Source organism: Hyposmocoma kahamanoa, unplaced genomic scaffold, assembly GCF_003589595.1.
Source record: "Hyposmocoma kahamanoa isolate Upper Pololo Valley unplaced genomic scaffold, ASM358959v1 215, whole genome shotgun sequence".
NCBI lineage: Eukaryota > Metazoa > Arthropoda > Insecta > Lepidoptera > Cosmopterigidae > Hyposmocoma > Hyposmocoma kahamanoa.
Genome location: NW_020653736.1, coordinates 799,642 through 857,139, shown reverse-complemented (window position 1 = coordinate 857,139; position 57,498 = coordinate 799,642). Strand labels below are relative to the sequence as shown.

Sequence of the window (57,498 nt, the reverse complement as noted above, 5' to 3'; positions counted from 1 at the left end):
ATTGAGTAGAGTTCTAGAATACGACCCTTAGTATCTCGTAACATACACATAAAAAAGTACAGTCGTATTTATAACCTCTTCCTTTTTTTGAAGGACAAAGGAGAAGGAGGACTTTTTGTGTGTATGTTCCGCGTTTACAGCGACATTTGCGAATTGATTCCGATGATTCTTTTTTGTAAAAAGGGGACTATCTCAGTAGCAGTCCCGTTGAAATTTGAAGTTCACCCCACTTTCCATTAAAGCGAGGTATTTCAAACCGAGTTTACATTTTAAGAGGTGAGGTGCGAGGGACCGCCCCTCACATCCCGCAACCCGCGCCTTGAAAATTTACATGTATAAAATAAGAACAGGTGGAGAAAATTGTACACAGATCCGACGTCGAGAAACGCTCGATATCAACCATAGTTGATACACTATACTTATAGCAACTGACGGGGCAGCGGGCGGCGCGGCGCGTCGTTACACCGCTCGACAATTTTAAAATTTTGGGATACGTATAGCCTACAGTTGAAAGTCAAAATTTTGCAGGTTCTCTGTAGTATTAAAGAGAAATACCCCCATATAAAAATTGTGTGCAAAGAGTACATATATCGTTATTATTAAGCTATACATTTTAATCTTTCAACCTAATAGACTTAAGTAAATGAGTAGGTATATTTTAGGCTTCTTCTTTGTGCATTCTAGACGAGTTGTTAGCTTACAGATGGTATGTTTACTGAATTTTTGGGGCATAGAAAATGTATGTAGAATGATACTCGTACATTGTTTTAAATTACTGACGAGGGTCTATTAGAAGAAGGTATTGTATTTTTTTACCGTCCGTGAGACATACAATGTTTTTCATCACATTGGCGAGGAAATAAATACAGTGTTTATTTCTTGTATGAATAAATATGGTTCACAACGGTCAATGTTCACAACACAACAATTATGGATTTTGCGCATGGCGGGTTTTTTTTTTATCAGCAGATGGCCATCTAGCTATTCTTCCATAGATAATACAACTCGAACTAAAATGTTGTAAAAAGCAAAGACAGCCATGATGGATTGGAAAAAAAAAATTTTATGCACAAATAAATTAAAAAAATTATTAATAATAAGTATTTAAGTAATATGTGGTTAAATTTCTGTTTAGATAATATTTTAAGCGAATGTTTTAATTTTGAAGTTAAATAACTTCCTTGCTTGAACTTGAACATGACCTACTTATGGAAGTAAGTTGTACTGCAAATTTAAAAAAAAATCCTACGGAACATGGTTGTAATCCGAAGAAAAAAGGCCCATAGGGTTTTATTAGGTTATATTAATAGTCAAGTTATCCATGGCATGGAATATGGTATGGATCCTACTATTTACGAGAAAGTTTGATAAAATAGTGCATTATTGCAGAGGCCGGGAAGTAAGGGATTGCTGGACGTGTTACAAGGACGAGCGCCATCGAGGCCTTGTATTAATACGAGTCAAGCAATCCTCGTTCCCGCCGAAGCATTTATAGAATTTTTCTCAAACAATGTGAGGAAATAATAAAAGACTAAAGAAAGAAAGATGTATAATAGAAAAAGTAAAAACAGTAGATTGCACAACAAGTGCATTTTATCTTATATCCGCTCGAGCCTCAGGCGAGTGTGGATACTTAAGTCGAGGGTAAAATGGGTTTTATGAACGACTTATATACTCTGTTAAATTAACCAGCAATTATTTAATTAAAATTGAATGTAAAATTACAACAATTAGATACATTTAATGTGATACGAACTTTAAGAGCATGAGAAGTGAAAATAATAATAATTAACATTACAATTTATACAATACTAAAAGAAAAATGTTAAAAGAAAATGTTATTATTTTTCCAGGCATATTAATAGTAGTCTGTTGAAGTTCTGAGGATACGTTTGAATCTTATTACAGTATTTTCGTTGTCGCTCTTCTCACTAGCACTCATTTTCGCTGATAGAAAAAAAGACGAAGAAAATTTTTTTTTTATTATTTATTAAGGCTTTGGCAAAGCCTAAACATGAAGTTTCATTGTTTCTGTAAATATGGCCGCCACAAAGAAGATAGGCAATTTGAGGCGGCGTGTTTGGATTGACTCGGGATTCCTTAGAACGGGCCGATTGGGTATTTTAGTTCGAGATTCGTATAACTTCGCGTTTTAATCTTCGATTAAGGTACAATAGCACTATCCTATTCCACTTTAAACCAGATTTCACAAAATAATTGAAAGTCAAAATAAAAACGACACTTTTCCCTCCAAAATGCCTAGAGTGAATCCACGAAGAAAAATACAAGAATACCAAAATGTAACACATTTTCTTTTTTTTTAAGTAGGTAAGCGATACAGGTAGGTACTTTTAATTCTCGCAACTATGAACACTGGGCAGTTGACTGTATGAGTTTTTCTTTTGCCTGTTTACATAGTCCATTACTACTAGGTAGATTTAAAAGTTTTGACAAGAGGACATAATGGATTTCCTATTTTGCAGGCCTTGGCCGGGAAGAAGTCGCATGGTCCATAAATGACAAACTTTCCGTGTTCGTTTTTTGAAAGTAATGCAAATATTTCTGAGCACGTTTGAGAAAAAGCTTTTTTATTTTTAAAATGTAATTTTTAACTTGCTTTTTTATACAATAATTTCTCAAATCCTGATTTCCGAAGCAATACCAAAGCACCATAAAAGGTCGATGCAGACTCCGTTAAGGTGGCAGATATCGTGAGTGACCACCGGCACCGTGACAAACGTAAATCTACGTTCATAAAACGGAACGTAAAATAGTGCTATTACCTTTAGGAATCCCGTTGAATAGAGATGTTCTATCCAACACGGACTAATTAAGGTCTCTTTAGTCAATCTTGTGTATAAGGCGGTTTCCCAAGAAAAAACCAGACATACATTTCACACCAATGCCCCAATGGTATAATAAGGTCACATCTGCAAAATGACAATTTTTCAGGGGAGAGATTCAAAAATTCTATCTCTTTATGCTTAAATAATTAGGAGACTTACAAAATTTGACTTATACATGTTTGTTTCGTGTACGATTTCAAAACCCATTTATCAGTGACAACACAAATTGTATACAAGTTTTTTATAATATTAACTGATTGGACGAACAAGTAGTGCGTCTGATGGTAAGCGACACGCCTGTCCATAACAATAGAGCTTTGAATTGCAAAGATCTGAGGGGCCCACCACCACCAGCACCCGTGCCCTTCAAAGATGGAACGCAGCAATGCTCATATCACCGCGTGGCGGCAGAAATAGGTAAGACGGCACTTCCCTGGACGAACTCCTCGTGATTCAAGGATTTTTACTGCTATTTAATTGCAACATCCGATTCTGCCACGCCTCCCGACTCTGAGGATGCACTTCTAGTCATTAGCACTGAGGTTCTTCAGGTCTTTCTGGACTTTCGTCGCTCCGGTTCGATAGGCGTCCACTCAAGTACGATCACGGCACGATCCTGTCCGAGCCAGCGGAGTCTCTCAGCTTTAGTTTGTCCCGCAATATTGGGCCCGGACATGATTTTTTTTTATGAAATGTAAGTGCGCATTTAATCTCCATCTCACCTGATGGAAAGTGACGATAAGGTCGACGATGGAGCATACACACCTAAATAATACCTATTCACTCTCGGCTTAAAAAGGTTCAAGTTATAACGTTCAGGGAATAAGTCTGCAGGCAGGGAATTCCACTCCATAGCCGTTCGCCATATGAATGTGGAAGCGTAACGCGTCGTGTGAATCTTTGGAATATCCACACTATAGGTGTGATACGCAATCCTAAATCTGGTCCCCCGATGATGGAAAGGGGAAGGCGGAATTAAACCCTGTAATTCCATCGCACACTCTCCGTGATATATCCTGTAAAATACCGATAAGCTGGCAATTTTACGGCGGTGTTCAAGGCTCTGCAGCTTCGCCTTCACCTATAGTCACCTATAAGCCTCTTGGCACGGTTGTTGATTGAATCCAAGGTGGTCAGTTGGTATGTAGTAGAGCCATCCCAAAGGTGGCAGCAGCAGTCCATGCACGTTCGGAATTGTGCTTGGTACAGCTGGAGCAACTGTCCCGGTGTAAAGTAACGCCTCACCCTGGTAAGGAAGCCAAGCTTGCTTGCTGTATTTTTGGCCATGGATTCAATGTATCTGCCGAAGTTCAAATTGGACGACAGGTCCATTCCAAGTAGCTGGAATGATCTTCAATTTCAAGGTTAAAATGTTGACAAAAACACTATCGCTTTGTAACACTACATTAAAACTCTGCAGACTTGGCTTTGCAAGCATACGTTTTGTTCTAACATAGCATAACAAGCATGATAACTCAATAGAAACGTAGCAGCGTGGCTTTCATGTATACGTCCAAATACACAAACCCCGTTGCTACGTTTGTGTGGAATTATCATACGTGTTATTATACTATGGTACCAATCTTCCTGCAAATCCCGCGGAAAGTGAATATAAATACACCTTTTCCGGGTTTAAGTTCCCCCTACGTCCGTACATCTCTATCGAATATGTCCGTCTCAGGTTTACTGCCCACACCTGGCAAGTATTAATGGCTTGGCTTAAAATTGATATCTCACAGGGAATAAGATAAAATAGTACATCTATTAGATTTTTAAAGGAATTGGATTTTTTGTTGCCTATGAAGCATTATAAATGAGTGTAAAAAAATTATGTGGTACGTAAATGTATAAAAATGCATTTTTCTCAGAATTTATGTGCAAAATTTACTGGTGAAGGAAAACATCTGAAACCTGCACGTCGAAGAATGTTCACAACACTTTTTAACTGCCTCTGTGGCCGAACGGTTACCATGCCGGACTGCCATGCAGAGGTCCTGGGTTCGATACCCAGGCCGGGAGAAATATGTGTATAGCCTACATTTATTTCTCTCGTGAGTTTGGGTGTAATTTGTGGTTGTCTATGTGTGTGTTCATGGCACCCGCGACACAGGGTTTCCCTAGTGCGGGGCTATGTTGAGTGTGTGCGTTATTAACACTCCACACACACAGGACAGAGTGGCGGACTATAGTCCAAACTCTCGCCTGAAAGGAGAATCATGTCCAGCAGTGGGACGTATAAAGGACTATTTACAATAGACCGTGCCGGATTGGAAATGCTGCGTACATTTTATATGAAGTGATCCATTACAACGTGCTGCATCCGTGGCACGGACGAGTGACGCCCGAGTTGCTTCCGAGCTCGTCCGAGCCTCGTTGTAATGTGAACACTCTCCAGTAGGTTGTCCCGTCCAAGTATGAGAAAATTGTTTTTTCGAGCTACACAATCGCAAGATCCCACACAGATTACGAAAATGGAAAAAAATAGAATTGCGTGTCATCTTGAGGACTCTGTCGCGCTTTGAAGTTTTGTAGATTTTACGTTTTCACAGACCTAAACCGTATGCATAAATTAATTTAAAAAATCTAGTTTAAAAGCTATTTTATTATTGAAATAAATGAAATAAAGCACAAGAGAGCAAAATAGACCTTATGATCAAAGGCGAAAATTTAAAATTGAAACACATTTTTATGTCCGAAATTTGGCATTTCTGCTCGAGATTGCAACCAGGTTCTCTGAAGATTTCTTGAAGCGACATATACATTTTGTGAGGCCTCTGTTACCAGTTTAACATATCTTTCGGCAGATTGTGTGTGACAAGGAAAGTCCACAATTTCCAAACTTTTGTCTTTTGTCAGGATTCGAAGGTCTTTATTACAAATATGTCGAAGAACCGGTGGTGATGTAACCTGACACTCATGCCAGACAATAATTTCGATATAATCTTTAGCAAGAAGCGTTGTGTGTCCCAAATAAATAGATCCAGGTTGTCTTTGCGATGGTAACGATCCCCTATTTTCTCATTTATCAGAGTCTTGTCCTTTCGTCCATCAAAGTAAGTACTTTTTATAACAATACCTCTAATATCTTTTGAAGCTTCTGTTTGGGCTTTAGATACTGCTCTGTGGATCTTGTTTTTATCAATGACCAGAGTTAAATCTTCCGTAGAAACGAAGCCGACGTCACCCAAAACCGCAGAAGCAACAGCAGCAGCAGATCGTGTCGATAAACCGTATCTATTACAGACCTTAGCGACTGTTGGCAACGGCAATGTATTCCTATTCGCCGTTGAAGTCGATGGTGTCTCTGTCGAACGTGTCTCTGTCAACTTATACTATATACTCATACATATAAATATTTTATTTATATCCAACAAATAAAATAAATAAGAATAAAATCTAAGTAACTATAATTAAAATTAAAACTAAATTGTCTAAAAATATTAATGCAAATTTCAACTTACCTCTCGATTTATATTAACCCACGCTATTGTTTCGCGTAAGGGCGCGTTCCCACTATGTCGTGACGACAGATTGTCGTGCAGTTTACAGTGTCATGGCTTGTATATTTAAATGAAGTTGTTCACATATAGCACAACACGATTAACTGTCGTTCACGATTTTTTATCGTCACAACGACAAACTGTCGTCACAGTGGGAACAGCTAGAACGACAGTAGTCAGACGATAAAAAAACGTCACGATAAAAACGTGACGACAGATTGTCGCCACGTTTTATTTATCGCTGTCCGCACATATTCTGCTCCCTGCCCTCCCCTCTCGTACCCCGCGCCCTCTGCTCGATTTGCAGTAGCGTTGGGTCGTAGCCAGAGATGGGCAAGGAGGCTGTCGTGAAACGATAAATTGTCGTCACGATCTAGTGAGAACAGCTAGTCACGACAGTCGTTCCACGATAAAAACGACACACGACACGACAGATAGTCGTGATATGGGAACAGGCTAGACACGACAGTCGTCCAACGATAATAAAACGTGATGACATAGTGGGAACGCGCCCTAAGCCGGCCGGACACACCGCATTCCTGCACATCGGCAGCCAGTCGCTCATAAGATCTTCGAAGTGAATCCCGCATCGCCGCTTGCTTGCCGTTGTACCTACCGGCTTCCGCTAATTGCGCTGTATTTATCAAATAGTGCCATAGACGTATGACCCTGTAGTTTATTAGCATATTGTGTAAGTCGACTATTTATTGGTGCCTGTCGGCTGAAAACGCTACAAACATTTTTAGGAATCGTGTATCCACACCGTATACTAAATCAGTGTATATCTTAAATTTTACTATATATTTCTTCCAAAGTAATTGATTCAACAATTTCACTGCTACGCGGAACCAACCAAAGTTATAAGTTTTATTGAATGTTAGGGTGTTTCTCCATGAAGTTTCTCAGTGAAATTACTCCACTAGTTTGTTATAATGATTAAACAAAACTAACACTTAGAAAAAATCACTTCGATCCGGTTGGATTCTAATCAACGCGTTCCAGCAAACCGTTTCAGACGTTATGCCACGGAACGAACCAACGGACCGCACTATTTTTCCACGTGTTTGTTGCAGAGCTTCGTTATTAGTTTTTAACATTGACTTACAAATAAATGGACGACGGGTCTAATACAAAAACCACGAAAAAAATGTCCCAAGTCAACCTATTTGAACGTAGTGACATGTAAAGGAATATGAAAAAGCTAAAACGTTGAATTTAAATTGTAATGTCATCGCAGTACTGTCTAATTTTGCTTGCTTCGCTGTCAGTCGAACAAACGAAGACTAAAGCGTGAATGCAGCTCTGTATACGATTTTAACGCCCTATAAGTTTGGACACTTTTTAGCGCGGACCCGACGTCCATATAATTGTAAGTCAATGGTTTTTAACGACTTTTTTGTCGTAGCGCCATCTGTGAGATATCTTAAGTTTAGCTTAAGTTGTATCACCAGTAAAGAAAGTTACAAAACTACAATGCCCACCACAAAGCTTTAATTTTAATTACACGATAATATTATTATATGTACACTTGAATATGATGTTCCTACAACTCCTGACTCTCGGGAATGTCTAAAGAATTATGTTTGATAACGTCAGCGTAGAACTTGGCCGATTTGCGAGGCGTGCGCGTGCGCTCTGGGTCGTCGAAATCCACTTTGTATAGACCGAACTTTGTTCTGTAAAAAATGAAAAACGAATTGTTATATTGAGTATAATAAACAGAGCCGACATTGTTAAGCTATGCTTGCAAAAATTGTTCTTTTTTAATGGGTTTAATAAGCGTGTTTGGTCACTTCATTCGACCCGGACGCACTTCGGATGTCGCTTGTAGTTTGCAGCAAAAATTTCTCTTTTCAGACAATGAAATGCAATTTTCGACTCAAAGGCTCTGGCAACATTATTTATATCTTACGATACTTACTGGTATCCATCAATCCATTCAAAGTTGTCCATCATGGACCATGCAGTGTAGCCAATGACTTTGGCTTTGTCTTCTTTGATTGCCAGCAAGACCTAAAACATAACAGAAATAACACAAGTCATATCGTTCTCTTAATCACGATTAGACATGCAATTTTCACGGGTAAATAAGAATAAGGTCTTTAGTTCAACAATGTTGTTTTGTGTACCGATTTCCATGATTCTTTTATTGTTGGAAAGGCAGTAGTCCTGCTGGAATTTAAAGAAAATATTCCACCTTTAAAAATAGCAAATAACCGCATTGGTATTGTGGATTTCATCCATTTTCCGTGTCTGTTAAGTCACTTGATACTTCTTCTACACTAGACGTTCTCAATCTGTAGCTTGATTTTGATTGCCTCTCCCGATCGGAAATTTCGTCTTTTCCGAGTCGAGGCGCATAATTGCGATTCACAGCTGGCCGATCGGAAACCTTTGACATTTCTAATCCGAACAATAATAGATGATTTAACTCTCAAATTAGAAAGATATAGTAGGAATCAGGTTCATCTTTTCGCTCAGAAACCCACTTGATTTCGAGACTATCGATAGAAAATCAGCACTCTGGTTGATATATAGCGCTGTGAATATATAATAAGTGTATGCTTTTAGACTCGATGGAAAACTAATTACTCACTTCCCGTGAAAGATTATTAAAATTTATGTATAGGTTAAAGTTCTAAACAGTTGTGTACTTTATTATAATTATTAATACAAAGATCGAACACTTAGGAATAAATATTTTGATCCGGTCGGATTCCAACCGACGTCTCCTAACAAACCGTGCCAGACGCCAGCTAAGCCACGGAACGAACCAGCGGACCTCACGAATTTTTCTATGTGCTTGTTATTATGTCCTTGTTTTCAACGACTTTTTAGTCGAAGTGTCGATCTTTGTATTAATAATTATAATACACCAGTGGAGTAATCTTTGTTTTCTGCTTGCCAAGCATATTTAAAAATAAAATGGAAAAAATTTCATATTTTTCAGTAAAGACAGTTTTGACAAAAAGTTTGTCTCATTTTGAGTTAACTAGATATATATTTTATTTGTTATTTACAATATTCTAACGATGGTTTTATTGACATGTAGAGAATTAAATTTGACCTTCAGCAATGGTATAATCTTGAATATAAAAACTATTTAACCTATTTAAAAAACTAAACATCTTACCTCTCTTGTAGTATATCAGAGACATCTGTGTGTTTGTTAAGACTAATCCTAAACATTTTAAAATACGTAGCGAAATATTTCAAAGACAAACACGGCCTAAAATTATGAATCAATTATATCAACCTCGTTGCCATAAAATAATTTATACAAATAACTGCTTCAACATGTTTAAGATTTTTAATAATTTACCAAGTGACATTAAATTACTACACGGACATAATTTTAAACTACAATTGACAAGATTGCTTATGACACATTGCTTCTATAGTAATAAGGAAAACTTTGAATTTAGAAATATTTGACATTTTAATTAACTTCAATTACCTGTACCAATAAATTCCAATATATTTGCACACCTGCTTGCAGGTTGAATACATTGTACCAATTTAATTTAAGACCTGTATATTTACTGTATTCTGGCAAATAAACATTAATCTAATCTAATCTAATTTCATGTATTTTGAGTTATAACACTATTGTAATAGCATATATTTACCTAAGTCGATCTTTCACCGTGATTCCTATTACGCGTTTATTTAAAATATTACTATGTTTGGCAGTGGCGGATTTGCAGTCCTAGCATATAGTCAGTACCAGCCGCCCCTTTCTCAGCACTCACCATAACATACTCGTAGACTACATAATGAATATACTTTAATGAAATTTTTGATTTTGCATGCATGATAGCATGATTTTTTCCGTCATCTTCATTTATCGTCATGTTTCAGCGAAATTACACATTACATTACAAATAAATTATACACCTAAACCTTCCTTATGAATCACTCTGTCTATTGGTGGAAACCGTATGAAAATCCATTCAGTAGTTTTTGAGTTTATCACGATCAGACAGACAGACATACACGGTAGTGATAATATGTAGTGATTATACGTTACATTACAGATATGTAACATATCTATATTTTATACATAAAATGCACGAAAGTGATTTAGGAAGGTTATTGTTGTACGATGCGGTGTAGTGCGGCTCGCCATAACAAACTAGAAGAAGTGTGAAGTAACCATTATCTTATTAACCAATATCTTAGTGAATTTCACTTTCCGAATTTGAATGGCACTGTTTGAGTGATTTTTATAAAAACCCTGTTTTCTTTTGGTTTTAAGGTCTTAAACGTACAAATAAGTTCAAGTAATGCATTGACTTTTTATTTGTAAGTCAATTAAGTAAAAAAATATTTAAGTTAAATACAACAAGAAACGATATTTTGGATCACACGAATGAGATTGCAGTAACACGAATGATTTTCTCATAAACATAAATGAGAAATACGGCACAATAATGAGAAATTATTATTACAACATACATTTTATCGTTCACAGAAGTTCATTTAACAAAATTTAACATGTAATAAATATTTTAATATAACTTCTTGTATTAAAATCCTTCTCATCCGTGTAAGACCATCCATCTATCTATATGCAATTAATAAATAAATCTGAGTATTTTGTTAATGTCTAAAAACTTTGTTGTACATCAATATATCATCATCACCACCATCAACATTATCATCATCCTCATCACCATCATCACCACCACTATCACCGTCTAATTGTTATATTTCAAGTAAATGTTTGGCTTAAAGTAACTATTTGACTGAAAAGTAGACAAGAATGAGAGCGACAATAATTATATTTGGATACATTTTTAATTGTTAAGTGTGTAAAATATGCTGGACCGTTATAAAAGTGCATGGATTTTAAAGTTCCCTTTGTCTAATTAATGTACAATAAAGTTTTTAAAACTATAACCTAATACTCATTTAGGTAGATTGCTTCACATGAATGAGAACGATTTACTCACTAGCGCTGAAATTGGTATTTAAGTCGATTTTTTGCTAAAACGGAGATGCACTGGTTACTTCTCTGTGTACACTCCAATCCGACAGGAGCCCCTTCTCACGTATGCGAAAGGTGAAGGTGATGTGGTATGAACTTTTGTTATTAGGAAGCTTTTAGTTGAATTGGCACTAATGATAAGAAAAATTGAAACACATTTTGTATCCCCAAGAAAACAAGTTTGCTTATAATAAATTGGAAAGTTAAGGTATGTATTCGACGTGGCAGTTATTAGAGTTTATCCTCGATGGGAAATATTGCGATTTCCACGAGTGTTTAATTTTTTTTCTTCTTTTCTTAAATTTAGGGCGACGTGGAACCGGCTTCCATGAATGAGAAATTGCCCACCTTTTTAATTTTTATTTATTACTGTGACGTAGTAAAATACACTTTTTATATGTAACACGGACTAAGCAAGCAAGCAATCATATTAAATAAATAATGCTTAGCATTCATGTAATAACATAAAAGTTATTGAAAGGGACACATTTTTGGAGGTTATCTGAAAACGACCCATTTGTTGTACGTCAACGCTCTCTTACGGAAAACGTGTGTTTCACTACGTAAACAAAATTTGAGTGATTTGGTTTATTGTTCTGTTTTGTACTGTCCAAATAATAGCAATAATAAAAATGTATCTTGTAACTTTCGCAAAATTAAACATGTAACTGTTTTTTGTTCAATTTTTGATAATTTTGTGCCGTTATTACGAATGAAAAGCACCTATATCGTATTGATGTTAAAGTCGCATATTTTTTTACGACTAAGATCGACCGAGACCTAGAATGTTCGACATTTCATTTGTTTTTATTATTCCTACTATTAATTATTTAATTGAAATTTAGTTTCTTATTGAATACATACGAACTGTTCAGTTCAGTAACAGTCAGCCATCTAGTGTTGAGTATCGGAACTCTTAAGTCAAAAAGTTCATTACCTTTTATAGAATTAGACGTATCAGTTTCGACGTTATTGAAAATAAACCTTACTGGATTCAAATAAGTTTCAATTTTTTTCCAAAAAGGTATTATTAGACTACTGGCCTAATTTCGTTTGATATAATTATATCTAATCAAAATTATATTATCTTAGTGGTGTAATGTACGATAAGTTCACAAGTGTGCGCGTGGCGACACCGGTTATGATTGTAATTACCGGATACGTAAAAGCGCCCGGGTTTTAACCCGGCGCTTCGTTAATTTATATATCACTCGGGTTTAAATCGGATTAAGGCCCATAAATGCCCGACATTGAGGGCAAAAAGTATTTATAGCTAATTATGTCTTGTAAATCAAGGTTTGTTCAAATTTAATGGTATTATTACATAACGTTTATTGCTTTCTGATCTATACTTTTCGATTTGCCTTTCTATTGGATCGATTAGCTTGAAAATTGCATTGAAATAAATCGATACAAAAATCGTTAGATCAATCGATTCTCATAAAAATCTAACCGCAGTGTGAATATTTGAGAATCCACGGCATTGCAAGGTAGGAACTGCGTGCAGTTAATAAGTTTTTAGTATAATTAAAAAAAAATTGCGTCAGAATTTGTATAAGTATGAAATTATACCAAATTCAGTTTTCCCCGTTTCCGCCCACGGTTTTGGGCAGAAATGGGTTCACTGCCCATGTCTGGTGATGTCGGTTAATACCATTTCCACTAGCTTGTTATTCCGTGGTGCTTTATTTCGGCCGTCTCTTAACTAAATGTGGGTAAGTGACAAATGGTCAAATATCCGATTTAAATAGCAAAAAATAGAGCACAAGATTGTCTTTTAAAGACAGTTGAAATTAGTTAACGGGTTCGACTTATCGGAACTTACCCTAACGATGCATAACTTAAATATCATTAAACAATTCCAATATTTTTAGAAACTATTTTTCAGGATTTAAATCGCGTATATTTGTTTTTTTCAACCATGTTTTTTTTTTCAAACGTGACCATGGGCCTGAAATGTTGGTTTTTTTTAAACAAATATACGCTACGTTATAGTTAGCGGATGACAGATTTATCTACCGATTTCGTTGTGCTATTATCAGAATCGCTTTATTATCTCTGAAGACCACGAACAAGTCCTGCGCCTGGTGGTAAGCGACACGGCTGTCCATAACAGTTGCAGTGCTATTTAGAGCTTTTAATTGCAAAGATCTTAAGAGCACTGCCAATGTGTCTGCCACCCTGAGAAATAAGTTGACAAGTCCCATGTGTCTGTAATTTTACCAGCACCCTTACTTACCCTTCGAAACCGGAACGCAGTAATGATCAGATTACTGCTTGACAGTACTTCCCTGGAAGAACTCTTTTACAAGGAGTTCTGGTGCTAATAAACTAGACAAGACATACTTGAAGCAGGCCCTGTCATATCTCGTAGGTCTAAGTTGCAATTACCTGTTTTAAGTAATCCTTGTAATACTCCACGCGATTATCATCGACCATGTCTCCGTCGTCACAATATCCATTTTCTGTGATGAAGATCTCCACATCCCCATACTGTTGCTTCAGCCAGTTTATTTGTTTGCGAATACCTTCAGGATACACCTGTTCAAGTATAGAATACATTTCTTTACGTCAATCATCGAGTATATAACCAGAAATGGAGACGAAATGTAATTTAATTTGTTAGAAAATTATTCTGCCATATCATTATTGTGACAACTGCGCTCCGATTGGCCAGTCCGAATTCGAAACAATTGACGGGTGTCGTCAATTGTTTCACTTCAAATCGACCAGTTAACTTGAGCTTTGTTATAATGGACGAAAATTGCAAAATTACATATTTAATATTCAATTACCGATGAAATTTGATTCGTTTGTTTTGTAATGAGATGTTTTGCTGTTTTTCCCCACACCACCGAATGGGACAGCACGCCATTGTTAGAGATATTACCTTTATTATAATAAATACAGAATATTTTTGGAATATACGGAGACGTATACACAGGTCAGTTGTTGGCGCTGTACTATTTCAGCTTTCTAATTTGTAATTTCAGTACAAACGAGAGTTGATATTTATAAGTGATGTATAATTGATGAGTTACCTACTAGGAATGTATGGCCCTTATTTCGTTTCTTATTACTGGTTATATAACCAGTCGAGTATATACTCGATGTGTCTAATATAGGCCCCTCTCCAAAAGGAGGACGGTATACTAATTTCAAACGATGATAAATAACTTCAACTTCAGTAACAAAATCACTAGGGTTATGGAACTCGGAAACAACGACGGTACCACAAACACCCAGACCCGAGACAATGTAGAGAGCGCGACACCATGAAAACTGGTGTGCAAGCCATTAGACCACAGAGGTCGTTAAAATGAGGGACGGGAGCTTCGAGGATGGAAGGACGGGAGGGATGATCCTTGTGACATTTCAACTGACATTTATCATAGGGAAGATAATTTTTTTTTTTAAATTTATTAAGGCTTTGGCAAAGTCATCAGCCTAAACATGAAGTTTAATTATGTTTCTGTAAATATGGCCGCCACAAAGAGGATAGGCAATTTGAGGCGGCGTGCTTGGATTGACTCGGGATTCCTTAAAACGGGCCGATACGGGTATTTTAGTTCGAGATTCGTATAATTTCGCGTTTTAATCTTCGATTAAGGCACAATAGCACTATCCCATTCCACTTTAAACTAGATTTCACAAAATAATTGAAAGTCAAAATAAAAACGACACTTTTCCCTCCAAAAGGTCCAGGGCGAATCTCACAGGGAAGAGGTAAAGTTGATAGATTTTTAGTGTAATTAGATTTTTGAGGCAAATGTTCTTTATTATACAGCCATGTTGATGAATTATGGATATCATAGTTTTCAAAATAATGAACTCCCATGATTGTGTTTTCTCCAATGATATTTATTTTATCTGTAATATCCGATATTTATTATTTTGAAGGCGTAAAAACAACTATAATTAAAAAGCATTTTCAAATGATATTGTTGCAAATTTCAGATTTATAATGTAGATACATTTATTATATTACTCATGTAAACGTTACACAAAAATTCATTGCTGGTGATAAAATTCAGACTTTAAGAAGAATGAATATGTTAAATGCACTATATATTTCTTCATTAAATTATCGAAAATTTTTTACCGATGTATATCTCTAGCAAATGTAGTGTAATGAATATCGAAAAAATAATAATAAAAAAATGTTTCTCTGCTAATTTCTCATAAATAAACATTAAAACTTTAATTTAATATATTTTCTTAAACAAAAGCTATTCACTTAAATGCAAGGCTTATAAAAAATTGTTTATAAAATACGTAAATTAGTGCACGTTGTTGCAAGGTTCTAATGTGTAGATTTTTATGAACACAGGAATCATCCTACATTATTTTTTTACCTATTTTGCCTCTATTCACTTGCTGGTGCTGGTGGAGTTTTATAAGCTTCCCCCAAAGTAATATCATGATATTACTTTTTTGAATTGGTCGTTTAAGAACCAACACAACTAGTGTAAACTACATCAACGTCAACAGATGTACTCATATGAGCACAAATTTCACTGTTAACACATTTGTATACTTCGCTTCTCGTGAAAGATTATTAAAATTCAATAGAAATCGAGTTCTTAGGTTTTCGCGATTGTTACACAAGTTGTTGTAGAAGCTAAAGTTTATTAGACATCTAAACAAGTTCCTACTTGCCAAATATATTGAAAAATAAAAGGGAAAAAATAATTCCTTACTTTTTGAGTAAGGACACCAGAACTAGCTCACAAAAAGTTTGTCTCATTTCGACTTAAGAAGATATCTTTCAATTGTTTTTTACAATATTCTAATGACGGTTTTATTGACGAGTAGAAAATAAAATTTTACGTTTTGAAATGGTACAATCTTGAATTACACATATTTTGGGTTACAACACTATTTTAATATCTTATACATAAGTATGAAGTAAAAAAAATGTACTTACATAAAACCATGAAGTAGATCCGTTCTTCCAACTTTCATCAACTTCAAATTTAATGTCGAAATCATAGATCCCCGTGAAGAGGGTGGCGCTCTCACCTGGTGACCCCTTGCGGACTTTGCGGCTTGTGTAATGATTCAGAGCCAAAAAGTCGTATGTTCCTGCATAGGATAATTCGAGAACATAAATCCAAACTTCGAGTTCTTAGGTTTTCGCGATTGTTACACATAGGAAATGAAACTATTTTTCCGGATTTAAATCGCGTATATTTGTTTTTTCAAACAAACCGACGTTTCGGGCCCTTTACAGGTTCCATTATATTACAGTCAACCGTGACCATGACATATTCCACTAATTTGTTATAATTATTAATACAAATATCGACAAAAACAGTAAAAAAAACTGCTTCGATCCGGCTGGATTCGAACCAGTGTCTTCAGCGGCGCGTGCCTGCCTCTGTTGCTGAATATCATATTCGCATTATATCATACACCGCAAGTACACCAAGCGTGCCGCATTTTTTGTACCCCCTAAGACGCGGATTAGCAAGCGCTTCAATATAATTAATGGCATCTGTGATGACCTCGAGTGAGATCGTACGAATGTGTGCGTTTGTACGGCGCGCGACGGGCGTGCACATGTACAAACCACGCTTCTACGTTTGTATGAAGTTACCATAGTTATTTTATTAACTATGCTATGTATACACGTTCACCTTTTCTTTTCTTACTATAATACCAAGTGATGGGACGAGCAAGTCGTGCGCCTGATGGTAAGTGACACGTCTATCCATAACAGTTGCACTGCCACTCAAGAGCTTTAAATCGCAAAGATATTAGGGGCACCGCCACTGCGCTCGTCTGCCTGAGACATAAGTTCATTTCCATCAGCAACCTTACCCCTCCAAACCGGAACGCAGTAATGCTCACATTACTGCTTGGCGGCAGAAATAGGTAAGGTGGTAGTACTTCCCTGGACGAACTCTCTCACAAGGACCTTTACTGCTACTGGAATCGATATGGTTCTAGCAATTCAGTTTAGTTCACCGTTCTCTATCCTAATACTCCTGTAAGTGCGAATATGTGGTTGGCTCCTAGCGTTCGCATAGCTTGTGTGTGTATTGGGTGGATCCATCCATCGTAATACAAAGCGAAAGTAAGTCAGAGTGCGTAGCGTGGGCAGCAGAAAAATTCTTACCTCGTATATATTCAATCTCTTTTTTAGTGAAAGCTGGTAGCTTCGACCGAAGGTATCCCTGTTTCTTACTGATGTCAGCATAGGCTCTTTCCAACTTTGCAGGCCAACCGCCTTCTCTGGAGAATACTGGATGTGTGTAGCGGCCATACTGAAAATTTTAATTGGGCATTATTACGCATTACTACGCCATCGTACGTTAAAGAGCTGTCTCGCTGATGAGCAGGTCTCGCAGGTGCGAACCGCAACAGTACCTATTCTGGGGGTGTTTGCGTCTCAATCCAATTCTCCTATACACAAACATGAAACATTTAAGAACTATATGGGGTTGACTATATTACTAATATTATAAACATGACTTTTATCCATGACTTTTGATAATTCAGCAGATTTTACTTACATAGGTACACAAATAAATATATTCAAACAGATCGCTCTAAACGTTAATAACTCTGAGCGGGACGGGTGTGGGAGTTGTCGCGGAGAACGCTTGCACGTTTGAACTTATAGTCCGTTCCAATACTTTGTACCAGAAAAGTAAACAAACTGATCATTGACCCGACGATAGGCAGTTTAGTGATGGCCAACTGTATTGCCAACCACAAATCTATTAATCAATTGATTTGTTTAATAGAATCAGTTGGAATAACTGGGTTTTATATAATAAATTCAGTTAATCCAACTGATTCAATGAGTTATTTCCATACAGCCCTATGCAGCCATAGACTATTCACATATATATGTTTAATTTTGAAAACTAACCTTGATTTTGAACTAACATTTTTCAAATAAGATTTTAATATGTTATGCAAATGAATATTGCAGGAAAAAGTGTTGAGATATCAAATTGAAATATGATAGTGTATAGGTAAGTAAAAGTGTTACTTATTCCATTTATTCAGTGATTGCTTTAGAATTTTAACCAAACCGGTTTGTATACTTTTCTGGCATAATGGATTTGGAACAGACTTTACCTAGCTACGAAATACAGATCTAAAAAGTGTCAGATAGTACAATAAAAAAATTTAAAAGTTTGTTGTTGGTAATTTTATCATGATTTGAAAAGTTAGGGCACAAAAATTGTTGATTATTATGTTAGTAATATAGTACTGCGAGATTGTTAACCTTTTAAAAATAACCCTATACAATGTGTTAATTTGCATTCTCGCCATATTTACAGAGGTCATTCTATTTCCGAAATTGAACCCAAATCACTAAAAAAATAAATGGAAAAAAAAATTCGTAAATTTCTATTTTGATCCAAAGGTCATTGACTTGCACGGCACTTGCAAATATTTTGAACAATGACCTTAAATGCCCAGAAAGAAACGCATTTTAGATCTATTTGGTGGTGGGGTGCGGGTAGCGACAGCGGGGGAGTGTCGTATCGAGCGCGCGATTGGTAGATCAGTCGACCTTACTTCCCGTACTGCGTCCATGTCACGCTGACATCCCACACTAATTCTAGTCTGTTTCGAAATGCCTCGTGGTTTGGTACGTAAACAAGAGTTACTAGTGCAAAAAATAACCGCTACCAGGTTCACTAGAACCTGCATGGTGATGGTCTATTCTTATGGCATGATGTGAAACGTTTAGTTTACGCGGAGGATACGAGTGTCGAAGTTTCTGCTTTCAAAGTTGTGGAGTTTAATGTTGAAACGAAACTCACGTGCGAATCTCTGCATAGCTAGGTACTTCTAGCAATACTTTCATGTAACTTAAAGTCGGTAAGTACCAAATCTAAGTTACAAAAATCTTTTTCAGTCAACTTTTCTAATTAATGTAAATAACAAAATTATAACAATACTAGTAAGCATAATTTAAAAAATAGGTAAAAAGCGATCGAGAAAGATTACGTATCGCTCGGTGGAGTTGGTGGCGGGGTTACTGCTCTTGCGTGGTGCATATGACTTGAGACAATTTTGCAAAACTTTACTAGATACTATTAGACAGAATATTGAACAGAATAATTTTTAGATGATATAGCATTATTTCTATTATTAATTTCGTAAATATGACGAGAATGCGAATTAACACACTGTATATATATATAGAAGCATATAGACTGGTTAAATGATTCTACAGAGTATTATTATTACATTTAATTTGTTTTAAATTTATCACTATTTTCTTCTTATTGGTATCAATGGCATACACTAGAGCCTGCTATTGTGGTGCATTTGCCAATGGTACAGATAAGGAAAATCAAAAAGAAATTCTTTCGTGCAATCCACAAAAACAACAGCTGTAAGATGTTTGTAGTACTAACAAGTAGATCCTAGTCATCATTATCTTAGGTATTGGTATTTGACACGAAAAACGTAAAAAATCGGCAAAAATCTTTTATCTTCCGATAAACTATCTTCAAAAGTTGTCTTACGGAATGTTCTCTGGCGAGTATGGCAATGTCCTCGTCTTCCTTTGAAGCTGCTTCCAGCCACACCATCTGGTTTGCCATCGATACCTTTCCTGTTCGAAAATATTAAAACATTCTAAAATACAAACCGAAATAGTTCATATATTTATCTTTATACACAGCTGCATTCATAATATGCTAAATTATATTGCATAAAAAAAACACCGAGCTTTTTATTGGCTAAAATAAAGTTAATAACATTTTTCAATATTGAACGGCTATGGCATCGTAGGCATTGCATAGATTAAAAAAGAAATGCCATATTTTATTGTTAATGTGGCAGTACTCTGGACGAACTCTTTCCCAAAGAGCTCTGCTGCTACTAAAAGTGTTATCCATTAGTTTAGTGAATAAGATGTTAAGAAATGGAGGGATTTCCTGGCTTTGATTCTCATTCTGTGACTTCTCAGTATGTAACTTCACACGCCAATCAAGAGGCAGTATTACCTAACGAGGTGCAGAGGAGTCTGCCTTGTCCCAGAATGTACAATCTCTGTTTCTTACGTTTACGTCATTATCATCCATAGCCTGATTTCACCCACTGCTGGGTATAGGCCTCCGAAAGCTTCCGCCATCCACCACAGTCTGTACTAGCCGCATCTATTGAGGCCCCGCAACGCGTACTATATCGCCGACTCAGTTTGCAACTAAGCACCCGACAATCCTTTTGCCTATGTTTACGTTTGTATTTTTTTTGCCTCTGTTTTACGTATATTATTCAAGTACATAAACTCACCATGATACTTAGGCTTAAATTCTTCATCATAAACCCTCCATGCTTTAGCATGAGCCAGCAAAACGTTCTTGTTACAAATTAACGCTCCGTCCTCATGTTGTACCCTAGGAGCTAAGAGTCCAGTATTATAAACCACGTCGCAGATCACGATCGGCTCATTGATTGTAATCCAGGTCTTTACACGGTCACCGTAGAAGCTATAGGCTACGCGAGCGTAGTCCGCAAACCAATCTGCGATTAGGGGATTAGCCCAGCCACCTGGAAATACAAGGATGCTCATTAATCCGTACTCTCACAGAGTTGAGGGCAATGTGCGATCGATACGGTATTCTTTGCAGATATCACCAGCTCGTCGACTAACGCTGTGCCGTGGCAAAGGCAAAGTCAAATTAGTAGTTCATGTGACTGTTACGTAATGAAAGGCTTTAAAACACGAGTGTGAACGAGCCGACAGGCGAGTTTCATAAAAACATCACACGAGTGTTTTATTGCCTAATTATGTACAGTTAAATACACTGCTTTATCTAGATATACACACTTAGAATAATAACGCATAGAAACCTAGTCCGCACACGCTGAGTGAGGCAAATTGAAACGCGCCCAATGGACCTACACGAGCGGCCGCGCCTTCAGTGCTCAAGGTCAACTTGCACCGCGAACAGCTCAAGAATTTTAGCTAAAAATGACGAAATGTGCGGTAAATGAGTGTAAAAATACGTCAGACAAACATAAAATAGATACTAACATCACATTCCACAAGGAAGTAACGCGTTTCAACTTGTATTTTTATATAAATATTTACTAAAACCGAAAATTAACCTACTACTAAAACTAGCCTACATGAATTTGATTTTTGCCTCACTTGTGACAGTTCGTTTGATATGAAACTATCATTCTATGCGTTATTATTCTAAGTATACACATATAATAAGCTCTTTAAGACGTGTTTAGGAGCCGCATGTTACGATTGGCGAAATGGCGGCAAATAAAAACTTTTGTCACGCATGTCATACTTTTTTCTTCCATCCTCTAAGCATACAACCTTAGTTTTTATTTAATTCATAGACAAACTAAAGTCGGCCCCAACTATTGTATCGTTCGATATCAAGTAACGTGTGAAATTTTTCAAAATTATTCGCTATGACATTTCATTTCGAATAAAACTTCATCTCGACTGATGTTAGAATTGCGGTGGATTCAAATTGTTTTGTATTTCGGAGATGTTCGAAACTTGAATGTAATAACAGAACAAAATGTGTTGAAAATATGTTGAGTAACCATTGTTTCAAGAACATAATGGGCCTAATATATGTAATAAGAGACCAAAGCTGTGTGATAACAACTTTACTGCTTGAAAGGTTAAAGACGAATGGAGCGGCGGCACACATCACAAATCACACACAAAAAGTGCCTGTTAATAATTAAGCAAACATTCTAACTATGCCAAAACACCATTTAAAGTAATTAAAACTACAGTCGCCGCCGCCCTTCTCTAGCTCCACGGAGGGCCGGTTCCAGTGACCAGGCAGATGTAGTGTGGATCCCCCGAGGGAAGTTCATGGGGCCGCAACAACCATTATGTTATAAGAACCGATTTGGATACCTAAGACACGACTAATCAATTTTACTTAGTTTATGTGTCGCCTTTTTTTACGTGGGGAAATCCTTATGGATAACTCTCTGCTGCGGGGGCAACAGAGAGATTATGACGGACTCCTACCGACTAAAACCCCATGGTGTTCCGTCCCTGCACCTTTTTCCGGGACTACGGGAACGCTTTCGCATTCTTCCGCGGTCCCTACGGCGCTGGGTCTCGGCCGAGGGCCCCCTCCCGTTGGGGTGGAGCTGGAGAAATACCACCCCATTCATCACTTACAGGGGCACGCAGGAGCACCGCGCGCGTCACGTCAGGGTCTATACATTACGGCCGGCGGACGCCCCTGTTATGGGGGTTGAAGGAGGGCATGATAGTGCCTTCTCCGACGTCCTGTTCTCCTGCGCCTTACTTCTGCGACATTACGCGTACGCAGAAGGATACTACCTCCGTCCACGACCTGTCACTTTCCAGCATTGATTTGATCAATGCTGGGAGTAACAGGTCGTACCCCACTGCGGCAACCAGTTCACGGCGCTCATTGGCCCAGGCTGGGTACACCTGCAGCGTGTGCTGTGCCGTGTCTTCGCAGCAGCCACAATGGTGACATTCGGATGTCGGTTCCGTCCTGGCTATATGACACAGGTACTTTCCGAAGCAACCATGCCCGGAAAGTCAAGGACCCATGCGCCCTGTCCATCCAGTCTTGCTCTCGGCTCTGGGTTGGGCCAGTCGCTCCCTCCACTTTCTAAGCAGGGACTGACGCGCATGAAACTTCCACACCTGCACTTCCTGCAGCGTGGGATCCTCGCCATGGAGACGGAAGTCAATGTGCCATTGATTCATGGCAGCATAGACCTCCGCCTCCAGATCCCAATGAGGAGACCCCGCTAACAAGCACGCCGCCTCATAGGATATGGTGCGATATCGTCTGATAACCCCGACCGTCATCACCCTCTAAGATCTCCTCAGGAGTGCGATGTTTTTCTCCGTAAACGTGACAGACCATACGGGAGCCCCATACAAAGCCATCGAGCGCACCATTCCCATGTACAGGCGATGGTTGTTCGCTTTGGGCCCGCCGAGATTGGGGAACAGCCGCTTTAAAGCAGCAGCCATTCCCATTAAACGAGGTATCATGCTAGTAAAGTGCTCGCGGAAGTTCCATCGAGAGTTGAGGACGAGACCAAGATACTTCATCGTGGGCTCGACTCCGATGCGAGTCTCACCGATAGTCATACGTGAATCCCGTGGGGGCGCCTGCCGAGGGCCATGAAAGTACATGGCCTCCGACTTGTTAAGCGCCACTCGGAGTCCCAACATCTCTATTCTACCGACAACCTGTGCCACCGCCTCCATGGCAAGACGGGCAGCATCCGCGAAGGTCTTACCTTGCACCATCACCAACGTGTCATCTGCGTAGCAGAGATCTCCCCGTAACACTCAGTAGTATCCGATGTTCCACAGGAGCGGTCCTAGCACCGACCCCGCACGACATTATCGTTTGCAACAGCCGCCCTTGGGTATGAAATGTACCTCTCAGACAGTGTTGGGCGTTAATCAATTAAATTTCAATCAGATTAAAAAATCAATTCAATTGAAATCAATTGCAATTAAATGAATTGCGACACTTTGCAATTGGGGTTGGGGAGCCGGTTGGGGGGCCGGTTGGGAGGCCGGTTGAGGGGCGGTTAGGGGACCAGTTGGGGGGGCCGTTTGGGGGGCCGGTCAGGGGTGTGTGACCCACCCCCTAGCCCAGCTAGCCTAGCTTTGGCTCTGAGTCTTAAAATGGCCGCACCGAGTTCTCCTTGTGTCACAGGGGGTACAGACGGCACATCGATGTCTCCTTGTTCCACTTCTCGAGGAAGTGCCATCACCGAGGGCTGTTGTTCTACTCTGTTAGGAAACAGGGCAAATACAATATCCTGCAGCAGCTGGGGTTCGAGATTTTCTGTCAATGAAGGTGCCCAGGGGCGGATTTTACCCCTTACCGCCTTATAAGGGCGTCCTCACGGATCGTGGCTGAGAGTCTCGGGGAGCTCAGACTTTTTCCGGGCCTTAGCGTTGGAGATGGACAGCTGAAGAGTCGTAACACACTGTCTATATGCCCCATACAACTGTTCCTCCACATCAGCGGCGCCGCCGTCTACGGTATCTTCTGTACTGGCGTCTCGCCTCAACGCAGTTTGTACGGAGATCTGCAATCTCCTGAGACCACCAGTACACACGACGCTTTGAAGGTTGAGGTTGCGTCGCAAAGTTGCGACATGGCGTCCCGGAACCATTTCGCTTCGTTCTCAACCTCCACCGCTTCGACCGGAGGCGCAAGCCAGTTTATATGTCACCTAGATTAACCTGCTCTACTAACCTTAATTAAAGTTATGTAAATATATAATAATATCACTGTTTGCGATAGTCTGGCGCATATATCTAAAATAAAGGTTATTTAATAAGATCCATGTATTTAGGTTAAATTATTATACAGAATAATTTTATCTAAATCTTTAATAATAAAGTCGAATTTGATGTTATTAGGAAGCAATAATAACATTTTCACAGATAAGTGATTTGTTTTAACAAAACAGTTTATCTTTATGCTGGTCGTAATTTGCGGTTTTTGAATACATCACAAAGGATTTATGATATGTATGTAGATAAAATCATTTATTCCATAGGTAACATTTTTACACTCCAAAATGTCATTTTTTAAGCTGCTGCTCGTTCACTACGCTGACCTCCCTGAGAAGAACGAGCAAGAAACTCTAGGGATTGCTCTTTTCAAATAAACTTAAATCCTATCGAATACACTTTGAATCATAATTGTGTGGAATCAAGAGTCATGTTGTCTTTCCATACTTCTTTATCTAACAAATACTCTTCAATTTTGTGATATGAGTTTTCAATTAAAATACTTTTAATGTAAGTTTTAAACTTAGGAAATGATAATCTTAATATATACTCCGGAATCTTATTGTAAAGACGTATATAGTTCACCATAAAAAAGTTGTTTACCTTGGTTAAATAAAATCGTGGTAACATGAGTTGGACTTAGTTCTAAGGTTCGTATTATGGATATCTTCTTTCTTAATGAAATTATGTATATTTTTACGCACATACAAAATATAATGTCTCAAATTTTCTCCCTCACAAAATTGGGAATGATTTGCCTCCTCAAATAAGACACTCAAAGTTGTCTAGCAAATTTAGAAGAAGATGCAAGCTTCGACTACTTTGGAGACAAAGATCGGCAAGTAAATGGATGTAGATTCATTCATCTGTTCACCCAATGTACTCACAAATTTATCCTCCATCAGATTTCTCTACATTTCTACGTTTACTGTTCATTCATGTAACTTTTAATTGGAATATTTTACACAACGTTATTTTTTATAATAAAATTGTTATACAAGATTACTGCTCTGTGATAGTTTATTGGAGCTAGTCGATACACGTTATACAACTCCTGTTAGAAAATGTAGCGAATTTCACCAATAGGGTCTGAATGCAGTTTAAACTGAGACCTTTTTACTAATAGATGTATCTACATTTGTTTTTTAAGGAAAATTATATTTAGTATAAGTGGCGAGACGTGAAAGTTGTCTTTAGTAAGCTCGGAGCAACACAAAAAAACACTTGCCTTAACAAGTGGCGCCTTGGCAACAATTAAACACAACACTTATTAACACACAAGATAATTAGTACACTTTATTTCACAGGTTAATAAAAAATTATTCTACACGTAAAATTGAGCACAAAATATAGTAAATTACTTTATAATATTTGATGATATGTGGAAAATTTTAGGGAAACCGGCGGGAATCGAGTTATATGGACGCCTCGCGACTGTAGTGTACATAGACAGAGTTCAATTTATTTTTAAATAACTTAAAAAAAGGAGGAGGTTCTCAATGTTCTTTTTTTTTGTACATGTTATGTTACGCGATAACTTCGGTATTTGTGAACCAATTTTGATGATTCTTTTTTTGTTGGAAAGAGGGTAAGTACGTCATTAGTGAACCCATTTAAATTTGAAGAAAATATTTCATCTTTATGTAAGTACTCTTTACTGAGATTATATTCATAAAGCTCAGTATAGTACAATCGATGCTCTAAGATACCTGCACCCGACCTTGCCGACCTTATGGTTTTGAGAGCCTTCAACAGAAAATTGTAAAAGAATGTCAGCTTTTTGCTTGAAATTTGTATTTATATTATGTAATTAAAGATCAAATTGGCGTAAAACATTTCTTAAAACGTCATTCACTAATGGCGCAATAAGGTTACACAGACCACATTACACTCACATGCTAAGGGTTCTGTTTCTTAACACTTTTTTCTACACTGATACTCCAAACCAAATAATCGATGAGTGGTTCAGGTATTAGGTCATACATTGACTGTATTTGAATCTGTAAATGAAAAACCTAGCCGATCAGAAAAAAACGTCTTCAAGTATCCACCTGGGTAAAGCAGTTGAAGACCTCATTAAGTCGATTACTAATAGGGATGCAACAGACCGCGGCTTTTGCTGCTACTCATTTTATTCATAATTAATATTTACCATGCGGGTTGCAGGACGCGAGGTGTACACCTCACTTTCTAAAAGTTAGGTAATACGGTTCATTTTGCTAGGGTTGAGTGGCAGGGGCATTTATTTCAGAATTTATTTTTTTATAAACGAAATTAGAGCCATTTGAAAAATGTATATCGTATAGTACGCGTGTTCTATTTAGTTTAGTTGATATAAAAAAAATCTTTGGTAAAGTACCCATTGAATACAGAGGGCTTTCTTGTTAAATTTCTAGTGTTTTCTTTCTATTGTGAATTTTTTTTAGGAATTGTGTTTTCTCACCGTATAGTACTCAGTATATCCTTAATTTTGCAATAGATTTTTTTCAAGGTGATTGATTCAAATACACTCTTATTCAAAGAAAAAAAGTTTCGGTGCCAATATATCGAAATTTACCGAAATACACATGCGTGCACAAGGGCAGTGTAGATGTTCAATTGGAGATTTTTTGTTTGTGATAACCTTTTTTTTATAATAGCAAGTGACGGGACGAACAAACTTACCCAAATTCTGCAGTCTTTGCGGTAAATCCCAATGATATAATGTGACTATTGGTTCAATGTTGTTTTTCAACAATTCGTCAATGAGATCATTATAGTAACGTTTTCCGTCTTCGCTGATGCGGATTGGAAATGATGCAGGCATGAGACGTGGCCATGAGATAGAGAATCTGGGGACGAGGAAAAAAAGTTGGATTTTTAGTGAGCGAATGACATCAAGCCTTGTGCAATTATGTAACTATACTCTAGCCAAATTCGAATGACAGCTGTCGTATCGAATTTCGACATTACTTTCATCGTAAAACTGACACTTCTGTAGCACGTCGAGTTTCGTTGCGGAAGCAGTCACCTAGTTTCATATTTCGTGGTAGACCTCCACGCTACAAGATAACGATAATGACGTGGAAATGAAACTGCCTCATCTGTCATATACATAGCGTACTACCAAAACGTTCGGATTCATTTCCTTTGTCGTTACCGTAACGCGTTTTACCGTGTGAAAATGTTAGAGTGTCGATGCAAACGCGCGACGCCAGCGATGCAATCGCACGTTTGTATCGATGCAGTGGTGCGCTTGCATCGCTGTTAAAAGCCGCCGTGTGTAATCGCTCTAAGGGTAATTTCAAACTAGAATAATACGACAACACGTAAACGTAAACCTGCAAAAGTTTAAACACAATTTTATTTTAATCGAGTGTTAAGAATAGTGCAAGAAAAGAGAATAGAGAGACAAATGGGAAAGATTTATGGGCATCTGATACGTAACGACAGTTTTCATAGTAATTAAATAATTAAAGTCCTAAAGGTACAGTTCCTTGTGGGAAGAGTTCGCCCAGGAAAGTACCACCTTATCACCACAGTCCATCGTCAAGTTCGAATTTTAAAAACCTTTTCTACCCTAGCGTGCAAATAATGCGATTGCGCGCAGATTTCTAATGAGAAAGAAAGCAATTCCGAGCTAGTGAGGTGAAAAAAATATTAAAGGTTCTTGTTTGTACCTGTAAAAGTGTAGTCCCAACTCCTTGGCCATCTCCACGTCTCTCTTGTACAGATTGTAAGAGTCACAAGCTGTATCACCATTGTTGCCATCCCTCACCATTTTGGGGTCCGATTGGGTGTCGAAATCCCATACGCTTAAATGTTTGTCTGAAGGATGATAACAATATTTTAAATTAAATAATATAACTGTTTTGTATAAAAATATAAATAAACTTCCATCGTAAACCGCTAGATGGCGTTGAACCACTTTTGACACAACAATAAATACAGTGAAAGTGCTTAGAGGGCTGGGCACGTGTGGCAACAGTACGCGCAATTCCACATACTTAAGTTCAGTCCGCCAATTTCGCTATGTACGTTACTAATATCTCACGCAAAACCTCGAAAATTGTGGATAAGTCATTGACTTACAAATAAATGGACGACGGGTCTAATACAAAAACCACGAAAAAAATGTCCCAAGTCAACCTATTCGAAATTTAAATTGTTATGTCATCGCAGTATCGCGCTGTCCGTAGAACAAATGAAGACTAAAGCGGAGTGTCGCGCTCTGTATACGATTTTAGCGCCTTACAAGTGCGGACACTTTTTAGCGCGGACCCGACGTCCATATAATTGTAAGTCAATGGGATAAGTACCTTATTTTGCTACCTCTAATGCAGAAATGATAGTCGGACCTGCAGCTTGATTTTGATTGCCTCTCCCGAGTCGAGGCGCATAATTGCGATTCATAAATGGCCGATCGGAAACTTTTGACCACACCCCGGACACTCCATTCAACAGTCGAAAATTATTTACCTACTACTACTACATACAGCAAGGCGCTATATGCACACGCGCAAATGTGTGCGTGAAGTGGCAGGGTTACCCATCACTTTCTCGCACTATTACGTTACGTGGTTAGAGCGGCAACATAGTCAAAATTCTAACGCGAATCTGTTATCTATGATTCTATTAATAGAATCCTAATAATTGTACATGTCTATTAGGTATTTATATCGATATATTATAATATTTTTCATTAATTCACTAACTAGAGTAATATTGACGATTTATTTCAAAAATATATTAAAAGCACTTCAAATGTTATACTTTGAACATGTACTTTTAAGTAAGGTAACCAAGGTATTTGAAATAGCTTGTCCAAGTTTAGTTAATAATTAGATATATTCACTACCTACGTAATATTTATCGGCAATATGAATAGAAAATTCGCCAAGTCATGGCGTCTCATTATATTGATTTAATAAATCTGTATTTTTTATACATATATATTACTCTGCAGTAAATAAATGCGGAAAACAATAACAGAATGAGTTTCGTCTTTCGGAAAATGATCATAAACAGACGTACAAAGCACAATTCACTACCATTATAAATAGTAATGTAAAATGATGTTTTATATTAACGTACAAGTTTCGTAATGAATAAATGAAAACTATATTCAAATATCAAAGCCGTCTTTGACCGAAAACGGCTCGCCGGCAGCCTTGTTGTCGTTCAGTCATTGTGACCGGCAATGTGCGGGGCATGGTGCGGTATCTAAAACTAGGGAGGGGCGGAGAGCGTCCGTTCTGTTATTCTTTATTCTCTGCTTTTGACATTTGTAAACTGTTGAAACTCACAAATTAGAAAGATATAGTAGGAATCAGGTTCATCTTCTCGCTCAGAAACCCATCTGATTTCGAGACTATCCGATCGATTCGATTCCAGTTTGAATAAAAATCAGGACGCAGTAATATTATCCATGGCGATGTTTCATGTTATCATTATTTTTTAATTTTAATAAATTTTCCATTTTCTGTTTACCGTAATTGATTTTAGATTATAACAAACGAAAGTAAACCTTCTGCCACTGCAATATGGTCGAGTTTTTTTGGAGAAACGTTCAACTATTGTAAATTAGTGAGAGTTGTTTATTTCACTTCCACATGTCCGATCGACTTGAAATTTGATGGACATTCGATGGCATTACAATAATAAGATGACCTTAATCTGATGGTGCAGCTGAGACAGTCTGGGGACTCCTCAATTCTTCATGTACTTATGATAAGTAATCATTTTTGGCTTTCCGATCTTTTCCGAGTGGACATCACACGTTTTACAAAAGCTGTGTGCTGGCACAGGGAGCTTATCATAACCTTTCCAAAAACAATCTTATTTGAATGTATTGTAATATTACTCATATTCGTACCATGTCAAAACCTGTTAACCAAGTAATGTATTATTGCTAAAGTGAGTGAAAGAACGAATGATTTCCCAATATTGTCTGTGCCTTACTAAAAATAGGAAAGAAATAACGCTATATGAACTATATAATGCCATCTCTTTCTTTTTTGATGTTCCGAATCGTCTTATCGTAGTATAATGTTTATGTATTTAATGTTATTTATATTCAGAGAATTTTAACAGTTAAAAAAAGAAAAGCATGTAATAATAAAATCTATTAAAAGTAGATTGTTTTCAATTATTTTTCCGTATTTTCATGAATTCTGTGAATTGAATTGAATGTATATACATATAAATATATATAATATATATATATATATATATATATATAATATAAATATAATATATACAAGTTTTAATCGTTACAAATCAATATTTAGACAATAAATTCGAAAATAATATTGTTTCCATTGCATCCGTGTAACTATTTTAAGATTGCTAGGAAAGAAATAACGCTATATGAACTATATAATGCCATCTCTTTCTTTTTTGATGTTCCGAATCGTCTTATCGTAGTATAATGTTTATGTACTTAATGTTATTTATATTCAGAGAATTTTAACAGTTAAAAAAAGAAAAGTATGTAATAATAAAATCTATTAAAATTAGATTGTTTTCAATTATTATTCCGTATTTTCATGAATTCTGTGAATTGAATTGAATGCATACATATGTATATATATATTATATATATATACATATATATTCTATTAAAATTCGAAAATAATATTGTTTCCATGGCATCCGTGTAACTATTTTAATGTTAAAGTAGCATCATAGTAGAACTGAATGAACGAATAGTCACAAAGCTGCCAATAAAGCATTATAGTTTTAACATTATAATAAGCTTACTTTAAGCGCGTCATGGTACGAAATGTCAATGTAAGGTTAAAGTAATATTGTTTTAAGAGGTTGTGTCCGATTTACAGATTTAACAGGATTATATAGCGAAAAAGAGAATAAAGACATTACGAGAATAATTTCATTATTCAAACTAAGGCCTAATGTAAAGGTGTTTTGAGAATTCATATGTCTTATTTCGTTTCGGAAACATAAAATCGAACAACGGTCGATCTGACATCCACAGCGAAGAAGAACGAACGAAATGTACTATGTCCTGAGAACAAGTAGATCTTTGTTCTACGGACGAGTCGATTTATTCATCATAAATTCAGTTGCGTCATTGAAGTGTTGTTAACTCTTCGATTCATGTTATAGTTGTACCTGAATTTGACATTGTATTTCTACCACAGACGAAACCCTAGGACTTACCGCTAGCGTTCCATGCTCCTTCAATCTGATATGCAGAGGTGGCGGCTCCGAACTTGAAACCTGGAGGGAAGTCCAGATTGCCACACCAACATACTCCCAACACCAAACTGTTTAAAAAAATGTTCTTTTGACTTTTACAAATTAAATTTTTTCGAAAGCTCCGCACGCTTTTTCACGTCTGTTTCCGTTTCTGCTTCTATAACTTTTATAACGGAAGTTTAACACGTTCGCGATGAATCAGGCGCGTACGCTTATTGCTGGGCGGTGAAGCGCGTAGGATTTAGCCGTTACCTATGTATTGCTATCTGCAATTATGAACCAAAAACAAGCTTGTTTGTATCTATTTAATTGAGATATTTATAGTATTTACACTTCCGCTTCCGCATCAGCTTTCGTTTCTGCTTAGACTTACTTTTGACATCTGTTTCCGTTTCCGTTATGACACTTAGAATAGAAAGCATTTACTTTTCTTTGACGACCTCTGTGCTCGAGTGGGTTTCACATCGATTTTCATGGTGTCGCCATCTCTGAGTCCGGGTCAATGTAGAAAAATTAACTTTTCTATATTGTCTCGGGTGTGGGTAGCGTTCTTGATTCAGATTTCGATAACACAAGTGCTTTATTTACTTACTTTGGGATGTTTTAAAATAACCCAGAAAATATTACTTTTTTATTTACTACTATGCCATAACACGATTCGTGATATAATAAAGCCACGTGAGATGTTACACGAAAGGTGCTTTTATCACTTGAAAGCATTGACTTACCAAACTAAAACCACGAAAAAAATGTCCCAAGTCAACCTATTTAAACGTAGTGACATGTAAAGGTATATGAAAAATCTAAAGCGTTGAATTTAAATTGTAATGTCATCGCAGTACTGTCTAATTTTGCTTGCTTCGCTGTCAGTCGAACAAACGAAGACTAGAGCGTGAATGACGCTCTGTATACGATTTTAACGCCCTATAAGTTCGGACACTTTTTAGCGCGGACCCGACGTCCATACAATTGTAAGTCAATGGGGTACATGACGCAAATCACGCATGATTACGTGAAATTTTATGGCTCTCACATTTAAGGATAAAAAAGTTATCGACTTATCGTAGAGTCTTTAACCCGTCACGAGTCATAGAAACTAGTGTCCCTTACGATTTGAATAAAAAAAAATTATATATTTTCTTATAATTATTATTTTATATTTTTTTATAATTCTTTTTGTAAGTTTAATTTTCTTTGAATATTGACTTTCAAAGATTTCTCATACACGACGCCCTTTTTTTATACCAAGTGATAGGGCGAACATGTGCGCCTGATCTTAAGCTACAACTTGAAATCATAAGGATCTGAGGGGCACTGCCACTGCGCCCGGCCCCATAAGACATAAGTTGTCAAGTCCCATGTCCCGGAAAGCAGTAATGCTGACATTACTGCTTGGCGGCAGAAATAGGTGGCAGTACTTCTATTACTATTCTTTTTATAAACTTAATTTTCTTTGAAACTTAACTTTCTTAGGGAAACCCTGTGTCGCAGTGCCATGGATATACACATTGACAACCACAAATTACACACAAACTCATGAGAGAAATAAATGTAAGCTAAATATTTCTTCCGGCCCGAGCATCGAACCCGGGACCTTTGCGTGACACCAGCATGTTAACCGTTCGGCTACCGAGGCAGTTATTCCACAATAACAATACATTAATCTATCGAAACAAACTAGTATAAATATTGTCGAAAAAACTATTATTTATATTTAAAACTACTTTCACTCATAATTAAACAAAACTTACCAGAACACAAGCACTCTCTTTATGGACATTGCAAAGACTAGATATAAATCGTTTGCATAGTTGTATTATATCTATTGGATAACCTCAAAAGGCGTGCGATATTTACTGATTACATGTACAGGACGACATTTTTATTATAATATTACCGTATAAATAGCATGACAAAATATATAACAAATCTTATTAAGATCATGAAAGAAATTAATGAGAACATAAAATCTATGTATGTATATGTCGCAGCCGTATTGTATAAAGCGCCGTATAACATAATCGACTAGCCGCTTTGCAAAACGGCGCCAATTTGTAATACGGCTACCTCGTGGTCAGCGGGATTGCAATTCCTTTAAAAAAGTATGCTGCATTGTAATAGCATGTGGCGTTTCCCAAAGCGGCTAAAAAATGTGTCATTGTTTCGCTGCTTTGAGATACATGTTCCAAATATAGCCGCCAATAGCGCTGCATTATCATAACAATAAAAATGGTGATTCATAGTCAGGGTGTCATATTCCGCGTGAATAATACGGCTAAATGATGGCCGCCGCTTCATGAAACGTATCATGATCATAGTTCGGCTGAACACGAGGACGCCATATTAGAAAACAGTGCCGTTTTGCAAAGCGGCTAGCCGTTATATAATACGGCGCTTTATACAATACGGCTGCGACATATACAGGATCATTTGTGAAATATTAACAAACTCACAGGACAGGATATATATATACGAATTTCTTTTTGAATTTATCTATGTTACGTTGTGAAGACTTTGCTACTATGGATTCAGCTAATAAAATGACTTGAAAATCTTTGGAGTGTGTGTTGTAAGTTCAAGTACCATTCAGTTATAATAAAAATCTGAGGTAACTAATGCGTGTGAGCGACCTTAGATACGATCGCGGAATAAGGGGGTTCGAGGGAAGGGCGCGCGGTCAACCCACCAGCGGAGTTTTTGCGTTAAGGCGAGGTATTAAGATAATAAGAACAGGTGGAGCAAATTTGGTGACTGATGGGGCAGTGGCCAGCACAGCGTGTCGTTAAACCTCTGAGCAGTTTGCAAATTTTAGGATAAATGTGAATTTAATAACTAATAGGGTTCAGTTGAAAACCAAAATTTAGCAGATTTTCTGTAGTACTTAAAAATAAATATCTCCATATAAAAATTATCTACAAAGTTAGTTACTTTATTCTTGAATAATTCGTTTTTAAACTTTTATTTAAGCATGTTTTCAGGATTTTATATGACCGGATAAAGTAAATCCTCAGACATTATCACATTATTTAGACCTTAGAATAATAACGCATAGAAACCTAGCCCGCACACGCTAAGTGAGGCAAATTGAAGCGCTCCCAAAGGGCCTACACGAGCGGGCGGGCCGTCAGTGCTCAAGGTCAACTTACACCGCGAACAGCTCCAGAATTTTAGATAAAAATGACGAAATGTGCGGTAAATGAGTGTAAAAATACGTCAGACAAACATAAAATAGATACTAACATCACATTCCACAAGGAAGTAACGCGTTTCAACTTGTATTTTTATATAAATATTCACTAAAACCGAAAATTAACCTACTACTAAAACTAGCCTACATGAATTTAATTTTTGCCTCACTTGCGACAGTTCGTTTGATATGAAACTATCATTTTATGCGTTATTATTCTAAGGTTTAGACAATATCCTTAGGTGTATAGTTTGTTCCAAATCGTTTTAAACAAAAAGTAACCAAACCTGTTCGGTTAAAATTCTAAAGCAATCACTCAATAAATCGAATAAGTGACACTTTCACGTATATTTCGAAGATTTCGACTTGATATCTCGTCACATTTTCCAACAATATTCACTTGAATAGCATCGTAAAACCGTAATTGATAAATGGTAATCCAAAAGTGAGGTTATTTTTCATTTATACTTCTATGACTTGTCTGTTGTTGCATAGCACTGTCCGAAAAAAAAAAACATTCGGTCCATTCAATTAAAGTTTTTGTAATTGATTAGTAAATCGAAAATTTCAATAACAATCGAACGATATAAGTGTAAGGATTTGAAGGAGGATTTAAAATTAAGATATCGGAAATTTTAAACATATACTTTTATAGGTTATGTATTTCCACTATTTTTATGTAAGGAAAACAGCTGATATGACTCAATTAATTAAATCGATTCATTCAATTAATTAATCGATTTGTAGTTGGTATTACAGTTGGCCATCACTAAACAGTCTATGTTCGGGTCAGTGACTTGTTTGTTTAAAATGGATTGAAACAAAGTATATCGTATATTTTTTAAGATCGTTTTTTAATAGAAAATACCTAAACCAAAAGTAGTTTTTCCCGCTTCCCTCCGGTGAGTCGGCTTAAATATTTCAAAAGTAATTTGCTTACCTATGAAATATTAGACACTTTACCTTTGAAAATTTAGCAGATCGTTAACGGTCGCCCTGTATATACATATAAAGAGTTATTATGTAAGTACTCAGTACTACGTACCAGATTGGTAATAAATTTAACTTTATTCGCAGAATGGGTTCCGTAGGGTGATTGAAATAAGGAAAATATATTTACCTAAACTTCGAGTGATGTATATAGAATGGGTAATACCTCCGTCTGATATCCCGCATTCGAAAACAAATAGTTTTATAATAACACTTACAAAACCTAGCCACAATTTGACTTCATAATGAAATTTTGACAAAAACGGAGACACATCTTGCATTCAATACAATGCTTGTTATAACTCTTCAAAATGTACTCGGTAGCCATGAAAAAAAAAAAAGATATACTGGACAGAGGATACTAAAATAATTGTCAGATAGACATAAAAAATACAATACAATACAAAAATTCTTTATTGTACACCAAAAAAGGATACAAATACAATATAATTAAATTAAAAATAAGCGGTGGTACAATGGGCGGTCTTATCGCTTTAAGAGATTTCTGCCAGACAACCTTTGGATGGAAGTAATTATAAAATTCACAGGAAAAAAACGGCGGTGTATGAAGAATTACTAATAAAAAAAAAATTGATTCGAAAATCAGAAATCCAGATAGCAGGCATCAGCATAATCAAGAATTGGGAGGAGAAGAGTTTGGGCAAGCGCAATTTTCATGGCAATAGGTAAGAAATTACGTATAACTGTCTGAGAGATGCGGCAGACGCAAACAATTTGCGGCTGGTCTCAACTAATTGAGGTGCCCAAGATAGCTGCCTATCAATGAGTATACCCAGATTTTTACATTGTCACTAATTTTAATGTAGGTGTCGTCTTTAATGACCTGCGGCAAGCGAAACCAATCTATCTTGGATACCATTCTAGAGCTGCCAATAACAATCATTTGCGTTTCCGTTGCGTTAGGTTTGAGACCATATTGTTTACTCCACGTCGAAATATGACGGAGGATTTCCTCAATAGCTTCGTACAGGTTTTCAAGTTGCCGGTGAGTGTAAATTTGTAAATCATCTGCATAAAGGTAGGATGAGGTAAGACTGCGGGAAATTGAATTAATGAAGATGGAGAAGAGAAGAGGAGATAAAACGCCGCCCTGTGGAACGCCAGCACTGATGTCATACCAAGGAGAGAACCTCTCATCAATGCGAACACATTGCCGACGCCCATGCAGGTAACTATGAAACCAAGAGATTACCGTTGGAGATATGTTAAGAGTGCGTAAAAGTGCAATCAAAATGTCAAAATCAACGTTATTGAAAGCATTGCTGAAATCAAGCAATGACATTACAATGAGTTGCTGTTGCGACATATCATACCTAATGTCATCAGTGATCCTAACAAGAGCAGTCACAGTGCTGTGTCCTGGTCGGAAGCCGGATTGAAAGGGATTAAGAAGGTTGTTACGTATGAGAAAAGGAGTAATTTGGTTATGAACTAGTCGCTCTAGCAGCTTTGATAGAAAGGGAAGTATAGAAATAGGTCGGAAATCACAAAAGTTAGAAGGGTTGGCTTTTTTCGGGAGAGGAGCAATGAGAGCTTCCTTCCAAAGGGAAGGAAATTCCCCGCTGCTGATAGAAAAATTAAGAATATACCGGATCACAGGTAAAATCTCATCAAGTATGAATAAAAACATTTTACGACTAATATGGTCACTGCCAACAGCATTGGACGAAATAGATTCTATGCACTTCTTAATATCAGTTCAATCATCAGTAAACTTTTTTAAAAAAAAGGATGGTCGACAGTTGGAATCGTGGAAAGATAATTTAAGGTACGTCGGACTCAACCGAATTAGAGAAATGATGATTAAGAGCATCAAGGTTTAAATTTTTTGGGAAACGTGACTTACTAACTCCCAGCGGCCTAAGAAACTTCCAGACTTTAGCCAGATCATCAGTTTCTAAAGAACTATGAATATGTCGGCGTTGTCCATCCCTACACAACTTATTGCAGTGATTACGACGCTCATTATAGATGCGCTTATTTTCGTCTGTAGGACTGTACTTAAATCTGGCCTTAGCTGTGAGCTTTTTATTTATAGCAGTCCTAACATTTTGGTCTAACCAAGGTGCAGGGAGGTGTTTCATTTTAACTGGCCGTACTGATGCATGTTTATCGTAAAGGTTCATCAATGTATTGTTAAACTCAGACACTTTGCTATCGATTGATACAGCATTAACAACGTTACCCCAGTCAATTTCACGAGCATCACTCCGCAAACAGTCCAAATGAATTCCACGAAAATTGCGCTGCAGATTAATACTGCAGTATTAAAGTCACCCATAATTATGCTGTGTTCATAGGAAGGCGAGAAGTCCTCTAATAGTTTTTCAAAAGAAGCAAAACAGTTAATGCAAAGAGACAACAAAAGGGACAATAGTAGACACCAAGTAATAGTTTAGTATGAGAAAAGAGAACTTCAACGAAAACGTGCTCACCAGCATTGGATAGCGATTGAGAGGATGTGCTAACTATTGAGAATGGTATATGGGATCGTAAATAGCAACGCCATCTCCGCCGCAACCAATGCGATCGTTACGAATTAAGTTAAATCCTGGTAAAGAGTAAGACGAGGACTGAAGGCACGGTTTTAATCAGGATTCAGAGATAAGGATAGCATGAAGATTTTTATTATCAAATGATGCCAGCGTATCCGAAAAATGAATCGGAATACTCTGCGCATTTATATGGATAATATTAAAATGTTTGGGAACGTCACAAAATACCGAGGCAATTGTGCTCGAAAGGGATGGAATGTTACAAAAGCTAACATCGCTGTCACTACTGCTATGAGAACTACAAGAAACATGAACCTTATCGTCACTATCACTGCTTATCGACATAAATTTTATTATAATAAACTACTGTATTATATATAAATTAATTTATAAAATATATAATGATAAGAAAATAATAATAATAATTTAAATAATATTGTGTTCCTGCCCATCTGCCAGTTCCGTGCATAGCACATTTAAAAAACAAAACAAAATTTATAAATGAAACTTTCGAGCAACCGTAGCCATCATAAAAAAATAAAGTAATCAACTGTCACGCATCACAGTAATTGTCAAAGGATTCGCTTTGGATTCTTTGGACCTTTTGGAGGGAAAAGTGTCGTTTTTATTTTGACTTTCAATTATTTTGTGAAATCTAGTTTAAAGTGGAATAGGATAGTGCAATTGTGCCTTAATCGAAGATTAAAACGCGAAATTATACGAATCTCGAACTAAAATACCCGTATCGGCCCGTTCTAAGAAATCCCGAGTCAATCCAAGCACGCCGCCTCAAATTGCCTATCCTCTTTGTGGCGGCCATATTTACAGAAACCTAATTGAACTTCATGTACCAAAAAAGAATAATGTACCAAGACTTGGCTGTACGGTGTAAAACCTTTGCCTTTTCCTTTATGGAAAGAAGAAAAAAAAAGTAATTGTCAAAAACATAATTTTGTTAAAAGAAAAAAAAAACAAGAAATTGCGTGAACTACACGAAGGTATTATAAAAATTTAAAATATGTATAAATCTTAAATATAGAACAAAACGTAATGAAATACGATAAGACACATCATTGTTTACAGTGTGTACATATCTTAGATCTACAGAACTTATTCTGTAGATCTAAGATCTAATCTAAGATCTAAGACATAAATATAATACAAAAACTATACTTTAACAGCTAGAATATTTATCACCATACTAAAACATATAGGTGATAAATATTTTATGATTTTACACAATTTCCTAAAAACTTTTTGTTTTTTATAATATCAAGTGATGGAACGAACAAGTCATGCGCCGGTAAGCTACACGCCTGTCCATAACAGTTGTAGTGCCACTCAGAGCTTTAAAATCGCAAGGATCTGAGGGGCACTGCCACTGCGCCTTCCCCTGAGACATAAGTTGACAAGTCCCATGTGCCTGCAATTTCACCAGCACCCTTACCCTTCAAAACCGGACACAGTAATGCTGACATTACTGTGTTCCTGTCATGTCATGTACTGTGTATAAATAGGTAAGATGGCAGTACTTCCCTGGACGAACTCTTTCACATGGAGCTCTGATGAAACTATACTTTCACAGCTAGAATATTATTATATTCAATAATTCAACATTTATCACAAAACTACTATTTTATTATTTTACACAATTTATTGTTTATTACCATAATATTATTATTATCATTGAGAATGCTCGAGATAAAGTCGAGATAGGTAAGGGTCAACACCCGTACTTAGCGTGTGAGGTCCAAACACTACTACGTCACAGTGGTCAATGATCGAACGTGCTTATCAATTCTTAAATCTATGAACCAATACATTTTTCACCTCACTAGCTCGGAAAGGCTTTCTTTCACTCCGTTCACACTTTATTTAAATCCATTGGTATAATTTATTTTTATTATTGTTGACATTAAATTGACAATGATAACTAATTTGAGTTAATTATTTTAATGTCGAAGAACTAAAATAATTTCAATAATCACTTAATCACACAAAATAAATATACAAGCAAGAATTAATGAGGTGTAAATTCGGAACGTATCCGAAGATAAACTTTTCTTATAATAAAGAAACTGATGTTTTATAGTTTTAACTGTTTTTCTTTCATGTATCATTTTCCTCGCTATAGTGAGGTGAAAAATAGTTTTCGCTTGGTAGTAAAGTTGTTTTGCTTCTGGTGCCTTGAAACCCTCGCTACACTCAGGAATCTTAGCTTCCTTCGCTTGCACAGGTTTCAATACAAGCGCTCGTGTCAAACAACAACTTTGCAGCCTTGCATACAAATAACTATTATGGTGTAGACGAAAGGGAAGTAATTTGTATAACGTGCTGGCACTTTCTTTTCGGCGGACCGAGTCATATTAAGGCCTGTACTATTAAGAAATAGAATCTTAAAAGAGTTAGTTGTTGTGATTTAGATCTATTTTTTTATTAAGAGTTTTGGCTTGGATACAAGTCCTTTGACCCATGACTTTGTTTCATTATCGGGATCCTCATTGAATATTTTCCATTGTGGTTCTACAATGTTATGCTTTCACTGTCTCTTAAATAACTTAGTTCTCTTGTTTGGGCTTCCTAAATAGTCTTTTAAGCGGCGGGAGTCAATATTTATGTTTTCACTTTCACTTATTATATCACATTATTGTCACTTTGAACAAAATCTTTGAATTCGTAATTATTGGATCTTTCAGGATAAACTCTTTCGTAATTTGGTTGAATATAAGGAATATATTTCTAATTTTCTTCATCACTATTTCTTTCTTCGTATTTTCTTCATAATATGCTTAAAATAAAATTAATCTTTTTTAATAAAATAAAACTTCAAAAGCCCGCCATCTCGTGATTTAGATCAGAATTTTTTTTTATAAAAATCCGACCTCCAAATTTTATGAAATTATATTTACACTCATCAAAAGTGTCTTGGGTTCAAGCACATTTTGGACAATTTTGAAAATCAGGTCCGTTTCCGTCAAGAAAAAAATAATGGAAGTGCCCTAGGCCTCGATTATTATCAGAACCGAAGTCGCCAAAACTCACACATACTTAATTTGAAACACTACAAAATCTTGATAGTGATTGGCCGTAGTTTTGAATCTAAAAAGAAGTAACAAATTCTGGGTTGTTAATATAATTTAAACTTTACCCTGTTGGTATATCGTTGAAAGTTCAATACCATCAATACGTATTATTACAAGTTACGACGTTTTGAAGTTTCAATCAATGTGCTGTCATCCAGCGGTTTTATTGCGGAACGACGACGAATTGGAGTTCCTAATTTAGTTCTCCAAAAAAGAAGCGACCATATATTAAGGGGTATTAAGTTTTACTTTCGTGTCTTGTAACAAAAAAAAATGATTTCGATAAATAGAAAATTTAAAATTTATTAAAATAAGGCTTTCCGATGATTTGAAATAACGCCCCGGGTAAAATTTTTGCACTCCAAAACAAGCATTTTTTTAGAATTTTAGAGAATTTGCACGAAAGAATGACACAACCATACCATACAAAGCGAAAATGGCGGACAGAGCTCAAGTAAGTCTTTCGAGACCTATAAGTTGGCACGCGTCTGACGCTAACTAACCACTTCTGCTGTATTTATTGTTCTGTGGTTGGCATAGCGTCTGACGCGGTTTACTGGGAGACGATGGTTCGAATCCAATCGGAACGAAATGAATTTTTTGTAAGTGTTCGTTCGTTTGTAAACTTTATTTAATAATTACAACAAACTACTTAGTGGGGTAATTTCACAAAAATATAATTGAATATCATGCTGGTGAAACATCCTACCATTCAATAAAACTGAATTACAATAAAATAATAGTGTCGTGACTCTTATTATTAAACACGAGTTTTTGAATAACAGACGGTGTCTTTATTTATTAATGTTTTGGAGCATACTGTTTGGTATTAGGGTTTCTTTAAAACGAAATCTTAAGCGCCCAGTTACAAGAGGAGAAAGTTTTCGCGGCGACCGCCCAGTTGCCATCCCTCCGTGTACATTAATTTAAAAAAATATAACAACCCTTTGGACCAGGTCACTTTCAGCATGCTGAGAAGGTGTAATAATATGATAAAAGATTGTTACAAATCTTTTAAAAATAAGGCGTTAGATTGTCTGAAGCTAAATCCGAAATACTTCTGGAAATTTTCTAAAGGCCGTAAATTAAACCTAATATATGTAAAACCATACCTCATGATATGTTTTTGGGTAATTCCTCTGTCACGAGTGGTCAAAGCGTATGTAATTATTTCTTGAAACACTTTCAATCCGTTTACAGTATCATCAGTATATATCAACGTGTATCGGCAGTTATCCTCTTAGCGACGTTGTCGTTACTGAGGACGGCCTGGACACGATCTGATTCCGCCACACTTCCTTAAAAACTGTGCCGAAGTCTTGTACAAACCACTAAGTATGATTTACAATAAGTCATTGCAACTTGGAAATCCCATCCAAATGGAAAATTGCACATATCACTCCTATTCATAAATCAGGTTGCTCGGAGGACATTGCCAACTACACACCAATATCTATACTATCAACGGCTGGTAAAATCTTAAAATCGCTGATACAAAATAAAATTGATTCGCATGTCATACACTTAATCAACACCAACCGGGTTCTTACCCCAAAAATCAACCTCCACAAATCTAGTAGAGTATGTGTCTGATTTGTGTTGGATGGGGGTGGTGACGGGCATTCAATATATACACGAGGGGTTTGATCTCGTACACCACGACATTCTCCTGTACAAATTGGAACAGATGGGTATTCATGAATCGTTGCTAAGATGGTGTAAGTCTAATCTGCGTAATCATCACAGTTAGTCGCTATTTGTGGCTTCAGGTCTGAATTGGCATTGGTGCCATCCGGTGTACCTCAGGGCTCTGACATAGGACCCTTATTTTTTCTTATGTTCGCCAATGATATCGCTTTCTCATTAACTTCCAAATTTAAAATGAAAATATAAAATGACCTGAAGCTATACAGAGCTGTTAATTCGCTTGTGGACGCGCAATTACTTCAGGATGATCTTAACAGAGTCCATCAGTGGTGTCGCGATAACTGTATAGTCCTCAATACAAATAAATGCTACCACATAAAGTTCACCAGGCGCTGGAGGCCTTTAGCTGTGACTTATTTTATAAACAATGCACCCTTAACAGAGGTCAGCAGTATTCGAGACCTGGGTGTCGTCATGTACGCTACACTAAGTTTTAATAAGCATATTGAATCAATCATTAGCAAAGCTTCTAGGCTAACCGGTTTTAACGAGCCAACTTTCTATATCTATTTTAATTTATAACAGTTACACAGCGCAATATTTTAGAATATTGCTCTACTGTCTGGAACCCAAGTTACCAGGTTCATTCAAATAGAATTGAAAGTATTCAAAAGTGTTTCCTCTATCATTTAACATACAATAATTTTAAATGTAAACAGCTGTTTTCGTACGAGTCACGTCTCTCTCACTTTAACATGTTCCCATTGCAAAAGCGCCGAAAAGCTCATGATCTAATGTTTTTATTCAAAATTATTCATGTTATTATAGCTGCACCTGACATCCTTCAACGTTTACGTTTCTCCGTCCCCCGTCATGGTATTCGCGTGCAAAATCGTAAAACATTTTCGCTCCTTATTTGTAGACCTAACCTCGGTCAACTCTGTCCACTGTATCGCATGTGTTCTTCTTACTATGGTATCCGTTTTGATTTCGATATTTTCTCTGGTTCTCTGGTCTCAGCTAGGAACTCAATTAGAAAGTGTCTGTTATGTTAACTATACAGACTTTGTTGGGTTTTCTTAAATTTAGTGTTACTGTCACTTATTTCATATTTTTGTCGTGTCACTTGTAGTTTATATCTGAATTGTATCCAGTTTTGTGAAACGAGTAAGAAAAAGTAATGGAGAATCTGAATTCTATTTACTGACGCTCATTTAAGTTAAGACGTAAAGGCTAAATTAATAGAGCATATTTTGCCATGACAGTTAGACGCACGCGGTCGCTGCGCGGCGGTAACGCGAACTCCGCTCGGCGACCGCGCGTGGTGAGCGTGATAGAATTCGTGTCAAATAAATGCGCCCTAATTTGTAAAACGTTTATCGAATATATAATTAAAAATTATTGGAAGTAAAAAGCAATAAAAATCCAATCATATCTTCTTATCTTTAAAGATATGAAATTATCACGTTTCGTACGATTGTGGAATAACGTTTAATCTGATTGTTAAATAAACAGTCAATAATCCTACGTGTTGACGTTAAAATTAACACAATTTTACAAATGGCTTTGGTTGGATCACTCTGGAAAAAATATATAGTAAAAATCGAGAATATACACTGATAACTATATGGTGTGAAGACACGGTTTAAAAAAATACATAAAACACAAACTTCGAAATTTTACAAGAAAACCGCTGTTTTCAATAGGTACCTAGTTTACATACCGCACTGCTATTACAATAGTGTCGGTGGTCGTAAATAAAAATATGTGAAATTCAAGATTTATACTATTGCTGAACGCAAAATTGATTCTCTACAAGTGAATACAACCGTCGTTACAATATTGTGAAAAACAATTAAAAAATATCTACTTAACTCAAAATGAGAAAATATTTTTTTGAGCTAATTCTAGACAAAACAGTCCTTACTCAAGAACATAAGGTTATTGTTTCAATTAACGGAATTCAACATTCAACGGAAAGAAGAAAGTCCTACTGTCGGCTATACTTGGTACTTGGTGTAACGGGCTGTCGGCTATATTTGTACACCTCGTAAATCTCGTAACCTGTCTCAGGTGACGGGCGCAGTGGCAGCGATTTAAAGCTCGGAGTGGCACTGAAAAAAGTGGCTCGAATACTCAAGGTCATTTGCTCGGGGAAACGCCTTAAGAGTTATACCTTGTCGGTGGAGCATCTTCCAGTCATCTTTCTTATAAACCAGCTCCTTGACCTTATACGACACGACATCGGCCTTTTCCTTTATTTGGTCTATGCAACTGCGCCTAGGTCGACCTCTTCCCCTCTTCCACTCGATTTTCCCTCCAAAATAGTCATAACCGCTGACGCGATGCGCTCCTCCTACCGCAAAATGGCGGCTATTTGGTTTCGCAAGTTAGAAAAGCATTCAGTTTAAATACAAGTTTTTATAAATAAAAATTATTATTCTGCATTGCTAAATAAATACCCTCCGTACTACCAACAAAAACATCTCAAATAAAATGCAGTAATACACCGCAAATCCTGCACTTAAAAAGCACTAATTAAATTTTTGGTGTGCTTGGATAAATATGATAATATTCCGTTTGAGTGGTTCTAACGTTTACCATGAAATTACGCCTTAAAGTATAGTTTATAAACATTTATATTCAGGGTAAACTTAAAAAACGCTACTTACGGTATGTTTTCAATAAATAAGCACCGAAATCACCAGCCCAAACAACACACACGATTGTCGTGACGTATTTTTGAAGTTGTTTATTTTTTTTAAATGATAGACCCAGGCATTAAAAACTTTATGGTTTGCTAGACTAGTTACCGAAATAGCAATTAATATTAGTTATTTTACCTGTTATAACTTCGATATCCGATAAATCGGTATAAAATCATCACCGGCACTTCTAGGTGTGGTATGCGTCTACGGCTGCATGTATCGCGTGAGCGGTTAAAGAAGTTGTCGTGTCGTCTCATATGTCCAATCATTTTCCGCGTTTATACTCTATAGTATTCAGGATCGTTCTTTTCTCGTTTATCATTCTCAATACTTCCTCATTGGTTTTCTTTTCTATCCAAATTATGCCCTTCATCCTTCTCCAGCACAACGTCTCAAAAGCTTTTAATCTTTCCCTATCTCTTTGTCTAAGTGTCCATGTTTCATATGCTCTTGACAAGACAATTGTTGTTTGTTATTACGTTCACAGTATTAACGTAAATTGTCACAAAGTACAAAACACATTCATCACTAGACAATACAATACGGAATATACAAAATTCCCTATACATTTTACAAAGTCGAGTTTCAGGTAATAAATATAAACCCATGCCGCAGTGTGGACAGCTCGCGCATTCAATTTGATTCATAGTTCAAAATTGATTTAATATTAGCTTATCTTTTCTGGTGTGTGTATAAAACATTGCACGGCTTTTTTATTTAAAATTTATTACTGGCACGATTTGAATCTCGGGTGGTTAAACCAGACCTTGCGGGGAGAGTCAGCGACGCTTTCGCTTTCAGTTTATGGCCGATACAAGATTTAATTAAGTTTGGTTGATAGGCACTATGGTACAATAACTCAAGGGGACTGCCAAACGCAATGCAAGACAGCATAGTCGGGTATTTAGCAGCTATTGGTATACTAGATGTCGCGACGAATACGAACTAGTGATTTTTGTAACTAATTTCATCAAAGCTACTCTAGTTTCTAGTGATAACAAACAAATCAACTAGATGGCGCTTATTTTGCTAGATTTTTTATGGATAGTGCCGTCTATTCTTTTATTTTGTTTAGGATTAGCGCCATCTACCCATATTAGGAAGCGTTAATTTATAATTTAGTTTGTAACACACAGTGCCATTTGTCGACACGCATATTTGTCAAAGTTCAGAAAATAATTCTAGCTCATGACCAATATTTCAATAATAATACAAGGAAAAACTGACTTCTTATATTTTATATTAAAGAGGATTATTTTTGGTAAATATACGGAGACGTAAACACAGGTCAGTTGTTGGCGCTGTCTATATTTCAGTGCAAACGAGAGTTGATATTTATAAATGATATATCACTGATGACTTACCAGGGGTGTATGGCCCTTATTTCGTCTTTATTTCTGGTTATATACTCGATGTGGTGTTCCATCTCCTCACCATATGCGGAGTTACGGGTGGTTGGACTGGGCGCCGAACCCTATCTCACTTTTCAGGAGAAATGTTACTTCTCCGTCAGCCGCTTTGAGAGGTAGACATGGAGCACATAGGCCGCCATCTCGGCTCACCACGAGTGAAATGTTTATGAGAAAAGGAATTTTGAACACTACACTATTTTCTCGAAATTCTCAGTTTGAAAAGGTAGTTATGATTTCTCTCTCGCTTGGCTGATACGGCGATTTTCAAAGTGAAGTTAAGACGGTCTGCCTTTAGGCACCGCCTTTGGGAAGGAACTGGCAGGCAGATTTCACTATACTCAAATATAGAGAATTACTGGATGTGGCAAAAGATAACGTGTAAGTATTGTTATATCTCCATGTAGCCGGCAACACATCGCACTGCTTTTCTATTATAATAATGTTGTAACTCAAAATATGTGAAATTAAAGATTATATTATTGCTGAACGGTAAATTTCATTTACACGTCAATAAAAGTGTTGTTAGAATATTGTAAACAACAATTGAAAGATTTCTACTTAACTCAAAATGAGACAAATTTTTTGCAAGCTGAACAAAACAGTTCATATTTAAAAATATGAAATTACTTTTTTTTACCTATTTATTTTTAAATATATTTATTTGTTATAATTATTAATACAAAGATCGAACACTCAGAAAAAATTCCTTCGATCCGGTCGGATTCGAACCGACGTCTTCTTGCATACCGTGCCAGACGCTATACCAACTAAGCCACGGAACGAACCAACGGACCTCACGAATTTTTCTATGTGCTTGCGTCGTGTCTTTGTACTTGGTCTTTCAACGACTTTTTAGTCGTAGTATATTTATTTGTTTAGATATCTGTTAAAGTTTCACCTATATATAAATTTGAATAATCTTACACGGGAAGTGAGTAATTTCTTTTTCATCAATTTTGAAAAAATACTTTTTTTAAGTTGATACACTATTGTCCTAACACTGCGATATAAAGACATAAAATAGATACGGTGGTAGTATTTACCTGGACGGACTCTTGACAAGGAGCAGACTTGCTAGAGCTACTGGGAGTTCCATTGCTATTGAATGTGCAAATATTTAGTAGCAAATTTAGGCTTTGTTCTTTAGAAGCAGTAATCGTAAACCTTTTTTTCATACAAGAAATTACAGTAAAGAAAAATATCGTCACAGTGAAATGACAAATACCACGATAATAAGTTATTTTATCTTAGACAATGTTAAGTAGATGGATATATAGGTAGATAGGACACGTTTATTGACTTTTCACAAGCACACACAACATAGGAAATAATAAGTAAGAAAAAAGAAGAAAAAAATAGATAAAACGAAACAAATAAAATAACAAAAAGGAAGAAAGGAAATCGAATAAATGTACGTAAACAACTGGTATCTGCTAATTTTTTTTTTAATATTGTGATTGCTGCACCAAGCCAAACAGGCAATAGTTCAGTGCGGGTGTTGCCCAAAAGCGATGCACTGATTTTCAGCTATCGCCTAGAGGGTAAAGCCGTGCGATGCATCAACAGCAAAAAGCAATATGTGTCAGGCAGTGAGATTTGATGCATTTGTGTGTTGTGTTAAGAGGGAGCATGCCAAAAAAGTTTTGACGTTGGCTCCGCCCAAATTTGTGAAACAAATATATGCCTGAAGTTCTCGTGACATGCGACAGGAGATGCATTAAAAGTACCACATTCGTTTTAGCGGAATAACTCTAAAACTAAAGGGATTTAAAAAAATTTGTAGTGACAGTTGTCGATCATGCATAAATATAATGCATAAATGCATAAATTAATTATCTAATTTTTGTCCTAATAACCTGTAGCATTTCGAGGATGAATCGAAAAAATGTGAAAATTAGAGGTCATTTCGTGATTATTATCTATCGAGGAAACTTTATTGTTTTATGTTTCTGATTAATGTCTATGCTTGAATATATCATGTAGTTACTCATACAATATTTTATTTTTAACTTTAAAGTGGATATACCCCTCTAAAATCAAATCGAAGATTAGGAATTTTCCTCTGCTCCCTCTTAACGTGTCGGAGCGAGCGAGCGTACGGGTGTAACGCGCAAGAAATCTAAAAAAACCAAGAAAACTAAAAAGCAGCAGGGCTCCTTGTGAAAGAGTTCGTCCAGGGAAGTACTGCCACCATACCTACTTCTGCCGCCAAACAGTAATGTCAACATTACTGTGTTCCGGTTTTGAAGGGTAAGGGGCTGGTGAAATTAAAATAATAATAATAATCATTTAATATCTTAACACACTTTAGTCTACTTTCTATTGGGAAGAGTCTCCTTTTAAGCATTTTTTCATTTTTTCAGTTCAATTTTTAATACAATTTGTAATTCACCATTTCGAAACATTTTAATACTAAATTATAATTAATATTACTAAAATTACAGACACATGTGACTTGTCAACTTGTGACTCAGGGTGACAGGTGCTGCGGCAGCGCCCATGAAATCTTTGCGATTTAAAACTCTGAGTGGTGATGCAACTGTTATGGATAAGCGTGTACCTTACCATCAGGCGCACGACTGTTCGTTCCGTCACTTGATGCGAGCCCTATCACTGCGGCCTATCACTGTACGTACGCCAAGTAATAGCGTAAACGTCAAGTAATAGCCTAATATATTTATTTATGCAAAAGTAACAGCTTCACACCACTTAAAATCGTTACAATTGCTTAATAATAATAAATAATATGTAATCGTTACAAAAGTATATAGGTAAGTTAGGGCTATTCAAAATTAGAGCGAATAGGCAGTTTTAGCGTCCAGTGAGAATATGGCCAATCCCACATTGTATATTATGAACCTTCTAAGGCTCCGGGTACATCAAAATGTGCACAGTAAATAAAGTGATTCAGACCCAAATAATATTATTCCTATGATCAACACCCAGTGTTCGTTATAACGAAAATATCGCATTCAAATTTAGCACTATATATTCTATATTTAGAGCGCACGGCATATTTTATACGCGCCGATACGGCGGCGCCGTAAATGCGTGTCATCTGCGCGTATACGCGTCGTATAGTCGATCGGAATCCTCGTAAACATCGCGTTGCAAACCATAAGCTGTACTGTGTTAAATAGCAAATAACAGAGCACAAAACTCTCTTTTAAAAACAGTGTAAAATTAGTTAAATGTTCGACTTATTGGAACTTACCCTAACGATGTACAGCTGACATATCATTAAACAATTTTAATATTCTAAAACTGGGTTATGGTCTTTTATATCTCAAAAAATTTTTTTGTCACTTAACTGCTTTTTAGATAGCGGACGGCAGTATAATAATCCACTGGAGTTTACACTTAGAATTTCATGTAGTTTCTCCATTTCAAAAGCTAACTGAAATTAACAAACAAAATAAAATTAAAACTATCTCTTATCAAAACGATAGATATCGCTCGTGTGGCGCAAATCTGGTCTGTAAGTTGAAGAAATACTATTTGCACAGATGAATGTTATCATCTATTGGAACGACTTATCCTTTCTACAATAGTATAATAAAACCATTAACACTTCCTTTACTTAAAACGTTTTTTTAATTTATTAACCAAAATACAGAAAAAATACTTATTTGTTAATTACAAGCTTCGCTCACAAAAGCCCTTCCGGCTTTAAAGATAATATACAATATAGCAAAAATCTTAAAATAACTAACTTAATTACTTCCAGACAGGTACAAAAAACATGTACATATAAATGGCATAATATAATAACAAACAAGCAATTTACTAAATGAAGTTTATATCTTCAATTTTCATAAAATGTTTCTTAATGTATGATTTATAGACTAGTTTACTTTAGTTACTTCCATAGTATAATGTCCTACCGGATTCTCATGTGGGGTAAAGCGGCAGATATTCAAACCATATTTGTATTGCAAAAACGAGCGATTCGTTCTGTGTACCGTTTAGGTTCTCGGATTTCTCTCAGAGAAAAGTTTAGGGAGACTGGTATCATGACGTGGCATCACAGTACATTTACTTAAATATTTTTTGTATGCCCGTAAAAATATATATCACTTACCAAACGTAAACGATTCTTTTATGGGGAATTGTGTTGTATACGTTTTTACAATAAGATTCCGGAGCATATATTAAGTTTATCATTTCCTAAGTTCAAAACTTACATTAAAAGTATTTTAATTGAAAAGTCATGCTACAAAATTGTAGACTACGTGTCGATTCGACGAGATTCCATACAAATATGATTCAATATGTATTCTATAGCATTTAAGTTTATTTGAAAAGAGCAATCCCTCGAGTTTCTTGCTTGTTCTTCTCAGGGAGGTCACCGTAGCGAACGAGCAGTAAGTAGCTTAAAAAATATCGATTTCAAGTGTACAAATGTTGCAAGGAATGATTATTTGACTTTGACCTTGACATAGTGTTTGTTGTTTTGATAATTAATTACATATAAACTCCTCACTCATTTTATTTATTAATGCGGGTAACAAATATTTCGACTGCCGCAACAAACAGTATCGAAAATTCGATAGTGTTCTAGGTGTATGTAATTTCGACAAAGTTGTAACTGGCACTTTCGATAGTATACGTGTTTATTTCTAGTCTTAGAGCTATCGAACCACTTTCCATGGTTTTCAATGGAAAACATCTATCGAGTCTACCAGTTACAATGCTGTTCTACGCTAGATACTTCGCAAATTGGCAGATTCGATTTTTTAACTGTTTAATTTTGAGTGTAAAATAGGGTGGTTTGCTGTAAAGAGCCTGAAACCTTTGTTTGTTTGAATAAATAAATATACACGATTTGTTCTGATTTATTAATAATTGAAGCATGTTACTATAAAATATGTTTTTTTTTAGAATCTCCTGTGTGTGACAACAATTATACTGAAGAAAAATTCAAATTTCTAAATGACATTTACTATGATGTCTTTTCCGTTTCGTCTACAGAGGGTGACGAGATATGTGATGGTCTGACAAATGATTTCCACAGCGTTTAGTAGCCTAATAGTATTTTCTACCACCTCTCAAGCAGAGGCCGTGGGTTCGAATCCGGACTCGCATCTCTGAATTTTTCAGAATTTATGTGCGTAATTTCGTTGGAAATTTACCATGAATATTCCGGTTTAAGGAAAAACATTGTAATGAAACCTGCATGTTGAAGAAGGTTCACAAAACTCGGAAAACGTGTGAAGTCCCAAACCGCATTAGTCTATGGTTTGAACCTTTGCCTGAAAGGAAATATGACTATGGTCTAAATCTTTGCCTGAGAGGAAACCTATGCCTAGCAGTGGGTCGTGATGATGAAGCCCTACAGAAGAGCAGGTGTTGACTTATGACAAGCACATTTCAAACAAGGAAACCGCACGAAAATCTAAAGCACAAGTTATATAAGATTTACATGATGGAAATTAAAACTATATCAAAAATAGTATACGCAACATACGATTTCCAAAAACTTCTCAACTACCTTTCCGGTGAAGTGTCTCTCTTTTATTTTAAAAGTAGTTGTCACTGATACATTTTCCTATTTGTGATACTGGGTTAGAGGACCACACAATATTGGCAAACTTGGAGCAAACGTCAAACTACCAACCGGTAGCTGTTTATTAGATATTGTTGAATAAAATATAACTACTTAATGATGCAGTAGACATTGAATTTTGGTTCGACAACTGCACTGGGCAAAATCGCAATAGTGATATACAGCCTTTACATGTATGCCAGTAATAAATATAATATCGACATCACACAAAGATTTCGTGTTCGTACACGGGTTTTTGTGATATTTCAATAGTTTTCCTAATGTAAAAGATTTTTGACAAACTAATTTTATGTAATAAATATCTTATTAGGAAATTAAACTATTTTTTTTCGGATCGTGTGTATTTATTTTTCAAACTAACTAACGTTTCGGACTATGGGACATGTAAAGGGTCCGAAACGTTGGTATATCCGAAAAAAAAATAATTTCATTTCCTAGGTATACCAATCGCGAAAATCTAAGAACTCGATAAACACCTTATTATTTCACTAACAAGTAAGTAACAATTAGCAGCAGTAGAGCTTCTTGTGAAAGAGTTCGTCCAGGGACGTACTTTAACATAACCACCTTTATTATTTGTGCCGCTAAATAGTCATGTGAGCATTATTGCGTTCCGGTTTTGAAGGGTAAGGGGTCTGGTGAAATTACAGGCACATGGGACTTGTCAAATTATGACTAAGGGTGACAAGCGCAGTAGCAGTGGTCCTCAGATCTTTGCGATTTAAAGCTCTGAGTGGCACTGCAACTGTTATGGATAGGCATGTAACTTACCATCAGGCACACAACTTGTTCGTGCCATCACTTGATGGTTGATGATCACTTGATGTATAAAAAAATAAGAAGATTGAAACTTGTCGTGTCAACTTATTTTTTTCGATTTTATGTTACGAAGTAAAAAAAATAGTTACATAAAAAGACTCAAAGAACTCATGCTACAGTACAAAAGTTCATTTAAGATATTATAGTTAAAAGTTGATTTAATTTGTCTATGTTACTCGTAGTGAATTCCATACAAAAAATTGATTTCTTTCATAATCAAAAAATATACGTTAGTAAATTATAAAATCAGTGTTTTGGTATCCTCTTCTCTATCAGACCGTAAATTACTTGGTATAAATAATCGAAAGTGTTAAACTTTTATTCATTCTATAAAAGCTGTCAATCAAAGGTATCGAAACTGGTAGATTCAATATTTGTTCAAATTTTACAAGCCCTGAATACTAACGAATTTACCATTTTCGATTAATTTGTAGCATATTCTAACAAGGTAAACTATTGAATGTGAAATATCTAGAAAAATACATAACATTTTTAAATCATGCTAAGGCTTAAGAAAAACACATAAAATGAGCTATCATAATTTCACTTTCACGAAACTAATAAAACTTATTATTCTAAGTCAAAATATAACTTCAAACTGGTCTACTGTAAAGTATACATTTTGTAGTTTCGATAGTGTACGTTGCAGCAGTCGATTTTCAATTTTTGTTTTTTTTTTCACTCTTGAAGAGTCATTTTTATAAATAGCGCCTAAATTTTATTATAAGTAGCAATTATAATATATGGTTGATTTTGCTATTCTCCAATTCAAGGCGTTTTTCTCTCAATATACTTTGAGTAGTGAGAACCGATTTTTATTATCTCCTGTGTCAAATCCCATATAGTGGCGAACTAGGGGATGAATCCGGGTTTGCGCACTTTCCGATAACCGATTTTAATAAAACTTGGTAATTATATGTAATTTCACGTACTTTTGAGGTCGGTTTTTTTAGTACTCTGTACTGAGATTATGTCCTATTGTACTGTAAACATAAAGCGATAAGACGAATCAGTGCAAATAATATTACGTCAACTATACTCTCCGAGTTGCTCAGCGGTATCAAAGGTGCACAAGACGTACCGGAAAGTCGTGGGTCGTGCGGGGAGGCTTCATTCGTGCACCTCATCAATTTTATTGATAACAACATACATGTCGCCGCCGCACATTTCTATCAAAATATTTTTACTGTTTATCAATTTTTGAATGTTTTGTTTTTGTTTTGTATAACATTTTGTGTTTAGTCCGTTGTTAATTAAAACTTCAGTTGATCGAGTACTTTTTTGATTGTTCATTGTCAATAGCATTGTGCTGTTTTTTAAATTTAAAATTTAGACATAATTTAATTACTAAATTTTTAAATTTAGACATTTTCTCAAGAGATATTTGTTGAAAATTGTGACTAAAGTAAACTAGTATACAGTGTGTTTTTTTTAAACTGGGACAGTATGGGGAACTTAGAGATACAGAGAAACTGTTTAAGGAACCATTATATCTCTTTTTTTGGGAAAACAATTTTGGCATAGTCAATTTTTTGGTCAAGCGCGAATTGTATTTTATTAATTAAGTACTTAAATTGTTTTTTGTTAGTGCTGATCGACTTAGTTTCGTGTAAGGATTATTTCATTGTATTGAAAAAAAATAGGAACAGCAGAAGTTGGTCAAATTTAGTAAAACGTTTTTCATACAAAACAAATAAAGTTGATTAATTTTTTTTAATGGTGATATACATAGTTTCATGTAAGGATCATTTTATTGTATTGGAAGAAAAAATCAGGACAGCAGAAGTTGGTCAAATTTAATAAAAAGTTGTTTCATACAAAATTTTATTAAATTACACCAACTTCTAGAATAGAATAGATTAGAATATGTTTATTTGCCAGAATACAGAAATTACAAAGGTCTTGCAACCTGCAAGCAGATGTGCAAATATTAATGGGATTCAATGTTTCTTTAGTCTCTATAGTTTCTAATTAATGTAATGAATTTTTAAATTCTAAGTATTCTTTATTACTATAGAAGCAATGTGTCAAAAGCCATTTTGTCAATTTTAATTTAAAAGTATGTCCTTGTAACAATTTAATTTCGTTTGGTAATTTATTGTAAATAATTATACACATGTTGAAGCAGTTATTCTTATAAATTACTTTATGGCAACGAGGTTGGTATAAGAGATTCATAATTTTTGCTTTTTTTAAATTCTACTGTCCCGGCTATTTAATTTAATTTAATGGTGTGTGTGAAGTTCCTTTGAGACCTCGTGGGAACTGCATGAGAGAAGGCCTGTGTCCAGTAGTGGGACTGGTATACTATTATCCCAAATTTAGGAACTTATAAGAATAAAACCCGGTTCCACTTAACTGACGATATTGCCGCATCACTTCCAGCAACTAAAATAGTGTTGTGAGCCTTTTGTACATATCCGAGTCGGATATCCGGCGACATATATCATCCGGATAGTATAGTGTTCACGCGATTCTGCTTGCCTGGGAGCGACGGTGTGTGAAATGGACGGAGTGGTTTGTGTCCTTGTCCTAGCGAGGAACGTATTGGACTAAAAAAAATCGGTTTTATTTGTGGTCCTATCACTGTGTTTGTTTTTATTAACACATTTGCGCTAGCATCGTGCTTTTGCCGATTTATGCGTTCTGGTAATTTTTCTCATACATTAATACAAACGTGTAAAATTCAAATTTAAATAATTTTTATTTCAAAGGTAAGCAAATACACTTGAAATCTTCGTATTAATTAAACTCTACTACTCTACTTTAAGGCAGAGTCCTCTAAGAAGAATGAGCAAGAAACTGTAGGGGTTGCGTTTTTAAATATACAATTGAATACATTTTACATTTACAATATTTAGTTCAAACATCTTAGATTGAGACTACCTGGGAGAGCTAAACGGGTCCACGAATTTTTGTCATCCAAGTACGCAGAAGCTGTATAACAACCTTTAGTATAAAGTTTTTGTTTCACGATAGTATTAAACCTCGTAAACGACAAATTTATAAAATAAACTAAGCGGAATCATATTATAGAAGCTTATTCATTAACGGCGGAACCGATCGGGTAGTCTCGGAATCAGATGGGTTTCCGAGCGAGAAGATGAACCTGATTCCTACTATATCTTTCTAATTTGTGAGTTAAGTCAAATATTGTTCCGATTTGAAATGTCAAAAGTTAAAGAAAAAGGAAAAGACGAAATTTCCGATCGGGAGAGGCTATCAAAATCAAGCTGCAGGACCTCGGCTCCGACTACCTATTTACAGCCTTTGGAGTCATAACCCTTGGCCCGTGGGGAATCGATGCCCCGGCAGCTACCTTGCCCAACGCATAAGCATAGAAATACAATGGGGCTACGCGTTGGAGGAACGCTGCCAGGATCTCGGGCACCTTGCTCGGGGACACAATTTTATTATATAGATATTATACACACTTTGTTGCATGTACTCGTACTCCGTATTACTGTTATGAAACAAACGTATGATGATCACTTTTCACGTACGATGCGTTGCGTAAGGGCAAGGACCCTGATTCAGAACTTTTCGATATTTTAACTGTATCGCTCGATTGGATATCGTTCTCGAATCGAAGGGCGCTTTCCGAGCTGTTCAGAACATTCGAGTTAAACGTTCGATTTGGATACGATATCGTTATCCAACAGCGTTTAAGGAGTTGTCGGTGAAATAGATTAATAAGAACAATGGATCATTTTATATATTAGGGGTTAAAGTATGAAATTGCCGTTTTATTGCAATAGGTT

General features: G+C 36.3%; 1 protein-coding gene across 1 annotated transcript; it reads right to left on the bottom strand.

The window, feature by feature from the left end:
* Positions 1–7,820: 7,820 nt before the first annotated feature.
* On the bottom strand, positions 7,821–33,603 carry LOC113227721 (myrosinase 1-like). The gene is made up of 11 exons (XM_026460707.1): positions 33,561–33,603; positions 31,771–31,877; positions 28,269–28,416; positions 27,274–27,440; positions 20,607–20,864; positions 19,835–19,923; positions 17,458–17,605; positions 16,264–16,421; positions 13,728–13,877; positions 8,268–8,359; positions 7,821–8,022 (listed from the first exon to the last, which is right to left on the bottom strand). Exons 1-11 carry the CDS (start codon positions 33,587–33,589, stop codon positions 7,890–7,892), a joined length of 1,479 nt encoding a protein of 492 aa, XP_026316492.1. The 5' UTR covers positions 33,590–33,603; the 3' UTR covers positions 7,821–7,889.
* Between the last annotated feature and the right edge of the window lie 23,895 nt (positions 33,604–57,498).

Excerpts from the sequence above, each read along its gene's own strand:
- LOC113227721 (XM_026460707.1), bottom strand. The coding sequence starts at position 33,589 with ATGTCCATAAAGAGAGTGCTTGTGTTCTG. Across the intron at positions 19,924-20,606 it reads ATTTAAGCCTAAGTATCATG|GAAAGGTATCGATGGCAAAC; the intron begins GTGAGTTTATGT and ends ATTTTCGAACAG. Across the intron at positions 16,422-17,457 it reads AGAGATTGAATATATACGAG|GAACATACGACTTTTTGGCT; the intron begins GTAAGAATTTTT and ends TATCCTATGCAG.